The 69079-nt window shown below is 45.3% G+C and overlaps 4 protein-coding genes, 2 long non-coding RNA genes and 1 other non-coding gene across 7 annotated transcripts; 4 read left to right on the top strand and 3 right to left on the bottom strand.

Moving 5' to 3' along the window:
• The first annotated feature begins 17004 nt into the window (after positions 1–17004).
• Positions 17005–22258, top strand: LOC109755556 (U-box domain-containing protein 35). Its single transcript, XM_020314453.4, has 9 exons — positions 17005–17224; positions 17437–17703; positions 18178–18299; positions 18399–18520; positions 18853–19046; positions 19286–19599; positions 19752–19853; positions 19939–20361; positions 21122–22258. The coding sequence occupies exons 2-9, from the start codon at positions 17496–17498 to the stop codon at positions 22109–22111; spliced, it is 2475 nt and encodes an 824-aa protein (XP_020170042.1). The 5' UTR covers positions 17005–17224; positions 17437–17495; the 3' UTR covers positions 22112–22258.
• LOC141027976 (uncharacterized) lies at positions 17380–18309 on the bottom strand. The gene is made up of 3 exons (XR_012190041.1): positions 18105–18309; positions 17980–18029; positions 17380–17756 (listed from the first exon to the last, which is right to left on the bottom strand). It is a non-coding gene; the product is annotated as an uncharacterized lncRNA (long non-coding RNA).
• A 374-nt stretch (positions 22259–22632) lies between the features above and the next one.
• On the top strand, positions 22633–25835 carry LOC109755560 (cysteine-rich receptor-like protein kinase 25). Its single transcript, XM_040395561.3, has 6 exons — positions 22633–23856; positions 24072–24263; positions 24480–24690; positions 24806–25043; positions 25126–25276; positions 25360–25835. Exons 1-6 carry the CDS (start codon positions 22921–22923, stop codon positions 25642–25644), a joined length of 2013 nt encoding a protein of 670 aa, XP_040251495.1. The 5' UTR covers positions 22633–22920; the 3' UTR covers positions 25645–25835.
• A 9633-nt stretch (positions 25836–35468) lies between these two features.
• LOC109755563 (uncharacterized) lies at positions 35469–40302 on the bottom strand. Its single transcript, XR_005762098.3, has 6 exons — positions 40204–40302; positions 38336–40092; positions 36544–36705; positions 36246–36432; positions 35910–36003; positions 35469–35828 (listed from the first exon to the last, which is right to left on the bottom strand). It is a non-coding gene; the product is annotated as an uncharacterized protein (transcript).
• A 7860-nt stretch (positions 40303–48162) lies between these two features.
• LOC109755564 (putative F-box protein At3g23960) lies at positions 48163–51062 on the top strand. The gene has a single exon (XM_020314460.3). The coding sequence runs from the start codon at positions 48282–48284 to the stop codon at positions 49668–49670; it is 1389 nt and encodes a 462-aa protein (XP_020170049.1). The 5' UTR covers positions 48163–48281; the 3' UTR covers positions 49671–51062.
• Positions 51063–56023: 4961 nt separating this feature from the next.
• On the bottom strand, positions 56024–61537 carry LOC141028140 (uncharacterized). The gene is made up of 2 exons (XR_012190423.1): positions 61341–61537; positions 56024–56464 (listed from the first exon to the last, which is right to left on the bottom strand). It is a non-coding gene; the product is annotated as an uncharacterized lncRNA (long non-coding RNA).
• On the top strand, positions 56585–60479 carry LOC109755565 (cysteine-rich receptor-like protein kinase 25). Its single transcript, XM_040395560.3, has 6 exons — positions 56585–57472; positions 58857–59022; positions 59230–59440; positions 59554–59791; positions 59880–60030; positions 60112–60479. The coding sequence occupies exons 1-6, from the start codon at positions 56598–56600 to the stop codon at positions 60346–60348; spliced, it is 1878 nt and encodes a 625-aa protein (XP_040251494.1). The 5' UTR covers positions 56585–56597; the 3' UTR covers positions 60349–60479.
• Positions 61538–69079: the final 7542 nt, after the last annotated feature.

Genomic DNA, 69079 nt, shown 5'->3' with positions numbered 1-69079 from the left:
GCAATAATATTCACAATTTTATTTTATTACCATCATTTGTGTCGAGTTTCATTTATTCATATATATATGTATTGAACCCCTTCTTCAAATTAGATCTTTCGGATGCGGGATGAACTCCTAGCACCAGATCGTATGCGAGCAATTCAAGAGGAATTGGCGGCATTCTTCCTTGACCACGTGATCGCTGAAAACGGAGAATACTATGTGGACCCTATGTTCTTACAATTTAATTAGGAGATTATATTGTAAGAGATAATTATTGTATATATGTAGCCGGTACTGTCGGATAGATATACGAGAACTTGTTGTTCGACCAATCTCTCGGAGAAGGAGAGGTGGTCGATATCACTTCTCTCTGTATGCATATGTTCATGACGATCTTCTGTTTCCTTCATTTGCTTTCTAGCTAGCGTGTCTAGTCCTCTCCATACGTATATAGTACGTAGCGTCGACCAAGCACGGAGATAAGAGAGGACACTTCTCTCTATTAATTAGCTAGCTAACACAATATATGAAACAACTAAATTAACCCCCCAAAACCCCCAACCCCCCCCCCCCTTTCAAAAAAAACCCCAGCCCCTGAAATGCAGACGCGTGGATGCCTATTGGTCCCGGTTAGTGCCACCAACCGGGACCAAAGGCCCTCTTGCCTGGGCTCGCCGCACCGGCCACGTGGAGGCCCATCTGTCCCGGTTCGTGTAAGAACCGGGACTAAAGGGTTAGGGCATTAGTAATGACCCTTTAGTCCCGGTTCAAAAACCGGGACAAAAGGCCCTTACCAACCGGGACAATAGACCCTTTTTCTACTAGTGCTCTCTCCCCCCCTCCCTCCCTCCCCCTCTCTCTCGCTCTCTCTCTCTCTCTCTCTCTCTCGAACAGGATACACTAGCTACCTCTTCCCCTATCATAACCTTTTTTCATATTCACGGGGGATTTTCTTGCATTAAATTGTGCGTAAAGGCCACCACCTTGCTAGTAGATTTGTGTTATGTTTATGTTGTGAAGTTGTTTGTATTTCCATCTTTCAAATTTGAATTGGAATATGATTTTAGTTTAAGGGAATAAGATGAAAAAGCTTATTTTATAGAGAAAATCGGGCATTTTCAGAAGAAAAAAACATGACGACATACACCATCATTGTAGCTATGTCATAGTTTTCATTATCGATCAAGTATCTAGTGCCACTACTGGAAACCTCTATGCCCCAAACCACCAAGAAAGACTTTCTACCTAATAGAGTGGAGTACCAAATTATTAAATTTACCTGGTTCGATCCCAGCTTGTTGTATGATCCTTTGCCAATCCTATAACAAGCCAGATATTTTGGGTCGATGCATCATGCTACATTTCTACTACATGCTCCACTATATGCATTGCCTTATAAGGAACTACCACACCTCTCCTTCTCACCCTCTTTCTTAAACAGTTAATTACAAGACATTTCCGTCCAGTATGTACTTATTTCCTGATGTCTCATATTACTATGTATACTAATTATCTCCTTAGTTTTGCCATATGCATACTTGCTATAGTAAACTATTCAAAATAAGGAGCCATGGCACCAAAGTGAATGGTGTGAATGAATGAGGTGATGTATATATAGGATAAAGGGAAATCATTGTGCTGCTGTCTATATACAAGTGAAGGTTGCTGGGTCATTCACTCACATCAATTTATTGTTCTTGTTCAATGACATTTTGATAAAGGGCATTTTATCCACTTAAATGTCGCATTGAGATGATATAACCACATAGAGTGCAATGACTTTTGACAGTAGAAAACAACTTATTTGTTTAGTTTTGCTAAAAACACTATTTAGAAATTTGTACGCCATAAATTTACTAGTCGCTCCATTGTCTACATTTTTTACACATCTTTACTAAACACTCCATTTGCAACATTTGTTTACTCTCTCTCTCTCTCTCTCTCTCTCTCTCTCATAGGAGACACCACCTCTTGCCCTATCATGACTTTTTTGCGTGTTCATGGGGGATTTTCTTGCATTAAATTGTGCGTAAAGGCCACCACCTTGCTGGTAGATTTGTGTTATGTTTATGTTATGAAGCTGTTTGCATTATTTCCATCTTTCAATTTCGAATTGGAACATGCTTTTCTTTTAAGGGAATAAGTTGAAAAGGCTTATTTCATAGAGAAAATTGGGCATTTCAGAAGAAAAAAACATGACGACATACTGCAGCCATGTAGCTATGTCATAGTTTTCATTGAGTATCTAGAAAACAACCGAATATCCAATTCTGAGCCCAGGCTTATCTGCACCCGGTCAACAAAAAAACATTAAAAAAATCCAAACTTTTTGTGCAAGTTAGATAATTTGGTGCGTGAGGTTCGCTGAAAATTTAGAGCATTCGGAAACCTGAGTAGCTCTCAGCAAAAAAGACAAATTGGATCAGAACAATATATAAACAGTACACTTTTTAACAGACCGCAGATTTGCCTTTTTGCCGAGAGGTACTCAAATGTCCAAATGATTTGAAATTTTAGCGGACATCACGTACCAAATTATCTACCATGCAAAAAAATTGGAATTTTTTGAATTTTTCTAGTATTTATTTTGATTTTTATATTCAGTGCAGGTGCAGATGAGCCTGGGAGCCAAAACGCCTCACTCATTTTCTAGACTTGTTTAATGTTATGAATGACACGTATATAATTTGTTTGGTATAAAGGAATATCCGACCTACTAATTTAGTTTGATGACCCTTCGATAACCTGAAGTTGAGCTTGGCATCAGAAGCCCTGCTACAAATTACTATATTATTTAATGTGATGGATGGCATGTATATAATTTGTCTGGTACAAAGGAATATCCGACCGACTAATTTAGTTTGATGACCCTTTGATAACCTGAAGTTGAGCTTGACATCAGATAAGACGTGCTACAAATTAGTACTACTCCCTCCGTTCCTAAATATAAGTCTCTATAGAGATTTCAATATGGACCACATACGAATGTATATGGACATATTTTAGAGTGTAGATTCACTCATTTTGCTCCGTATGTAGTCCATATTGAAATCTCTAAAAGGACTTATACTTAGGAACAGAGGGAGTATATTATTGTGCTTATTTTTTTAAAAGAAATGATCTATGTTTTTTTAAATGGAAAAGATGATCTATGTAGACGGTTGATTATTCTTATGTACGTTTGTGAGGTTCCATTGCGTTTTGTTGTTTGTTGGGAAACAAACTGAGATAACATAAAGGTTTTTTGCGGGAACATATAAAGGTGCATTTTAATTTTAGCCCCTGAGCGACGTGCACGGGCGGATAAATCTGAGAATGGTTTTGGTTTAGCCGGCTGTTTTGTGTCAGTTTCACCTGCTGTGCTTGTTTAGTTTGGTTATTAGCAGGTTGAGTCTGATTGTTGGTTTAGCTTGGTTTCGTGTAGAAAATACTGGGTGTGGTTAGGTATGGGTTTTAATTGTTCCAGTTCCAAACAGGTTGACTGCTGGCCTCTTGTTTCCGCTGTGCAGCCGCGGCTGCTCATGGCTCGCTGGTCCCGCCTCCGCGACAGCACCGACAGCGGCAAGCTGCGGCTCCGCGGCTACCCGTAGTGGTCATCCGCTGTCGTGGCTGGCGCACTCCGGCAACCTGGTCTGGCTTGCCACCTGGCGACCGGCGACAGAGGCGGCGGCCGCGGACACTGCTCGCGCGGCCATGAAGATGTAGTAGAACAGCAACAACTTTCGACCGAGATCTTTCTCGTGTGCTCGACGTGGATTCGTATAACCAGAGATAGCATGTACCTAATCGTACACGCAAGATAATATTGGGCTTAATTAGCTAGCACTAATTCTACACGCGTGTTATCCGTTAATAAACCCCTATTTATGTGGGGAAATTTCTAAGTCGGTAGCCGCTATTATATTGATGCTATAGTATCAAATGGCGACGTTTCTTTTTTCTAGGTGATGGCAGGGTGCCAAGATTGATATATTTCTATAGGCCGCTTGTTGCTGATTGATTCGAAGAATCATTGGCCCGATCAAAATACTAAACCAAATCTAAAATTCAATTCAATGAAATAGCTTCAAAATTAGGGAATATTGTGAATTAAAATAATTGAATGGGAGAGCTCCTCAAGAAATTGTTGACCCGGTCAAATCGAGTAGCCTGGTTCTAAATTAAAGACCTTAATTAATTGTGATGTCTTAAAAATTTGGAAGCACGGTGTATAGTAAAAAGAAATGAATGGGAGAGCTTTGAGAAAATGTTGACCCGGTCAAAATTGGGTGACCTAATCTCAATTGAAGACATCAATTAAATCGTAGGCTCTTTAAAACGGGAGCTTAGTGTTATAGAAGATAGTGCGGTTTTCAAACCATTGCCAACTTTGCCGGTGGGGGCCTGCTGCTCGTTACGGCCTCTCGCCTGCATTTTCGGAATTCACTGTTTGCATGGTTGGAATTTAGTGTTCACCCAGGTGCTTTTGCACAAGGGTACTTTTGGAGTTTCCTTTTTTTTAGGGGGTGTCGTGACTCGGGTATCGTTTAAGAGAAACCCTCGAGATCCGTGACACAACTGAAAAAAGATGAATGTTGATCAGTCCCCAAAAAAGAAGAAGATGAAAGCTGATCCAGTATATGCGCGCCCCCATTGTTTGATAAATCACAAGTGCGAGCACTGAAAAGGGCCGGGGCTCACTCACCCTACACCCTTAGCTTAAAGGAACTAAAAGGAGGAGAAAGATGGGGGCATCTGGTGCTTTGCCATGATGGAATTGAGTGCCGAGCAATGGCTTTAGCGTTCCAGCTCACTGCACAGCTTATCTATCATCAGTGACTGGCAGTGACACTGTGACAGTGCGGCACATGCATGGTCACCTAAAGTTTTGAACCTGGAGCCGCGCTTGCTAACGCTTGGAAAGCCACAATGGGTGATAGATTTATCGGTGTCGCAGAAAGCAGCACCATAGCAGCAGAGCTGATGAGGTAGCCCAGGATGAGATTTCTCCCTTGCTTTGAGCTGGTTTAGCCGAAAGCCAAAGCTTTGTCCAGGCATCGCATCAGGAGGATGCTTCCTGAATCACACTTGCTACTTGCTAGGAGTGCTAGCTAGTTAGAGCATCTCCAGCCGCGCCCCCACAAAGGTCTTCCCAGGCGATTTTTTTCACGCCGGCACCGAAAAATCGCCCAGTCGCATCCCAGGAGCCCGATTTTCGCCGGCGGACTCAGGCCGAACCCGGCGCGCTGGGGGCGCCGGCGCGAGCGGTTTTGGCACGAAAGAGCCGCGGGCCCGGCGCGTCAGCGACACCGCGTCGTCTTTCCCCCAACGCCTCGGTTTTCCGCGGGGAATCAATGGCAAGGTTGCCGCCGGTCAGCCTTACCATTGATTCCTCACGGGCGGCGCGTCACGGGGCGGCGCGCCGACGCCTCCCCTCCCTCGCACGCGTACACACGGGCGCGGCGCGGCTATATAAGCCGGTGCCCTCCCTCGCCTCTGGTCACACCAGCCCTAGCCCTAGCCGCCGAGCTCTACCTCTCCCGAGCGCCGCCGTCGAGCCCCCCCCCCTCTCCCGAGCGCCGCCGTCGAGCCCTCCCTCTCCCTCCCTCCCTCTCCCAATGGCCGAGCGATTCCCCGGAGATGAGGCGGCGGCCAACGGCTTCGGCCGCCGCTCGCTCCGCGAACAGGAGTCTTGGCTCCTGTTCCAGGCGAACATCCGGCGCCGCCGGACATGCGCGCCGGGCCGATGGGGTGGAGACTCAGCAACGGGGGAGTGCCCATTCCCCCGTTGCCCGACGCCGTGGCGAAACCGTCCTACTTCGCCGACGAGGTCGAGGTCATGCGCGCCTCCCTCACCGACGCCCAACTCGCCCTCCCCGAGTACGCCGCCGACAACCAAGCGGCGTGGACGGCATACTTCCAGCGCCGGCAACAGCAGAGGATGGCGTCCACCAACGGCGCGCCGGTGGTGGCCGGCCTGAAGAACAGCGGGGGACGCCACCTGTGGTGGGGTGTCCCCGGCCGCACCCTCGAGGGCGTTCTGACGTACCTCGAGGGCGGCAACGACCCGCCGTTGGCATACCCCCCGGCGAGGGCGGCAGCCACGGCCACGGCTCACCGCCGACGCGACGGGCAATGGTTGCCCGGGAGGTTCGGCGCCTCCTCTTCTTCCTCCTCCTCGCGCTCTTCCTCGCACTCCTCCGGCACACCGGCGCTGCTCGGCGTCAAGACCGAGCCCGCGGCGGAGACGTCGCTCGGCCAGCGCACTCGCAGCGCCGGCATCGTCATCAACGAGGGCGGCCGGCGCGCCTCCTCGTCGGCTCCTCTGCGCTTCGTCAAGCCCAAGACGGAGCCGGGGCTGGCGCCGGTGAAGACGGAGCCGGGCCTCCCCGCGGTGAAGACGGAGCACGGCGGCGACGTCGAGCTCGACGATGACGCGGCCCTGGAATGGGCGTGCGCGGACTCCCTGAAGACGGCGAGGGAGCGCCAGTGCGCCGCCGGGGCTGCGACGAAGGAGGAGTCGTCGTCATCGAGGATAGCGATGACGACGACGCGCCGCCGCCATCAGTTCGCGTTGGCGACGCCGGTCAGGGGTCCACCAGGGACGGCCGCGTCAAGGTGGAGAAGCCCGACGACGACGGCGGCGGCGAGGATGGCGGCGACGACGGCGACTACTCCGCGTTTAGCCAGTTTCTTTTTTAATTAAATATATTATGCCGAACTTTGCTATATTTTTGCCTTTTTTAAACGCGCCTGGGGAGGTCCTGGGCCGGGCGGCTGGGGACCAACTCGTCCCAGGGCCATTTTTTGCGCCGGCTCATCCCCAACCGGCGATTTTAGGCGTCCCTCAGGGGCCAACGGCCGGAGATGCTCTTACTGCTGCGTATGAGGGAGGTTGCACGGGGAGGGACAGGGGGATACCAAACCTTTGCCCGGCGTGGTGCTCCACCTCCACCTCCACCAACAAGAGAAGAGAGCAAGTCCTCCTTGGTGGGGCAACGTTGCCGCCGGCCGACGCACAGACAAATAAGGCCGTCGCAGTCGCCTCGCCTCGCCTCACCTGATGCTGCTGTTTCTTTGCAGCGGCGTCTCCCGATCCCGATGTCCAACGCCACGGGCGCAGGCCGCAACGGCGACGGCGAGCATAATGGCGGACCCAATGGCGGCCACCCGCACTACCACCACCGGCAGCGGCAGCACCACTGGCGGCCCCCGCACCCGCACAGCAGCAGGGCGTACCGGTCGGGCGTGCTGCGGTGGGCGATGGCGGTGGTGTTCACGGTGCTGGCCGTGCTAGTCCTGCTGGCGGCCGTGTCGGTGCTCCTGGTGGTGCTGGTGCTGCAGCCGAGGGCGCCGTACCTGGCGGTGCAGACGGCGCGGCTGGGGAACCTGGTGTACGACCAGCAGGGGGTGCTGGACAACGCGGAGCTGGAGCTGGACGTGCGGGCCGCGAACGTGAACGCCCACGCCGCCGTGGGCTTCTCGGAGCTGGAGCTGCGGCTGAGCTTCCACGACATGGTGATCGCGATCCTCCGCGCCGACCCCTTCGTGGTGCCGCCCAAGGGCGAGCGGCCGCTGGGCTACGTGGCGTCGTCGGCGGCCGTGCCGCTCGACGGCGCCGGGCGCGCCGCCATGGAGGGCGCGCTGAACCGCGGCGTGGTGCCGTTCCGGGTGAGCGGGCAGGCGCGGACGCGGTGGAAGGTGGGCGGGGTGGTGGCCGTCAAGTACTGGACGCGGCTGGCATGCCAGATCCGCTTCTTCTGGCCCAACGGCACCGCGCTCGACTTCACCTGCAACTCCAAGTCCAGGTCCCGCTACTGACATCGCCGTCAGAAGAGAAGAGCTAGCTCCTCTCTCCCCAGTCCAATCGAATCCAGATCCATGCGATTTGGGATTTGGGTGTGGGCACTTGATCAAGAACAAGACAGCCACTACCTTTCTTGGCTTTGCTTACTAATGGAATATATTTTCCTCATGTACGTACTACATATATTGGAAAACTATAAAGAAATATATTTGTACAATTATTTGGTGACGTGCCTTTAGTTTCATTAGCAAACATGTCTGTGCGTTGCAACAGGAGGAATTTTTTTCACAAGTTCCTAGCATAATAAGCACGACCAAAGACTCCTCAATGGTTTCATGTTATCTGTTTGAGCATGTTGTCGCTTGTCCTCCTTCCTGCCTTCCTCGACCATGGTCATCGGGTCCACCTGATTGCAATGCATTCAATGTGATCATGGGACAAACCTGACATTGAACCACGCCATCGCAAGTCAACACCTAATAATTTAAAACTAATCTCGTTGAGATAGTTGTGACGCCGCCTTTTCCGACCTCAACCTACGTTTACCCCATACACCGTCCCTTGTACACCCACTCACTTTCAAATTGTACATAGTGTTTTTCGAAATGAATCAACCTTCTTTTAAAACACAAAGACTTTTTAAATGATGATATAAACAATATTTTAATATGTGAACATTTTTCTTAAAAGTACAAAACAATTCTAAATGCATGATCGCTTTTTAAATATTACATAATATTTTTTAAAGGCACAAAAAAGGAAAACACGTGAACACTTTTTATGAAAACTGCACGTGTTAATCTGATTTAGTGTAGCAAGTGATCATTCCCTCCGGTAGTTTCTGGCGAAATCTTTTACTCGCGTCCATAGGCGGAGTTTATTTCCTTGTTTCTTTTAAGCCCAGCTCTCCCTTTATTTATTTTTGCCTTGGCTTGTTTATCGTCGCAAATCATGTATATATAAAGGCGACTACTAGGCGCCGGCGCGCCGGCCCAACAGTTGGGCCGGTCGCGCCCCAGCCACCCGATGCAGCGTAGTCCAGCCGTTCGATCTGGCTTCCTCATCCTCTTCTTCCCCGTCCCACGCCTTCCTCTTCTTCGTGAGCAATACTGCGGGCCCCAGGCCGGCGCTGATTACCCCGAGCGACCCCGCGCCTATTACCCAGAGCGCTCCCTACCCCGAGCAAGACGACCGGCCTCGAAGCTCGCCGTCCCCGCCGTGCTCACCCCTAGCCCGTGCTGCCATCCCCCTTGCCTCCCTGCAGATTCAATGGCGACGATGTAGTGGTTCGCATCCAAAAAGACGGTTGTAGCAAAAAATGGCACTGGCTCCAGCAAATCAAAAACACGGTGGTAGCAAAATCATGCAAATTGGACGTTGTTCCAGCAAATCAAAAATGACGGTGGTAGAAAAAATGAAGCTCGCTCCAGCAAACTAAAACACCGGTGGTAGCAAAAATTACAAAATTGGGGGGCTGGTTGAAGCAAACCCAAAAATCGGTGGTAGCAAAAACTTGTGCTGGTTCCAGCAAAAAAATAAACGGTGATAGCAAAAATGCAAAATCAGGCGATGGTTACAGCTTTCCTCGGGAGTGGCTGCAACTTTGAGCGACGCAGGTTCCAGCTCTGTGGAGAGGTGGTTGCAGCTTTCGCCATGGAAGGTCATTGTGGCTGGCCTCGGATAACTCTACCAGCGGCGACACCAGTTGTACCAGGGTGCTACGCCGTTTGTAACATCACGCAAACTGGTTGTAGCACCAAGCGAGTAGCTCTCATGGCTAGAAAGGGTCATAGCAGCGCCCCATGGCCTCGCCACACATGCCGGAGATGTCTTCGCAGCACCGCTCGCCTGCTTCATCCTGTAGCTAGCTCCGCCGCCCCTCCCTTCCGCCGGTTGCAGCTCATGGGTAGCCTTGGCCCGCAGCAGAAAAAGCAACAGCAAACCTTGGCTATGGTGCGGTGTGGGAGGTGGAGGAGAAAAGGAGATAGAGGAAGAAACGGAGACGAGTGGATGAGAGCAACGCTGCCTGTGAAAAGATAAGGATCAGGAGAGAAAAGCGGTGTGTGACCCCACCGCTGTGGAACTCTCGCGTAGGATGTGCAGCGAGCGAGCGATGCGACCGGCCGAACGCTCGGCCGGTCGTCCGTATACAAACATTTCCCATATGTAAATAGGTGTAATTTGGTGTCAGAAAATCAACGTGGGACTATTAGAATACGGACCTTATATCTTTTAGCGTGTGGAGATATAGCCCAGTTGGTCGGGCTCTTATGAGCTCGATTCCCCACCCGAACAGCCTACTTCCAACCTTGAAGCCCACTTACGCGGCCCACATTGCTACTTCTGGCCCAGGTCAACGTCTTTTTCTTCTGTTCGACTCAGCGGCGATTCCTATTTGCCACCCGTGTGTGGCAAACAGCGAAATTATTAATTAAAGAGCACTCTTTGTAAAGATCATTTTTATTTCTTAGGTTGCGACAGATGGCACACTGTATTTGCGATGTTTGTGGCAACTTAAACCGTGCGTCCAAATCTCGAACCGTTTTTACCTTGAATTCCTAGCGTCGAGAACTTCAAAATTAAATACCATTATGATAGGTTTTGACGAACTTTTTTTTATAAAAATACCGGACGAAAAAACCGAACGTGGAGCATGTTTTTTTCCTTTCCGAAAGAGCCATGACTGCCTCTTGCGCAAGGAAAAAACCACGTTTTTTCCCGTTTGTGAGGGCACGGCCGTGCCTCTCGCGGAAGCAAATCCGTGCCTGTCGGGAAAGCAAAACAGTGCCTCTCGGGGAAGGAAAAAAACATTTTTTTTGTTTCCCATATGCACGGTCATGTCTATATCTGGCCATGGGCCGGGCCGGGCCGGGCTTGGACCGGGCCTAAAAAAGCCCACGACAGAAAACTGAGGCCCAGGCCCCTCCAGGCCCTTTCATCGGGCCTACTTTTCAAGCCCAAGCCCGGCCCATCTGGTAAAAAGCCCTGAAAAGCCCTTAGGGCTTAGGGCCGTGGGCCGGGCCTCTTCCTTAAAATGCCAATATGCCAAGCCCAAGCCCGTCCAGGCCCTGCTGATGGGCTCAAAACTCAGGCCCAAGCCCGGCCCACGGGCAAGCCCATCGGGCCTAGGCCCTGGATTTTAGGGCCGGGCCTGGGTGGGCCGACAGGGCCGGGCCTGAGATGGCCAGGACTAGTCATGTCTCTCGCGGAAACAAAACCATGCCTCTTGCCGAAGGAAAAAACGAGAACACATTTTTTTACCATTTTCGAGAGGCATGACCGTGCGTCCCGCGGAAACAAAACGTGTCTCTCGCCGAAGGAAAAAAAGAAAACACATTTTATTACCATTTTCATGATGCACGACCGTGCGTCCCGCGGAAACAAAACGTGTCTCTCGCCGAAGGAAAAACAGAAAACACATTTTATTACCATTTTCATGGCGCACGACCGTGCGTCTCGCAGAAGCAAAACATGCCTCTCGCGAAAGAAAAAAAATATATTTTTTTTCGTTTCCAAGAGGCACGGCCTCCCGTGGAAGCAAATCCAAGGCTTTCGGGGAAGTAAAATCGTGCCTCTCGCGGAAGGAAAAAAAAACACATTTTTTCACATTTTTTTCCAAGCTAAGAAAGACCGGTGGAAAACTAAAAAGCCAAAAAAAACTGAAAAATCATCTAAAAAGCCAAAAACGCGTGTAGAAATAGAAAAAAACCAAAATCGAAATGAGCGCCCTGAGCGTGACATGTAGCGGCGGCTGAGAGCGCGCCCAATGGCGCGCTCAAAGCCCGCCCCAAGTGATAGTTGTGGGGCTCCCGAAGGATTACTCCTTCGTTAGTTACTCCCGGCAAATTGTCATGACTTTGCTGAAGCAAAGATAGTGACCGATGCACACGGGCCGGTCCACTTGGAGGAGAAGCCTGTTTTGGAACCTTCTAGAAGGTTCATAGATTTTTATTTTTCTTGTTTTGTTGTTACTATTTTTCCTGGAATGATTTCATATTTTATTTATTTATTATTTTTCTTGTTCGTTTTTTGGCTTATTTCTTTATTTTTTTCGTTCCCTTTTTTCAAAATTCAAATTTTTGGAATATGTTCAAAAAATATAAAAATGTTAAAAATTTCAAAAAAAAATCCAAATTACAGTAAAAAAATCATGATTTTTAAAAATTATTTCAAAACTATTCACATTTTCATGAAATTTTGTTCATATATTTCAAAATTTGTTCACCTTAAAATGAAGACACAATTCAAAATCTGTTCCGAGTTCAAAATTTGTTCACAAATGTTCAGATTTCTGAAAAATATTATTCACGTTTTCAAAAAGACTAAGCTTTCAAACATTTGTTCACAATTCAAAGAAATTGTTTTCAATACGAAATTTGTTTTGCATTTTCAATAAATATTCATATTTTAAAAAAAATTGTTCACTTAAAAAAACAAAATTCACGAAATATTCACATTTCAGAAAATGTTCATGTTGTCATGTTTGGTTCACTTCTTCAAAAAAAAATTCATGTTTAAATTTTTTATTTAATTTCGATTTTTTTTCATGATTTTCAAACATTGTTCTCATTTATTAAGAAATTTCGCTCTCATGTTTTTCCAAGAAATATTTATTTCTTTTAAAAGACAAGGATCTATCGCTGTAGTTAGAACTCCAACGCTGCATTTTAGTCATCTGCAGTTGTCAGCTCAACTGGTTAGGATTTGATATATCTAGCGGGAGTTTGTTCGACTCCCATGATTGATTTTTTGTGAAATTGATTGACGACTGCTAATCTCTTGCTAATCTCTTTTTAGAGAATCTAATATTGACTACATACGGAGCAAAATGAGTGAATCTACACTCTAAAAAAATTCCCTCTCGCGCGTGTGCACCCGCCGTGCGTCACTCCGTCCACTTCCGCTCGCCAGTAGCCACTTTGGCAGTGTCAGCCACCTCTACCCGTCGCTTGCCACTTCCTCGCCATGGCCTCAAGCCCCTGCTTGGGGACCGTGCCCTCATGACATGCTGGAGAATGGCCGGTGGTGTCCGGCCTCGGCCTTTCCTCAAGCTCAACGTCATCCGGGCATCCGGGGATGGCAATGGATACCCATTATCCGCGTATCCTGCGGGTAAAAACCCTATTAGGACAAGGGTATGGGTCAAAAAAATACCCATGGGTATGAGGTGGCTCGACCCGTACCCAAACCCTGCGGGTGCCATCCGGCACCCCTGGTCACGCAGAGGTCTTGCCAGGGCCACGCTTGGAGGAGGGTGGCGGTCGCCAGGAAGCGCAGTGGAGGCAGCTCCAGTCCTCCAGGACATCCAAGTGGAGGCGCCGCCATGAGAACGACCCCGGGCGCAACAATCCAGGCCCTCTCCTCCGCGCCGGGTGGTGTCGCGCGGAGAATTTGGCAAGCTTCTACCCGCCTATTGAATGTGTTAATTTGTCCTGAGGCAGCTGGAGAGCAGGTGCCTGACATGAAAGGGCGTCTTGGCGTGGCTCGAAAAGAAACGAGCCGTGCCCGATATATTGCTGCTGCCAAGCTTGCGGAGGCACGGTTCCATCGGGAGTTGCTTCGTGGTGAATGTTAAAACTAATCTTGTTATTAGTGCTAGGTTTAGATTATTTCTTGGTTTTTCTTGAGTTAGTTGATGTAGTCACGCATGGAGTTTGTTAGCTAGTCATGTGCATGTGCATGCTGGCCGTTGAGTGGACGATGCGCAAGTAGTGGACGTGTGCGTGTAGTCAGGGATTAGCTAGTGCATTGGTTTTCATCCTTTTTTTTGCTTGTTCGTCTTTGTTTTAGTCTGAGTGAAAAATGTTGTATTTTCATCCTATTTTTTGGTTCTTCGTCTTTGTTTTATTCTGAGTGAAAAATGTTGTATTTCTCTGTACTAACGTGACGAAACTGTAGAGTATCGTTCGTCAGCTCGAATTTTGCTGGCTTAGTATATTTTTACATTAGTGATGTCATACTTTGAGAGTTGTGGATCATCTGAAACTAGTGCTATTACAAGAAAGTTCATTGATTTTAGAAAATGTTCATGACTTCAAAAGAAGATTCTCCAAATTCAAAGAAAATCATGATTTTAAAAATATCCATAAATTTAAAAAATAGTCGCAAATCTTAAAAATGTTCACGGATTTTAAAAATAATTTTACATTTTAGAAAAAAAATCACAAGTATAAAATACTCATGATGTTTTTACAAAAATAAGAAACTTAAAAATTATCATTAATTTTAAAAGTTAAATAAAAGTAGAAAATATAAAATTCTAAACAAAAGCGGGCCAGCATGAAGGTTCAAAACGAAAACGGGGAATGCACCGGCCCAGTCTTAGCCATGGCCCGGTCGCGCTCACCCAAAACAACGTCGGCTCAGGCCTACATCGTGTGCCCGTGGTCGACCCGCATAGCTTTCACGCAGGCCAAAAAAAAAAAATCTACCCTGGATTGCTTCAAAAAGAAAAAACATCTAGCCTGGAATGGTGTCTGAAAAAACGCAGGACCCGACCACACACACACAAAAAAAAATTGCACGTAGCTGGGACCCAGGCTGTTGCTGCCGTGCCCGTGCAGCTGCTACAGCGACAAGAGTCTTCTCCACTTGACAACCTGTGGACCTGTAGCAGCAGCATATTCTATGGAAGATGCAGCTCATGATCAGTGAGTCGTCGCCGCCGCCGTGGTCACCGTCCGTCGCTGTCGTCTTCGCCGTCGTCCTTCCTCGCAAGTTGCGACTTGAATATACACGATTTATTTAATGCTTGTGGTGTTTTTCTCGGAGCCCACGGCGTCCACTCCCTCTGGTCAAGATCAAGACGGATCATTGGTTCTACCGGAGCAGGTTGTCTGCCTCATGTTGAGCAGTGCCAACGCTCACCCGGGAATCGTACACGAGAATGTATCTGTGTATATGTATACAGTAAAATATGTGTCAAATATTATGTGTATGAGTTGTGCTGCAGTTGAACTTGTAATTAGCAAAAGGTTAGGTGTTTTAGTAGACCACATATATTATATAAAGACACCACGAGGTAGCCAAATAGATTAGACATAAGCTGGTAGGCTAGACAAAGACAAGGTTTACGATTTCAAAGTGGCAAATTTTTCGCTCACCCTTGAAATGGACGGAATTTCTGAGATTCCGAAAAATGTTTTGGGCAAATCACCAAAAAAAATCTTTGAATTAGAACAATTTTACATTCAAACATCTAAATAAAATAAACCGTGGCACATAGTGAAACCAAACAGCATATTTGACCTGATAGTTAGTCCGTTGGTTAGCAATCAGCTGGCCGCAGTTCGAATCTCGGCTAGGACTTTTGCAAAAATAAATAAATTTCGGCTACCCAAGTTAAATCATTTCAGATACATGCTAATTCAAACCAAGTGAATTTTTTTTTTGAACAAAAGGCAAAAGTTTCGCCCACCCTCAAAATTGTCGAAATTTTGGCAAATTTCGACGAAATTTAAACCTTGGACAAATATCACAAGAGGGACGGTCCGGACACCCATGGCAGGGATGGCCGGACCGTTCGTGGGGCGGTAGTCGGAGTGCTATCTGATGGCCTTGGCGGGCTTGTTGTCAATTATACCATGTCGATTTAGTAAATGTGGACGAGCGACCATAATCATGCTCCGGGGATGTAGCCATGTTGGTGATGGCCTTGGGGGGCTTGTCGGCAATTGTACCACGTCGATTTAGTAAATGGGGACGAGCGACCGTAATCATGCTCCGGGGATGAGCCATGTTGGTGATGGCCTTGGCGGGCTTGTCAGCAATTGTACTACATTGATTTAGTAAATGGGGATGAGCGACCGTAATCATGCTTCGAGGATATAGTCATGTTGGTGCACCTCATTAATAAATTTTAGTGTCGTGCTCATGTGACTGCTTGTCCTCAATCTTCTTGTGCGATTATTTGTTATCGGCGGATTGACGTGCATGTAGAATTATTTTAACATTTAGGGCTCATTTGGTTGCTGATGAGAGAAAACCCAGGGTAGCAAACCCCCAGGAGAGATTTTTTCTGTGCTCATGGGATCCCCTCTCACAATAGGGAGATATCTCTGGTGCCATTTGGCCGTCATGGGGAATCAAATCAGATAGATTACGTGGAGGAAGGAGATCGTGAGTATGAAGCTCCTCGCTTGCAGGACATCAATGCTCACGGTACGAAGGCATTGGAGGAGGCGAGGGGATCCGCGAGATGAAGGAAGTTTGTGTTCGCATGAGAGAGATGGGGTTTCGTCCCCGATGTCCGTAGCCCTGGATTCTCCCCCCGTGGATATGTCATGGATTGGGCCAAGATATCCCCGTCCGATGCACTTCCAAACTGACTACCGAATAATCCGAGGTCCGATTGGCCGGTGCTTTCTCCCCCTAGGGATAAGGCCGGGATCCCGAGGGGAATCAGGGAACCAAACGCGCCCTTAGGGGCGAGGGGGAGGGGGAGAGTGCTTTCACAGGAAGGAACAAGGTTCGATGTAGTGGATGCACATCATGCATCTGCGCGTTTGATGAGGTATGTTGGCGCATGTCCCAAGAAAAATCATGAAAGTCTAATTTACGGTTTTCTGAAAATCATGAAAAATCATGTAGCGCGTTCGAACTGCACTACGGCATGTTTTATAAAATTTATTCCAAGGCAAAATGAAGTACTTTTTCCAAAAATATAAATGAGGCTAATTAAACCATGTCAATCTTACTAACGCGTCGAATGCAACAAAACAAAACAACAACACACTTTGCACAATGATGACACTTCTGCAAGGCACGGCGATATTACAAACCTTTTCTTCTTTTTTGCGTAGTAAGCCGAAAGCAAATAGACAAGTCGCAAAATGTGTAAAAGAAAAAAAAAAGATGAACCAGACGGGATTGTCCTGTTTCACATGTGTGTTGTTGTTCACATGTACTCCCTCTGATCCATATTAATTGTTACGATTTTGTACAAATTAGTATGGATCAGAGGGAGTATTTGATTCTCTAAAAAATACTAGTCTTCTAAAAATTGGGCGGTTAGCGAATAGTTCTGCATCGTTATCATTTGATATTTTGCATTTGGCGTTTAACTGATGAATCTGAGATGCATTCCATGGAGGGAAACCAAGAGCTAGCATTGTTTTTTTTTTTTTTTGAGGGAAAAGAGTTAGCATTGGTTGAGTGGTTATTACAGAGGCGTGTGTGAATCTGCGGGTAAGCATAGCAATATCAGCTATTCATTTATCTCGTACTACGTGTACACACACCCTCCCAACCTTGCCCGTTGCAATAATTTACTTCGTTCCAACAAACTTAACCGGAGACGCCTCTGCCCGCCCCTTCCGTCCATCGCGGCTCCCCTCTCAGCTGAGCTCAGTCCTCACTCCACGTCCGCGTCTCCTGCTGACTCCTCCTCCTCCCTCCTCCTCGCCCGGTTCCTCGGATCATCAACCTCACCCTCCCATCCATGGCTTCTCCAAGGTACGCACGCGCGGTCGATCCATCAGCGAATCTCCCTCCCGCCTCTCCCCCCGGAACACCAAGTTCAGTCCAGCGCCAAGTTCTTGACTCCTTTCTTGTCTTGTCGCCGCTGCAGTTCATGTCCTTGTCATGTGATTTTCCTCGTGTCTCTGAGATTCCTCAGGAACCAGAGGAGCTGAATGTTTCTGATAATTGTTATTGGGGCTGCGCAGGGCAGTGATTGATTGATTCATTAGGAGGGGGGAAGAAACAGATACAGAGGGGAGGGCGGATGTCGATGGAGATCCAGGAGGAGGACTCCGGCGAGACGGCGCCGGAGATGGAGGCGGCCGGCGTGAGCACGGTGGCCATCGCGGTGAGCGGGAGCAGGAGCAGCAGGCACGCCCTCAAGTGGGCCCTCGACAAGTTCGTGCCCGGCGGGAGGGTCCTCTTCCGGATCCTCCATGTCCGCCCGCCCATCACCATGGTGCCCACTCCAAGTCTGTCTTCTCTCTCATCTCTGCCTACTGTCTGAATTTACTGTTCTTGATGTCTGAACAAGAAAAAAAAAATCAGTTTTAACAGACCACGAACCTTTTGCTACTATGACTGCTAGTTTAAAAAATATAAGTTCAGACTGCCATTTCTATGCCAATGGGATGGGTTAGTTTTGGTTTTGGTTTTGGTTTTGCTAGCTTCATATTTCTCAATAATTGATCTTGACAGTAGCAGCATCTACGAACAAATTTTATGGTTACAGTGTCACAAGGTCATACCTACTACCAGAGCACCAACTGCAGAGTGCAGAGTTTTGTCCTTGGGCGTACTGCATTATCGTTAGGCTGATGAATATGAGCTTTTCTTGTACCAAGTGTGGGCAATTTGTGATTTAAGGGTATACCTGCTGTTCTTTAGTCGTTGCCAATTATTCAGAACACTGACCTGACCTGCTATTCTTCATCCTCTGATGACAGTGGGCAATTACATCCCGGTCTCGCAAGTGCGCGACGATGTGGCATCGGCGTACAGGGAAGAGCTGGAATGGCAAGCGAGGAACATGTTGCTCCCTTACAAGAAGATGTGTGCTCAGAGACAGGTTAACCGGCTTGCGCAACAATTATAAAACTTGGCATGACAGTTGAGATTAATATAACTCACGAATTCTAACACTGATAGTAATATGATTGATGAACAGGTGGAAGCCGAAGCTGTTTTACTTGAATCTGATGATGTGCCGGCTGCTATAAGCGAGGAAATCGACAAATTCAACATTGGCAAGCTGGTCTTGGGCTCTTCGTCCAGAAGCATATTCCGAAGGTACATTCCGATTGCTGACGTTTCAGCATCAACCTGAAATTTTATTTAACCTACTACATAAAAAACGTTTAGGGCGTACCATGAACAAGACAGTCAGAAAAGCTCAAGCATTTGGTAGGATGATCATTGTCTTCTCATTCAATTCCCCAGCTACCAGCCTAACACTGAAGGTTGCACTGCAACTACTCCTACTTGATTGCAAGTTCAATATGGAAACTTGCAGAGAATTTAAGATAACAATTCTTTACCAAAAAAAAAGCCTATTACAGCATAGGATAAGAAATGCCTAGTGCAATCTTAATGATGTGGCTAGCATTGTCGACTCTTTGCAGGAAGCTCAAAGGAAGCAAGACTGCAACCAAAATATCCGAATGCATTCCAAGCTTCTGTACGGCATACGTCGTCTCAAAGGGCAAACTGTCATTTGTGCGCTCAGCTACATCTGATCCCTGCGGAACACCCAAGACCATATCTTCTTCAACCGTTTCTTCTCCTAGCTCCAGAAGCCTTTCCAGTGCACCCTCAGGTAAAACTCAAGTCTGCATTTGGTTTTGGTTTCTGAAACTTTGTTGGTTGCACCTGTCAACTTTACTTTTCAGAACACCTATGAACTGAATACAACAAAAGTTGTTTCTTCGAAAAAGTTAATCAATTGAATTTGGATCAGCAGCTTAACCTCAGTAGAACCACCAAACTTTCAGGAACATGCCTTGAAAAACAGGAGCATAAATGTATTAGTGTTACTAACTATTCTGTCTACTGCAGAGTGTGCTGACAGAAATGGAGCAGCAGCTGTATTGTTCCGCCAGTCTTCTCTGTCATCGCAGCATGATCACGCACTCGCAAACATAAACAGGAGAGCTAGCCCTTCAGGCAGTGGAGGCAGTGAGATCTCCTACCATGCTGACACAACCCTGATGGCAAATTCACACTCGATCGCATCGGGAGCGCAGCTCAGTAGCAGCAGCAGTGGGGATTCAGTTTACAAGAGCTTCCGAAGAGATAGCTCCCCAGACATCCCCGACCTGCAGGCAGCAGTTTCAGAAATTGCAACAAACCTGAAGCATTCTCATGACCAGGTAGGAATTTACTCTTCTTTAAATAAAACAGTATCCCCTTTGTGTCAGCAAAAACAAAAGATAATGGAAGAACTCGTCATATGACGCACACAGCCAAAGTAACATGTGTGTCCAAGTGAATCTGCAATTTATGAACTTTCTTTGCTAAGCAGGATGATCTGAAGCTTCAAATTGAGAGTATGAAGGTCAAACTGCGACATCTTCAGATGCTTCACGAGTGTGCTCATACTGAACCGGTCGACTCCGCTCAAAAAGTAAGGGTTTACTTCCAACTAATCTATAAAGTGTGTAATAATCTGCAAGGTTTTTAACCGTTTCTTGTTGAAACCTTGCTGTTAGTTACACAACAACTTGGGCATCCAGCGCGTCGAGCATGAAATCAAGCTTCGAGAAATTGACCTGACAGAAGAAATGGTGAGGAGATTGCTAAGGCGAATGGAGAGAGAAGAAGAGGAGGTGGCCGAAAGAGAAGGTCAAGCCATACAAAGCTCTTCTGAGCAGAAAGCAACAGAGGGTGATGGTGATCACCAAAATGCTGGAGAGATCAACACAGGACTGAAAAATGCCGGACGATGTTTAACCGAGTACAATAGGTACTCATGGGAGCATATCCAAGCAGCGACTTCGTCGTTTTCAAGTGATCTTGTGATTGGTAAGGGGACATATGGAACAGTCTACAAGGCTAAGTTTCAGCATACTGTTGCAGCAGTGAAAGTTTTGAACTCCCTGGAAGGTTTTGGAACTCAGCAGTTACAGCAGGAGGTACCGTATCTACTTGGAAACACAAATATGTTCTTCACTATCTGCTCATTACACCCAGAGGTTATTTTCGGCATACAAAATTGAGAAATTTTAAGACACTACTGAGTTAATATTAGCCATTAAGTTTGGATGATCCAATGACTCATGCCTACTATATATTAATAGGAGAGAGCCTATAAATGACTATATAGGGCTAAAAATATGAACTTTGCAGGCTGTTGAAATGAGAAAGTATATCATATTGCCATTAAAGCACAATGGTAAATAAATAAAAATATAATTTTAATTAATGCTATTTAGGTTTCTATTTGGCTAGACTACACATCAAAGCTATGGTTCTTATTTTCATTTTGACTTCAAATCTTGACTAAAATATTCATCCTTGACCTTGGACGGTGAGATCAAATATTTATCTTACATCTTAGATGGTAAGCAGAGCATCTTAAGACCGCTGAATAAAATTAACTCCAAACAGAAAGTGTAAATAAAAATTCAAACAGTATTGGCTAATATCAGACACCTATGACTATTTTTGTTTTGAAAAATCAAACGGCACTCAATTCAGTATTTACAAATGGACAGTCGCCAGAACAATTAAAGATTTCGTCAAATGAATTTGGCAAACAAAAGATTTTTTAATTCAAATCAAATAGAATTCCAATTCAGCTGCTAGAAATGGACTGTCACTGCAACATGTATCTGTAATTCTGTATTCTGAACTTTTGTTTTGCAACTCCTAATTTCATCTTACCACATGCAGCTGGAGGTCCTGGGCAAGATCCGGCACCCTCACCTCTTGCTGCTGCTGGGCGCGTGCCCGGAGCGCGGCTGCGTGGTGTACGAGTACATGGAGAACGGCAGCCTGGACGATGCTCTCAACCACCGCCGGAATGGCACGCCACCACTCGCCTGGTACGACCGCGTCCGGGTCGCCTGGGAGGTGGCCACTGCCGTCGCGTTCCTCCACAGTGCTAGGCCGGACCCCATCATCCACCGCGACCTCAAGCCGGCCAACATCCTGCTCGACCGGAACCTCTCCAGCAAGGTCGGCGACGTCGGCCTCTCGACGGCGCTGCTCCACCACTCGGGTGCCGGGGGTGGAGGAGGCCAGCAGCAGTCCACGATGGTGAGGAACACGACGCCCGTGGGCACGTTCTGCTACATCGACCCGGAGTACCAGCGGACGGGCGCCGTGTCGGCCAAGTCAGACGTGTACGCGCTCGGCGTGGTAGTGCTGCAGCTGCTCACGGGGAGGACGTCACCGCTCGGGCTCGCCCACGCCGTGGAGACCGCGCTGGAGGAAGACGGCGGTGACTCCTTCGCTGAGATGCTGGACGCAACCGCCGGGCAGTGGCCGCCGAAGGAGGCGCGGGAGCTGGCCGCACTTGCGCTGCGGTGCGCAGAGATGCGGCGCAGGGACCGGCCCGGGCTGCGTGAGCACATCCTCCCAGCGCTGGAGCGGATCAAGGACGTCGCTGCCAGAGCCGCCAGGGAGACGAAGGCCCTTCTCGTCCGGACAGCATCATCGGCAGCGGCCCCGGGCCACTTCCTCTGCCCAATTCTTCAGGAAATCATGGAGGACCCATGCGTCGCCGCCGACGGGTACACCTACGACCGGAAGGCAATCGAGACATGGGTGAGCATGAAGGACAAGTCACCGATGACCAACCTCCGGCTGCCGAGCAAGAGCCTCATCCCCAACCACTCGCTCCGGTCGGCCATCATGGACTGGAGCTCCAAGAACAGATGATGATGCACACAATGTTAGATAGACCTTGTGCAGAAATAGGCTTGGGAAATATAGCTTTTGTGTTGTGTTGTGTTGGTACACCGAAATGCGCATGTGATTCCTCAAAAGAATATCAAAATGTGAATAAACAAAAAAATGTTCTTATCATTTGTTTTTATTTGCATTAAAATGGAAAACATCCACCAGGGAAACCTACTGTTCTATTAAAAACACATTTGTTTTCCTGGGGTGTACTGTTTTGCAGACTTGTTTCTCATATCTGTCTTGCTAAATCTCAGTCGCTCAGTCAATGTTATACTCATATAGTACTACAATTTATGCCAGTTCATAAGCATTTTCCACAAATTACTTTGAGATTTTGTACCGCGTTTGGCTGGGAGGTAACCGAATTTGCCAGCTGGTTGCTTGTTTTTATTTGCATCACACAAGCTTAAGAGCATTTTCGAAGCATTTCAGCATAAGAAACATTTCCGAGTCCATTAGCTTTACCGAACGATCGTAATCATCTTCAACTCCCTCAAGGTCACAAGAAGACCTCTTCTCCTTTGACGGAAACACTGAAACTGCATTTGTTATTGTTCTCTCCCCTTATCCTGCATTGCTTGTAGCCATTACACAGGCTGATGCCTGGACGGCTGCACTATTGTATTCCACCAAATTTGATTGCACGGCCTGCAGGCTGATATCATCAGATAATCACTAAACAAGTAAGCGGTCAGATCATAAGACAGAAGAGTTTTCCAAATGATGCTTATAACAGGGAGGCTGCTGGAGGGGCAGAGCTGAATTACCTATGGTTAGCAAGAACCATGATCACCGTCTTGCTGCTTATTCTCGGCTTCGAGCCATTCGTCGCTGCCGTCAATCCACTGACGCAGATCTGCTACTACAGAGACTCCCACCTGAACGAGAGCACCTATAAAGCGAACCTTGAGCTCCTATCCACTGCGCTATTCAGTAGTGCCTCATCCACACGAACCAACCTCGCCAAGGGCTTCGTCGGGACTGACCAAGACCGCATATACGGCGTCGTGGTGTGCCGCGGTGATGGCGTCGTCGATGCCTGCCCCAGCTGCATCACCACAGCATTCCAGGATGTGTGGCGGGTGTGCAGAAACCACAAGGAGGCCCATATTCTATACAAGGATTGCATCGTCCACATCTCCGCGAAGGACCTTATCTATGACTCCACTGTTGTGCTGAACAGGCTGCTGGTCTTTACGGACACCACAAAACACAATATGGATCCCAACATCCCCAGCGAGGTGCGCGCCAAGTACACCGATGTCAGCATTGATGGCAACATCAAGGTGCTGCTTCAAGAGACAGCCAAACAAGCAGCCTACAACTCGACGATGATGTACGCCACCGGCCGCATGGATGTCTACAGCACAATCCCGCTGCTCTACTCTCTGGCGCAGTGCAACCTGGGCCTATCGCCAAATGACTGTTGGGATTGCCTCGACAATATCAGGAGCGCGGCAAAGAGTTTCTTCTACCAGCAACGTGGTGAATGGATTGCTGGTGTGTGGTGCAATTTCAGGTATAGCACATATCAGTTCTACGAGGGTCAGCCCATGCAGCACATCACCTTGTCGGGTGCTGTAGATCCAACAACAAACATGCCAGCACCCAAGCCGGCGCCAGGGCCAGTTGATCTTCACAGGCAGAAAGACGAGACTCCCAGCCATAAACACAAGAGTAAGCAAGACAATATTTTATATGTTGAAACATTCCTCAAAACATAACCACCTATGTTTGTGTGAAATCTTTTGTTTTAGGGAATATAATAAAGGTTTTGATCATTACCACTGTTGCGCTTCTACTAGCATCATTTTTCTGCTTCATCGTTTGGCTTGGACTGGTCAAAAGGCGCGTAAAAGGTTTGTTACGGAAATGCAACTGTACTCACAAATCTCTTAGGCTATTCAGATTCATATATACTTTACATCAGCATTAGCTGAAAGGATTAGATAAACTCTGCCTTTTGAGTTTAGGTAAACTAAGCTCACAGGAAGATGAAGAACTGGTCTGGGGAATAGGAAGGAGTCCAGAGTTCAAGCTTTTTGATTTTTCAGAAGTATCAAATGCTACAAATAACTTCTCAGATGAAAATAAATTGGGGCAAGGTGGCTTTGGTCCAGTATACAAGGTAAAAGAACACATTTATTATTCCTGTAAACAAAGAGAACAAAATGAAACTAAGTTTGCTTTGATGGCTAAATTTGTACGACCATGTAGATTTTATACATGTAGCTTTAATTTTACCCAGAAGCATGGGGGATTACCGGTCAGAAGATAAGTAAAAGCACTTATATTTCACAAGATGATATTGTATCACTAATCAATCTCGTTTGAACCTCCATAGGGCCAGCTTCCAGAAGGTTTGGAGATAGCAATTAAGAGACTTGCTTCACATTCTGGGCAAGGTTTCACGGAGTTCAAAAATGAAGTCCAACTCATAGCCAAGCTCCAGCACACAAATCTGGTTAGACTGTTGGGATGTTGCTCACAAGGAGAGGAGAAAATATTGATCTATGAATATTTGCCAAATAAAAGCTTGGACTCCTTTATCTTTGGTATTACTTCACGTAATATCCTGTTACGTATCATATATGGGTTAACTCTGTCTGCTAAAGCCATCCAGTCCTCCCCATCTATCTAACATACATATATTTGTAAACTAATCTGCAGATGAAACTAAAAGAGCTTTATTGAACTGGAATAAACGAAAAGCAATTATCGAAGGAATAGCGCAAGGACTTCTATATTTGCATAAACACTCCCGGTTACGTGTCATACATAGAGATCTTAAAGCAAGCAACATTCTTTTGGACAGTGAGATGAATCCTAAAATATCAGATTTTGGGCTTGCAAAAATATTCAGTTCAAATGATATTGAAGGGAACACAAAAAGGGTTGCTGGGACATAGTAAGCTCTTCCTTATGTACATCCTACTGCAAGTTAACCAAATACCAGACAGAAGTTTACTTTTTTCTGTATATTTTCACAGTGGGTATATGGCTCCAGAGTATGCATCAGAGGGCCTCTTCTCGATCAAGTCTGATGTATTCAGCTTTGGTGTTCTGATTCTCGAGACCATCCATGGAAAAAGGAACTCGTCTTTCCATAAAAATGGGGACTTCTTCAACCTTCTTGGATATGTAAGTATTTTCTGTATCCTATTTGTAAAACTACTCTGCTTATCTGATGACCTTTATCTAATATGTGTCTAAACTCCTTCAAGGCATGGAAGTTGTGGAAAGAAGAAAGATGGCTTGAGTTTGTTGACGAATCAATAGTTTCAGAGTCACATGTATCAGAGACAATGAGGTGTATCAACATCGCATTGCTGTGTGTGCAAGAGAATGCAGCTGATAGACCCACCACAACAAGCGTGGTTACGATGCTAAGCAGCGAAAGTATAGCCCTGCCTGAACCTAAGCATCCAGCGTATTTCCACGTAAGAGTAACGGACGAAGAGCCGCCTAGCGCTAACGATGTGACAATGTCTGCTCTACAGGGCAGATAATATCATCCTGCATGATGTCGTTGCTTTGCTGAGGGGGACTCCTTCTGTTTTATTAACAAAGTTCAGACAGAAACAGAGACGTGCGTTTGGTTAAGAGCGTGTAATGAAAGGGAAGACAATCTACTCATGTTCAGACAGACAAAAGATGACTACATAATGTGCATAGTGTAATGTTGAATCATAACCGGGCGCCTCGGTTGCTAATTAGTCATCGACTTCATGTTCGTGAACGGTGAATTGTGAAGTGCAGTGGTTCCTGTTTGCCTTTTGTGTAGAAATGGTAATGCTTGCCTACAGAAGTAGAGATAAAGGGGTGATGCACGGTAGGTTAAGATTATTCATCCAACTACAGAAGCTTTTGTAGTACTGAATGAAACCATAAGCATAAGCATCCACAGAGCAGAGCAAAGGGCTATCTGTACTGAATCCTGTTTTGAATCGATTCAACGCGGTAGTTCCAGTCCCCCCAAGAAGAAAAAATTCCCCGGAGCTAACCTCGCTTGATGGATCGATTCGAGTAAGGGGAATCGCGGGCACCTTCGGACGAGGAGGCGGGGAAGACGCGAGATGCCTCGCCGCCGCATCGGCCTCCCACGGCCGTCGCCGACCACCGCCGGATCCATAGCGGGGCAGCCGCCGGAGGTTGCGGCGGCGGCGCGACGCTGGTCGCAGCGCTCGCACCCGCTGGGGCGTACTGGAACGAGCGAGGGACAGAGAGAGAGCGCCCGCTGGGCTGGGAATGGGATGGACGGCGGACGGGCGGGTGCCGCGCGCCGGCCTGCCTATGAAAAACCAAAGTCTTTTTTTTTAAGGGAAAAACGAAAGTCTTAATTGCACTTGGCCCCATATACATCATTAATTATTGGGCGCTTATAGGCGCCGGCGCACCGGCCGAGCGTTTCCGCCGGTCCAGCCCAGGCCATCGGATGTGAGCCACGCAGCCGTTGGATCCAGGCAAATAAAAAAAACAGATCGCCCCCAACTTCTTCCTTGGGCAGTCGGCCTGGATCCGCATCTCCCGCTCGGGGAGCACGGCACCGCGCCTCCTGTCCCCTCCGGTGGTCGTCCCCGTCGTCAGTCCCCACCCTCGTCGGTCTTCCTCGTCGCCGGCCGGACCCCGCCCTCGCCGGCCGTCCTCGTCGCCGGTCCGCCACCCTCCCGGCTCGTTGTCACCTCGACCCATGCAACAGCTCCACCTGCGGTTGCAGCTCTTGACGACGACGGTTGTAGCTCCGCCGCCCTCACCATTGATGCTCGCTGCAGGAAAATACGTCGACGCCGGCCGCGAGTCAATCAACGCCATTTGAATGGATGTAGCAAAAAAATTCACCGGTAGTAGCAAAATCAAACTACGGGTGCAGCAAAAACGCCGTCGCCGCCTTCGCGAGGTCGCAGGTCCGCCTTACATGGATGTATCAAAAAACTCTAACGGTAGTAGCAAAATCCTGCTGCGGTTGCAGCAAAAACATCATTGTCGTCCTCACGAGATCGCAGCTCTGCCTGATGGATGTAGCAAAAAGCTTTGCCGGTGGTAGCAAAAATCGGCTACGGTTGAAGCTTTTTGCGACACCTTGAAGCTTTTTCCCTGTTGGCAGTAGCCAGCCCGTAGCATTGGCATTCAGTGTTTGAAGCTTTTTCCAACATCGGTTGAAGCTTTGTGCGATACCGGATGTAGCATTTTGTCATGGTAGTGGTTGGTTCCAGCATCTGTCGCCGCTGGTTGAAGCTTTTCGCCGCCTCGGTTGTAGCTTTCCATAAAGCCGGCTGTAGCGAAAATGCGATGCAGTTGTAGCAAAAACCAGCTGTGGTTCCAACTCGCTTGTTGGTTGAAGCAAAAACCAACTGCGGTTCCAGCTTTTGCTTTGGTCGATTGTATCAAAAAAGTGGCTGGTTCCAGCTTCGGCGTCTGCTCCTCGGGGATGCAACCATAGGACTAGGAGGAGGGCAGTTCCAGCATAGGGGGAGGGTGGCGCTCGCCGGAGTAGGGCCGACGGAGCCAGCCTGGGGCATCTTGGGGTGGTTGCTGGCCATGGCGATGACGACGGAAGCAGCCTCGCCGGTCTAGCTTGGTTGCAGCGGCTGCGGAGGTCGCCGTCATCGAAGTGGAGCCAGATGGGATGGACGGAACGGATGCCACGGCGCTGCTGCGGGGACGCGCGGCCGGCTTGCCGGCGTCGAGCTGAAAATTGGACGAAGGGAGCGGACTCGCCGGCGTGGAAGAGAGAGAACAGATAAGAAAGGAACGAGCGGTTGAGAAGATGAAGGAGAAGATAAGGCAACGATTGGGGTGTGGGCCCTATACATACGTGTCGCTCGGGGGTAGGAGGACCGCCTGCTCGCTTGGCCGCGACCGGCTGAGCGTTCGGCCGGTGCGCCGTCCCCAAACAGTTCCCTTAATTATTTCACCCGTATACATGAGAAAAGGGGATATTTGGCAAGTGCTCGAAGTGACCAAACATCACTTTCGTTAGACTAGCCACAATGGGTAGTAACTTAGAGCATCTCTAACAGCCGCCCAACGCGCCGCGCGCGCTTCGCCTGGTTTTGCGCGGCCTGCAGCGCTGGCTCCAACAGCCGCGCAAAAATGCAGCGCGCGCGACTCGCCGGGCATTGCATATATTGCATTTTGGACACAAATGGATTTCAAACATTCAAAACGCAATGAACATGACATATAAATTTCACACAAACAAGTTGATAAATAAAAGTTCATGCCCACAAGTTCATCCAACCAAGTTCAAAATGCAAACCAAGATCATGACACAAACGAAAGACACATCAAGCCTCGTCCTCGTCTTCGTCCCCATCTTCGGAAGACGATTCTTCCTCCTCCGAAGATGATTCTTCCTCCTCCTCATCGCGCACCGCATCACGTGAAGCTCCGACGGTGTTGGCAAGATCTTCAACGGCATCTTCATGAGAATGTGTGTGAGGAGGCACACCGGAAGACATTCCGCCCATGGTGGCCGGAGGTGGACCCATGCCTCCCATGAGAGAAGCAAAACTCATGCCTCCCATGGCAGCCATTGCGCCGGGGGGTGCTCCAAAAGCACCCATGCCACCCATGCCTTCCATGGTAGCTCCAAAGCCACCCATGGCATCTAAGCCGCCCACGGTACCTCCGAAGCCACCCATGCCTCCCATGGCGCCAAGGCCACCGCCACCCATGCCGCCAAGGCCACCGCCACCCATTGCGCGAATCATGGCTCGTTTTTGGATCAAGACTTCTTCACGGGAAAGATTGACAAACTCCTTTTGCGCCTCATTGAGGTTAGATGTGTCCAAGAAGAACAAGTGCTTCTCCCATTCCAACAATCTTGTTCGCTCCTCATTGCTCACCTTCCTCTCCTCCAAAGCCACCTTCCTCTCCTCGGCCGCCACCCTCCTCTCCTCGGCCGCCAACCTCCTCTCCTCGGCCGCGGCATCTTGGTTCCTTGCCATTTTCCTCACCTCGTTGGCTTCTTTTCTTGCCTTCACAATAGCTTCCATAGCATTTTTAGCTCATCATCTCCTTTCCTCTTCTTCTTTTCTGTTTTGTCTTTCTTGCACCCATCCGGTCGTTTTGGCTTCGAGTATGAAACCGAGTTGTGTGTGGGGCTTCTCTTGCCGTCATCACTTGATGCATCATCCTCCTCCTCATCATCATCATTCAACTCAATTGTGCGCTTGCGTTTGTTGCTCAAATGCAAATCATCCAAATCTTCACGCTTCTTCCATTTCTCATCATCCTTCAACATGTTATAGCAATGAGGCAAGGTAAAGACCCTTCCTTTCTTGATCTTCCCCTTCTAAGTTTTCCTCTCCTCTTCTTTGAACAAGTTTTGTGCAATTTGGTACTACATGAAAACAAAGCAAGTTAGCACTTCGAACACCAACAACAAGTATGATGAACATGTATGAAATGCCACTTACTCTATCGTCCAAAACAAGTATGAGACAAAAAACGCAGTCCAACACGCCGACGCAAACGGATGATGTCCGTTTGGACTCATTTTCGGCCCAAATTTTGGTCGGGTTTGTGTCCTTGTGGACACAGAGTGGATGCCCGTGGCGTCCTTCCCTTGTCCCCCTGGCCTGCTCGTCTGTGGCACACAGGCCATTCTCCCCCATCCCCAACCAGCACCACACCACCCCCTACCCCCCGTCGCCGCCCACTTCTGGCATGTGTGCCACGGCCCCACCCTCGTTGTCACATCCACCAATGGCCCCACCTTTTGCCGCATCCATCACCACCCACTTTTGTCGTCGTTGTGCACGCCGCATCTACGGCCTGCCTCCTCCTCAGCCACCTCCGGCAGCCCACCGCTACCCCCAAGGTCATCGCCGGAGGAAGCAGGGGTTGACAGTCCTGTTGCCTCCGTCTTTGTGGACAGGCCAAGGAGGGATCCATTCACCGGTCGCTCGCAAGGTGTTCGGGTGTTTGTCCGACTCAACCGAGGTACGGTTTCATCATGGTGGACAGCTCGGATGAGTTTTTTTACAACAACTTCATATGTTAATCGTCTGACGACGATGATGATTCTGTGATAGCTACTTTGGTCGTTAATGAGTACATTGCTAGGCAGTGGCCAAGGTTTAGTGGATTGATCCCGGGCCATGCCCCAGGGTTGAGTCATAACAGAGAGAGCGACCATTGTCTACTCTATAGCGATTATTTCCAGCTCAGTGACCCACTATTCCCTCCCAACCTTTTCCAGCAACTCTTCTGGATGGCGAGGCATGTGTTCAACTGTACTCAGGAGGGAGTGGTGGTGTATGATGATTACTTCCAATGCAAGTATGATTCCCTTGGAAAGGTTGGCTTCTCCTCTTATCAAAAATGTATCGCAGATGTTCGTATGCTTGCATATGGAATTCCAGTGATCTTGGGGAGGATGAGTATATCCGCACGAGCAAGTCCACATGCCTTGCGTGATTGTACTAGTTCAGCAAAGCTGCGGTTGCAGTGTTTGGCCCAAAGTACTTAAGAGAACCAAATGTTGCGGTTACAGCCCTATTTTTAGCGATCAATGAATCGAGAGACTTTCTGAGAATGCTTGAAAGCACAAATTGTATGCACTGTAAGTAGAAGAACTATTCATTTATTTGGCATGGGCAATACAATGGAGATGTTAAAGCTTGCACGGTCATACTTGAAGCCGGGGCATCACAAAATCTCTGGATTTGGCACTCTTTTTTGGGCATGGCAGGTTCTCACAATGACATCAACGTCCTTCAACGCTCTCCGGTGTTCACGAGGCTTTCAGAAGGCAAGTCCCCAGAGGTTAACTTTGAGATCAATGGTCACCAAGACAACAAGGGTTACTACCTAGCTAATGGTATCTATCATTGGTGGTCTACAATTGACAAGACAATCTATAATCCTGTATGAGAGTACTAGGAAGGATGTCAGTGTGCTTTTGGCGTGCTCCAATTTCGATGTGCTATTGTTCAACACCCTGCTAGAACATGGAGCGGGCAGAGGATGTGGGAGGTGATGATTGCTTGTGTGATCATGCACAACATGATTGTAGAGGATGGACGTGATGACGGCCTCTTTGACCAAGGGTGGGATTTCCAGGGTGAAAATGTTGAGCCTAAGTATGGAGCGGCAACATTTTGCACAGTTGACCCAATTTCAACCAGAAATGTGTGATTGGACAACTCACATGCAATTTAAAAAATGATTTGGTGGAGCATATGGGAACTCACATAGGCAACAACCAATAGATGGATTTGCCTTTTTTCAATGTATTTAATACAATTTTAAATTTATTTGGTAGTAAACTATGAGATTTTTAATTGTTGTGATGTAACACTATGCGACTTATTTGTTTAATCATGTGCAATGTTTTTTTCCTAATTAATATGCATAGAATTTTCAAATTAAGAATTTTTTTTAAAAAAGGATCAATACGCCGGTTGGGTGTAGTACCCAAAAATGAGACTGGCTATGTGCCACTGAATTCCTAATTTAGGTCGGTCAATTGTTCTCCGTCCTCGATCTCTAATCTAACGGCTGCCAAGTTGTCTTGCACCCAACCGGCCCCACGGACCACCAGCTGAACTGCCGGCCACCACCGCCCGCGGACAGCGGCGTTCCTGCGTAGCCTCGCCACCCCCACCCCCACCCACCCTAAGATAAATGATGGGGTAGCCTGCTTGCGGGCTTCTTCCTTCCCTCCGGCGAGCTTCTTCCTTCACTCCGGCTGTTTCTCCATTCAATTCAAAATGACCCAATTTCAGAAGTCAGTCGACTGACATGTACCTATTGCGCCCAAAAATGCACGACCAATTCAGCGTCCATTTACGTCAGCGGAGTTGGCCCTGAGCTATAGGAGGCGACGACCTCGAACGTCCACGGTTGGACCCACGCGGCTGCACGGTTGAATTCAATCTCACCTACCACCTCTCGCATCTCTCATCTCCCTTCTATGTTTTCCCATCCCGTGCTGCAATCTATCCCCAATCCTCCCAGTTCCAGTAGCAGCGGTATATCACATTGCAGCCCATGCTGTAGAACAAACAAGAGCTTGCCGCGAGTCCACGTCGAGGTGGGCGGGGCAGCTCCTGGTGGCGCCGCCGCCCACCACCAATACTCTCTCTCGCCCAGTAGGTAGTCGAGTAATCGATTCGTCGCAGGCAACCACGCGGCTGAGCTCCATTCATTTGATTTGATTTTGATCCGTGCCTGCTATATGTGGATTTTGTGACCATTTCTCCACTTCAAGTAGCCGGGACTACTACTTACACAGAGGAGGGAGGCATTTTTTGTTCGCTCGTTGCCTGTAACAGAGTGCTCTTGTATGCGATAGTGTAATTCCTGAATCAGTTGGTAGTTTGCTATATTCCAGAAATACACCACAAGCAGATTACAGAGATCACAAAACGCATTTCATAAAACAGTGCCGAGGTCTATGTAAACTTGTTAGGACAAAATTGAAGGAAGAGGTTCAACAATTATGACATCAAATAACTATAAATGTGGAACTATACTTGAGGATGAGTCTGGTAATACCAATTTGTGATAGCAAATATTGGTGTTTTATCTATATAAACTTGGTCAAATTTAAGATTGTATGACTTCAGCGCAAAGCTAAATGTATACTCATTTTGAATACACGGGGGGAGAGCATAAAAGTTATTTAGTAAACACAAGGACAAAACACTAAATGGAGGCAAGTTGGTTCATTATAGTGAACAGAAGGACAAAACAGTATTCCTTGGCCAATCTGTTTTTTATACAGTAAGTATATGTTACACACCGGGATGTTGATCCCTCACGCGCTGGAGCAAGTGATGATTGGACCAGATCCCCAAGGAAGAAGCCTATCCTCATCTCACCTACTATTTATTCAGAAGTCTATTCTCATCTCTACTCTGTATTCTTTCTCCTTCCTCACCTCAACTCTCCTTGTGTCCATCCAGATTTGTATCTCCAGTTGCGACTCTGAACTTGAGTGAAATATATCCTGTGAGTGTGATATCAGGAATTAGGAGAAGTGATTGGTGCGTGGAATCGGGTTCATAACAATATACGAGCTCGTCTTCATCAAACGGCAGTGCTTCTCAAAATTACTAGTCATTCACCGACCGGCCTTCACGCGGTATGTAATCACTACTTCATCCTAATCTCTGTAGCATGCAGATATATATAACTGGTGTATCTAGCAGTAGTGGATGATTGCATATATGGTCTCTGTGTATTGTAACCTCGAACATTTGTGTGCAGGAGGATTATTTATTGGGTATGGCTGGAATTTGGATGGACAAGGCGACAGAGGACCGAATGAATCTATGGCTGACCCGGGTCTTGGTCCTTGTGAGCTTCGCGGCGCATCTTACCCTGGCCCTATTAGCCGGGATCCGTCGGCGCAGACACTCCGGCGTGCGGAGGTCTCTGGTGTGGTTGGCGTACAGCGTACTACGTGGCCGAGATAGGCACACCAACCGCCCTTACCAAGGTGTTCATCGACACCGCGTCTGTGGATAGCGAGCAGCAGCTCAAGGCGTTGGTCCAAAAGAACATCATCGCACTGCACGTGGCCACGGACATTTTCCTCTTGTGCAGGACAAAGTCCCAAAGGAGAGAAAGTAGAGCATCAGCCAAAGACGAGAAGAAGATCCGGGCGCTATCAAATTACATGATGTTCCTCCTCGCTCGACGCCAGCACATGGTATTGCCACCGGGTGACGAGGCCAGCGACTACGAAAAGGCCTGCCTCGATCTGAAGGAAATATGGCGTGAAAGAGGAGGAACCAGGGGTTCGCTAACAACTCCAAGAGACACCAAGCTTGCCAACATCCTTCTGAAGATGAATGCAAGTGGGCAGTAGGTACAACACTGAGGGCAGTAAGTGCAACACCTAGGGCGAATCAAGTCTCCTTTCCGAGAGAAACGAGACTCTTGCGCTTGGTGCTGGCTGGGCCTTGAAGCTGTTACATGAGCTGGACCTGGCAGCAGATTATGGACGGCATCGATCAGACGCGGGTCCAAGACATTCACAAACTTGAAGACTTTATTCCGGCATTCACTGATGAGACACAAACTGTTATTGAACGGTACAGGGACCGCGTGGAACGATGGGAACTCCTCGATTATATGTTGCGGCTCATTCTTGTTTCATGGGTACGTCTTCTCAGCTTCACGTCTGGCCAATGCAGCAGGGATTCCCATGCCAAGCAGCTCAGGGCTCAGCCGCGGTGGTGAGCTCTTAACCATCGTCTGGATGATGAGTCGACACAAGAATATATATATATATTCCAAGCCAATAACTGCAGCAACTGCTGAACTATTTCTCTGTATGTGTGGCCATGCCATGGTACTAATCTTACAATTTTTACCTGTGTTGGCCTACTTTTGACTGTTACCTGTTGGTACAATTAGAGCCTGCAAGATGCAAGTTCCCATAACCTGTTGGTAAAAGCAGGCATCTGCACCTTGAGTTGGCTCATTCTTGAATAGTTTGAATAGAGAACCTCCTATTTGACGCTTATTGCGTTAAATTGGAGGGCAAACACATAGGCATGCGAGTGGGCTGGCCCATTTAGAGGTGTCCAGCTATTCCTTCTTACTGGGTGGCGGGAGTTCTTTAGCGTTTTTCTTGGTCCGCTCAGTTTTTCTTGGTTCGCTCAGTTTTTTGGTCGCTCATATCTTTTTACAAGTTCATGAAATGAACAGCTGATTTTTTTTAAATCTTAATGAAAATTTTTAGTTACATAAACATGTTTTAAATGTAAATATTTTTAAAAACTTGAGAACAAGGTGGATATTTTCTGAATAAAAGTGAGCATCTTAAAAAACAAGTGTGAATTTTTTTAAAAACAAATATGTACATTTTTTAGTGTGAATGTTTTTTAAAGGGAACATTTTTTTTCAAAAGACAGAACCATATTTTTAAAAGGTGAATGTTTCTCAAGAAAAGGTGACCATTTTTGAAAATCTGGAAACATTTGTAAAGAAAATAATTTTTTTAGAAAGAAATAAGAATGGTGGTTCCAAAGAGTTGAATTTGGTTTGATCCCTAAGCATGAATAGCCCTAAGTGTCTCAGTAGTATTGGAAGAAAATCTTTGGAGGTACAAGACTCAGAGAAAGTCATGAAGATTGGCTAGAGAGTGAATTTTGGATAATTTTGGCTTCGGACCAGTTGTTGGAGTTCAAGTCAAAGTATTTGCTAGCGCCCGCCCTGTTCATAGCATGGTTGTTCTATACTTAGTGTGAATCTTGGTTTCACCAAAAGACAAAGAAAGTACGACCAGAACTTGATAAGGACAAGAACTAGAAAAGTTTTTTTTTTGGGTGGGGGTGGGGGGCAATCATCTTCCAGTTGTAGCCAAACATGATACACAAATAAGAGGACATGATGTCCCTGAAACTAGTCCAATGGGAAGCAAAAGAAGTCGTAGCAGTTTCCAAAAGTATAACACCAGATTTGTTAAAACACCACCCAAACTCGTCCTGGATGCCATGTCATTGTCATTCCAGAACAAAACTGGAGAACACCAAAAGTCACCCATGATTGCAAATTCGCAATAGAAGAGCAGAGGAAAAAACTATAGTCATAATTGCTAAGTTCTCAGGATGACATTTGACTGAGGCAAGGCTCTGCGATATGCCTACAGGAACTGTAGGCGTGGTGTGCAAAAATCATACTATCTTGCCTCCCAGCCTCCAGCGGCCCAGCCCAAGTGCCTTGCTTCTACCTATAAAAACAAAGTTGCAATTATCGAATATAGCTGAAATGACTACAAGGTGAAAAGGACACACTTAACAATAACTCATACCGTACAAGTACTTTTGAAATTGTCCAGGTTTTCTACCGACAGGCACGCATTTCGGCAATGTTAATTTCCCTGTTTAGCTTTAGCATACGAAGATCTGGCAGAGAGATTGGAGAAACAGTAAATGTATAAATTTACATGCGCAGAAGAAGGGTTCAAGTCAAAAAACAAATGAACATCTTGCTAAATAAAAAGTTATATGGTTGGAATATAATTAAATAACTACATTTAAACTATAATTCACTTTTCCTATACAAGGTAGAATGTCTCTTATTTCTTAAACAATTGATCAAGATACATAAGAACTAGGTATATGAACTCAAGGGCCAAGGTACTCACTGAAGCTCCCACTCCGATGTACACAAATCTTCTCAAGCGGTATGTCATTAGCCTTAAACAACTGTGCCAGCATATGGACTCTAGGATCATCCTTGGTGCATTTGATCTTCACCATTCTAAGGTGTTTGCAAGAAAATGATCCTCCGTTCGGTTTACATCTTCCCAGTGCATTCTGGATGTCAAAGTTCTTTCAGAAGGACAAAAAGAATATTATTAGCTTGATGAACTGTCAGCTAAAATCATGAAGCAATGTATCAAAAATTCAAAATGCAAACGTTGGGAAAATACATGTACGTACCATTTCAAGTTGAAGAAAGAGATTCTCCAAGTAAGGTGTATGATGAAGTAAGCGAACTAGTATGTCAAAATTAGCACCCCTACTGATGCACCATTCACCAAGGGACAAAGTCTTCAGGTTGTTAAAAGTTGGACAACTTAATGATTCCCTTCTCAGAACCACCTTCAGATTTTTGTGAAAATGAGTTATTTCATATATGGAAATAAATGGGCAATGATAGTGATGCAATTGTGTATGTGAACATTGCGATGTACTACCTCTGTTCCTAAATATAAGACATTTTAGATATTCCAATACGGACTACATACGAAGCAAAATAAGTGAATCTAAACTCTAAAATATGTCTATATACATTCGTATTGAAACCTCTAAAAGGGCTTATATTTAGAAACAGAGGGAGTCATAGTGTGTGTGGAAATAGGCATGTACTGACATTATGATGATGCAATGTGCTGAAACAAAATTATATGGTAATATAAGAATCGCCAAAATCGCTTCAAAAGAATTACTGCAATTATAAAATGTGACACAATAGGCGTTTTAAACTTTTAACAATCTGTTGATTCACCTACAATATCAGATACTAGAAAAACATTCTCTTGATCCGCAATATAAACTAGTTTTCAGTCAAGTCAATCATGGAACACAAACAAGATGTTACGTGTAAGCAACAGTATATAGAAGTAGAAAAGCTCATACCACTAGCACTGCCACTTTGCCACTGATATGATCTCTTAAGTAAAGTTGAATTTATGAAACCTTTAAAGTCATCAAATCATAGCCTAGGAATAAAAATAATTGCATTTTATAGAGAAAAGTCCAATGGACAGAAGTCCAGATTAGACAGAAGTCCAGATTAGACCTACTATAAACAGTTTGTTTAACCCCCTCAACTTTGGTTTTGCTTACATGGCATCCGACATGCCTCGCTGAGAGACCAAGTAAATGGGTCGTGTCCATGAGCCATTTGCCACTTACCAAAGTGAGGCAACAAGTTGGTTAAGAAGTAAAAGAAATTGTTCTCTCAATATTTCTTATCCACCTGTCCCTTTTCTCCTCTCTAATGGGTTCAACTCGTGTCTGCTGACTTAACACTAATCAGGATGACAATAACCCGCCAGCAAGGCAAATTTGCTTTTTAAAACACTGCCAATGGGTGATTAGTAAAAAAAATGAAGGTTAGCAGGATTATATAACTTGTTTTAGCTTGTGTTTCTGTGTAAGTTGACTGTTTTCCATTTTGCTAGAACTGGTAAAGGACTGGCATCCAATGAGGTAAAATGCAATACGACTCCCTATCTATATTAGGTCTAGCCAGTATCATTTACAGCACAGAAAAGATCATTAGTTCAATGAACAGATTAAAGAACATGAATGTATACCAAGTGCTGCATGACTAACATCTATATACTAACAATTATTTTCTAAGACAAGTCATTCTTATCCATAAATACCAAAGCTGGTAGGCCTAGTGAAAGATTTCAAAAACGTTCTAAATACAGCATATCTAATCTGGAAGTAAAAGAAAGAAAAGTGCCTCCGTATGATAGCAAGCACCTACAGGCTACAGCAGCACATTCATTCAACATCAGTAAACTGCATCAATTTTCTGATTCTTAACTGAGCTTAATTAAAAAAAGCGCATGGCAGAAAACTGACAAATTTGTTTTGCATGCAAATATCGTGATATACTGATCTAAGGATCATGTCCACTATTACTTCCTACACAGTAGGGAAAGTATAAGGTATAGACTGAATTGAAATACATCAGTGAACAAGTTAATAACTGTACCTCTCCTGAATGACCTAGCAGCTCTATGCTTCTGGCATTTAAAAGGCTCCAAAGAATATGTTGGCCACCTAAGGTTTTATAGTCGTTAAACCCATAGTTTCCACTGCAGCCAGACATTTTACCACCCTTACTGAATTCAAAGTCATTTCCAAAGTATTTATCTTCAGAGCCATTTGCAATTTCACTATATTCGTATGTATCGTCGTCGCTATTGATATCACTTCCATAATCATAATCATCTTTGATGTCATCGGAATAACCATCATAAAAATCATCAGAATAGCCATCACGGTAATCAGAAAAGCTGCCAAACAAGATACTATCCAGAAAGCCCTCAGCACCACTTTCAGCAGCAGCAGCACTTTTACCATTGTACTGGCCATTTTTATTATTCATGTCGTCATCTTCATCACTAGTCTGAGGGAATTCATCCTCATCCTCATGGTACTTTTGAAACTCACGACTCAATAAAGAGTCATCAAGCATGATACTACCTCTGATAAGAGACACAGAGTTCTTGAATACAGGAACCCACTTCTCCGGTTTGATGCAACGAAAGAACATGAGGTTTGGAGCATCCACCGAGAGGTTCATAGTAAGCTTGCACTTGACCATGGTCAAACTCTTCAGAGTGAAGGACAAAATCTCATGGGCACCTACCACACAGCTCTTGAGCTCTAGTTCTTCCAAAGGGCACTGAGAAGAGAGCTGCTTCACAACTTTATCATCTAGCTCGACATATGACAGTTTCAAGATTTTGAGATGGCAAGAGGCAAAGTCTATGCGGTCCAGTGCTATGTACTTGTGGAGATGCCCGTTAAGCTGAATAGCACAAGCTTTTCGCTTGATAGCAGTACGAATCCAGCTCTTGACATTGCCATCGTTATAAGTCTCATAGAAATCATCCTCACCAACCGAGCGCACACGGAGCGTGTCCAGTGGCGTGAGCGCGTCCCGGCTGCGCAGCAACCGGTTAACAAACCTGGCGAATTCCTCAGGTGGGTTATCATGGAGTCCCACACGGACGTCGATGCAAGGCGCAGAGACCCAGAGGTTGCGCCACCTTCGCGAGAGCCTACACGTGCGGACCATCTCCCATGCCTTCAGGAACGACATGATGTGGTGCAGCAGCGCGTCTGGGAGGTCGCTGAGCCTGTCGGCGGGTTCGCCTGCCCCGCGAGATGTCTCCGCAGTCGGCGGTCGGTTAACCGGTACCCATTGCTTGGATACCTTCCGGGGGATTTCGTTCGATGGTTTGCCTGCCCTGCGAGACTTCCCCGTCCCAATGGGTCGGTTCACCGGCACTACCTTCGGGGGCATTCCGTCGGACGGGTTACCTGCAACAGGAGACGGCACGGCCGGCCGGTTAACCGGCACCCATCGCTTGGATGCCTTCCAGGGGATTACGTTCGATGGTTTGCCTGCCCCGTGAGACGGCACGGCCGGCCGGTTAACCGGCACCCATCGCTTGGATGCCTTCCAGGGGATTACGTTCGATGGTTTGCCTGCCCCGTGAGACGTCCCCGTTCCCCTCCCCGTGGGTCGGTTCACCAGCACTACCTTCGGCGGCATTCCGTCGGACGGGTTGCCTGCAGCAGGAGACGCCACGGCCGGCCGGTTAACCGGCACCCATCGCTTGGATACCTTCGGGGGCACTCCGTTGGACGGGTTACCCGCAGCAGGAGACTCCACGGCCGGCCGGTTAACCGGCACCCACCGCTTGGATGCCTTCGGGGGCATTTCGTCGAACGGGCAGCCTGCACGGACATGGCCGCAGAGAAAACCAAGTCAGGAGTTGAGATCAACGCATTACGAGGATGCTTCCAAGAAATTTCCGATCTGGTTGGAAGTTGGGAAAGAGAACTTACACGAAGACCGGCGGCAATGGCGATGAGTTCTTATCCGTCAGCGTAGCAGCAGGTAGCGGCGCCGCCGGGGTATGGTAGGGGTTGAGAGGAGGGGAGTTTGCCGCTGTGCAAAGGGTCGATTGGCCAGCTTCTTTCTTCTATTGGAAAAATCTGGCCCGGCACGGCACGGCCTGGCCTGGGTTATACGGGCCACGCACGACACGACCCACCCAGGCATGTTGTTTTCGTTTTTTTAATTTCATTAAATTTCCAAATATTCTAAACATATATATTACAAAAATATACTGTACATAATGTTTTAATGTTTTATTAATCATGCATCTGAAAAGTGTTAAATGTGTACAGAAAAATGTAGACGATCTATTTATAAAATATTAATCTTGTATTTGAAAAATATTAATGAAGCATTTGAAAAATGTTAAATGTGTATAGAAAAATGTTGATCATGTATTCAAAAAATGTTATATGACGATTTCTAGTGCTCTACAGACTTTTAAATGTTGATCTTTTATAAATGTATGTTTTATGACGATTAAAAGTCTGTAGATGTTCGAGAAAAGAAGATACATGCACTCATTGCAAGGGCGGAGAATGGCCATTTGTTCTCAACAAAAATCCGTACAAGTCAACGGCTATCAAATGAAGCTATTTTTCATGGTAAACGTGGATATTTTTTTTCAAACGTGTATTTAATGGATCAAGTAAAAGTCACTTTCACATGTGCACACATACGATAATACAAGTAATTGTAAAAGATGGTACCGACCCACCAACCAACATAACATCATGCATGAGCATGCATATATACTGCGCAATCTTCATCCAAGTAGCAATCAGTCCACCGCTATCAAGTAAGTTGGTTGTGGATGAGAAAGTCAAGGGGGTAGTTGCCTAGAGAGATAATACAGGAAGAGGAGGATGCCAAAATACAAATATTAGGGAATAGGAGCCATCAGAAAAAGGGCATCAATGCTCAGTGGAGAACAATACAATTCAATATTTTTGCGAGTGTTGTGAGATTAAACATCATAGCCTACTTGTGCTTGACATCACAGTCAGTTGCACAATCATAGCCTCCAATTGTAATATTTGCCTAACTATTTCATATTCTTCTAACGGAAATGAAGCTATTGGCAGAGCATTTTTTACATCACAACATTTTTTCTGAGACAGATTTTTCTAGAATTTCCATTTCTTTTTTGGGGGACAGATACTATTTTTTTTGGTTGAGAATCCGGGGGACAGATACTTTTTTTTAGGTGAAGGGACAGATACTAAATTTTTTTTTAGACAACATCGCGAAGCTTTTATTGATTCGTCACAATGTTTACAGGGACGGATGGTAAATTTCCGGGGTGTCCTAACCAAACATGGCGGCCACCACCGAGAGATAAAGCATGCTTCGCTAAGTTGTGAGCTTCAAAATTTGAGCTCCTAAACTCATGACTGAAATTACAAAAATCAAAAGCTAAAGAATGTTCAACTATTTCATGAATAACTGCACCATAGCTCGCCAAATTCTCTTTATTTAAATCCTGCACCACCGTTTTGCAGTCCGATACGACTTGTATGCGCCTCAAATAGAGATCATCAGCCAAAGCGAGCGCTTCTCTGATGGCGAGAGCTTCCAACGTCGGGGGATCCACAATGTATTTGAAAGAGAGAGTCGACGCTCCCATGAACATACCTCTGTCATCTCTGCAAATGACCCCAACTGCTCCACCATACCTGGTCACTTCTGCATCAACATTGAACTTGGCATCCCCTTCAGGCGGGGCTACCCATCACCTCGGCCTGGCGCTGGTTGGAGTGGCCGTCGATGGAGACCTTGAATTAGTCACTTGGACCTCACCTATATATTTAGATATGAAGCTGTCAACAGAATAAGGTGGCTGAAATATATGCTCGTGAATTGCCTTCCTCCTGGCGGCCCATATTGCCCAAAGTGTCACCACTAGTCGGACAAAGAGTTGTTTCGTCAATATTTCATGCATAGAAAACAGCCACTCCTTCGGGCATACTTCCGCATGGTCGACCATATGCCCACACACTCGCCGCCATCGGACATGAAATAAGAGCATGTTTCCAAGTGTCAACAGCCCCACATATCAAGCAAGTATGCTCTGTTGCCATGTGACGATGCTTAAGGAGCGAACCCGTTGGCATGGATTGACGAACCAGTCGCCACACAAACACCTTGAGTTTTGATGGAACTTGCATGTGCCAGATCATGGACCACTTCTTCGTCTCTTGATGCTCGTAGGATGTACCATCCTCCTCATATAACCAAGCCCCCCTGCTATGTTTCGTCCTTAGTATCATTCGGTAAGCTGAGCGAACACTGAACGTTCCTCGAGGCTCCTCATGCCAGCCCCAAAAATCCCCCAGACGACATGTGCATAGGAATCCGTAGGATCTCTTCTGCATCAAAGTGAGTGAACAGTGAGCGTACCAAGTTTTCATTCCATGTTGCCGACATTGCATCTATGAGCTCCACCACCTTCTCCGGCAGGTTATGAACAAGTGAACTGATGGGTCTTTTGATGCCGTCGAGTGGGATCCAGTTATGCCTCCAAATATCCGTTGTCTCTCCATCTCCAATGCGCCTAATGACACCTTGTGCCAGAATGTCACGGCCATCCAATATCGCCCGCCAAATCTGGGATGGATGCGGCCCAAGTTCGGCTTCAAGGAGAGAACAGTGCGGGAAGTATACTGCCATGAGAATACGCGCACTCAGTGAAGTGCTATCTGTAAGGGTACGCCATGCTTGCCTTGCCAGAAGTGCAAGGTTAAAAATCTCCATGTCACGAAATCACAGGCCTCCCAAGTGCTTTGGTAGAGTCATTATATCCCACGCTACCCAGCTCGACTTTCTCTTACCATGCTTGGAGCCCCACCAAAACTGTCGGATAAGTGACATTATGCTCTCACATAAACCTCGTGCCAATCTGAAGCAAGACATAGAGTAGACCGGTATAGCTTGTGCAACAGATTTGATCAAAACTTCTTTGCCAGCAGCTGATAATAATTTCTCCATCCACCCTTTGATTTTCTCCCACACACGGTCCCGGAGATATTTGAACGTACCATTCTTTGAGTGGCCAACCTCTGTCTTTTTTTAGACAACCTCACATGCTTTATTCATTGTCCATAATGTTTACAGGAAGAAAATCAAGATCGCCTGGTTGGCCCAACCACACATGACGGCCAAAACCTAAGGACAAGGCATATTTAGCGAGATTGTGAGCCTCGAAATTCAAGCTCCTAAACTCATGAACTATTTTACATGAAATAGAAGAGTTTCCACGAAGTAATATTTCATGCACAATAGCTCCATATCCAGCCGCCGAGTTCTTCTGAACATCATCCACCACCCTCTTGCAATCCGTTGCAATCAGGATATTATTTTCATATAAATCCTCAGCCAGAGCTTGACCTTTCCGTACAGCTATAGCTTCCAGTGTGCTTGGTTCCATGATGAACTCGAGTTTTAGAGTCGAAGCACCCAAGAAACTTCCATTGTGGTCTCGGCACACCACTCCCACTGCACCACACTCCTCTTCCATAGACACTGTCGCATCGACATTCATCTTTGCTTGACCCTCGGGCGGGGCTACCCACTCATGTTGTCTGATGCTGGCTTGCTTCGGTGCTCCCCTAGCTCCTTTATCTATTAACTCCAAATCCCTCAAGTAACAGGTTATGAAAGAGTTAGTAGCAAAAGGACTGTCGAAAATCTCTTCGTGTATCGCTCTCCTTCTTGCTCGCCAAACTGCCCATAAAGTCACCACCATCCTTGTAAATTCCGCATGCGGCAGCGAATCGTGCATAGTGAAGATCCAGTTTTTAGCATTAAGGGACAAATTATCAAGCATTGCCTCCACTGTTTCCTCTGAGCAAAGTGACCATACACTTCTAGCCATCACGCAGTCTATTAGTGCGTGCTTCCAGTCATCTTGCGCATAACAAAAAGCACACACACTCGTAGTTGACATATTCCGGTGATGTAACACCCCCGCTGTTGGGATTGATTCATGACAAAGCCTCCACAAAAATACCTTGATTTTCGATGGGACTTTAATGTGCCACAAGGAAGTCCATGTTGATTCCTCTACTACCTCATTTGAGTGTCCGCCTACCGGCTGCAGTAATGCTTCCCCTTGTAATTTCATCTTCAGCAAAAATTTATATGCTGACCTTATTGAAAAAACACCTCTTTCATCTTCTCCCCATGCCCAAAAATCCTCAACTCTTCTTGTACACAGCGGTATCTTGACTATGATATTAGCATCCACGGGCAGAAAGACCGCACGTACCTTGTCTTCCCTCCACTTTGCCGAGCTTGGGTCAATCAATTCATCAACGCGTTCTGGCCTGTTTGCCACCAGACACGCCATTGGTCTCATGAGTCCCGAGCGGGGGGAGCCAGTTCTGATCCCAAATTCTGGTATCCTCTCCCGTACCAATCCTTCTAATCAAACCTTGTTCTAGAGCTCCTCTTCCCTCCAAAATAGATCTCCATATCTGCGACGGCCGAACTCCCAGCTCAGCTTCAAGGAAGGACGAAGAAGAGAAATACTTAGCTTGCAATATTCTTGCACTTAACACTAGTAGAAAAGGGGGCTTTTGTCCCGGTTGGTAAGGGCCTTTAGTCCCGGTTTTTGAACCGGGACTAAAGGCCGTCCACGTGGACGCAGCCTGGAGCTCCACCTTTAGTCCCGGTTCAAAAAATTTATGATATTTTTTTTTTTGAAAAAAAATTTTGCGATTTTTTTAAAATTTTCAAATTTCTAAATTATTTTAACCTCTAATCTCTAATCACCACCCCTCATCACTGCTCAATTTATCCTCTAATCTCTAATCACCCCTCATCATTCCAAATCATCTAACTTCCCGGATGGTCACCCATCCTCTCACTATTCCAGCCTGAGCACGCTTAACTTCCGGGTTCTATTCTCCCTCGTTTCCAAGTCTGCACTTGTTGTTTTCCTGACAACAGTAAGATGTCAATTCTATTAACCCTCAGGAATTTAGCTTGAGCATGAAGTGACACATTTCACTGTTTGAGTTTGAAACTATTGTTTTAAAAAACAATAATTATTTAGTAACACTAATATTTTTGGAATAATTAGTTTGACCATTGTTTGACCACTGTTTGACCACAGTTTGACCAGATTTGACCAAAATTCAAAAAAACTGAAATAATTATTTAGTAACACTAATATTCTAGAATAATTAGTTTGACCATTGTTTGACCACAGTTTGACCACAATTAGAAATTTTTTGAATTTTTTTGCCTCTCCCGATCTTAAAAGCCCCGTATCTTTTTTCTGTTAGGTTTTTGAGGATTTTGAAAATGTTTAACGGGGTTCCCCCAGTTAAATTCGGATATAACTTTTCGAGTAGATGATTTTTCATATAAAAAACTTTTTCATCCGAGTTCGTATGCAAAAGTTATGCCCATTTTAAGAAATTCTAGAGAGATTTTGCAAATAAAGTCGAAATTCATATTTGTTAATTTTCCCAACAACTAGACCACATATCACATGGGAAACTTATTTTATTTTATTTTTTTGACATTTCCATCATTTTCTTTTGTTTTTTCTAAAACTGAAAAGGCGGTCCACAAGGGGGGTAGAGTTTGATGGGCCCTTTAATAGCAAAAAGAATTTTCATAAAGAATGTTTTTGTTAGACATTTTAATAGAAAAAAGCATTATTATAAAGATTTTTTTGTTAGAAACTAAAATAACAAAATCTGTTTTTGAATAGAATCATAAAACACAGTAATAACAAAATCAAAGAATTCAAATTTGAAAACTAATGGCACTAACAGAAAGTTTATAATTTTTGTGACCTAAAAGCAAAAAGAATTAAAAAATAAAATTTAATAAAATAACTAAAAATAGCAACAGTAAGTATTTTTTTGTAAGTAGAAACAAAATAAAACAAATAAAGCAACAAAGAAAAAAAGTGCCATCTACTGGGGCCACCACGGCCTGAATACGACTAGAAACCCAACCATGGGCCAGGATTCAGGCCCGCAGGTGGCCCAGTAGGCCCACAGGCACACAGTGTACGGTTAGGCCCAAAAGCCTGCAATTGAGAGGAGCTCGAGAGGGTGGGCACAGCAGCGCTTATAAACCACTCTCGAGCTCTCTCAACTAGCGAGGTGGGACTAAACTTTGGCCGCGACGCGGGCAGCACATGTCCTTTGGTCCCGGTTGGTGGCACCAACCGGTACTAATGGGCATCGCACCCTTTAGTCCCGGTTCGTGGCACCAACCGGGACCAGGTGAACCGGGACTAATGCCTTAGCCGCACGAACCGGGACCAATGCTCACATTAGTCCCGGTTCGTGACTGAACCGGGACTAATGTGAATATTGCCCTGTGACGAAAGCCCTGTTTTGTACTAGTGTAAGGTGAGCGGAGACTGAATTATGCGCCATGCTTGTCTTGCCAATAAAGAGAGATTAAAGAGATCAATATCTCGAAATCCAAGTCCTCCCATGTACTTTGGTTTTGTGCAAATATCCCATGATACCCAACATGGTTTCCTCTTCCCTCTCTTGCTTCCCCACCAGAATTGTCTAATCAGAGATGTAATGATTCCACAAATTCCTCTAGGGAGCCTGAAACAAGACATGGAATATACAGGTATGGCCTGGGCCACTGCCTTTATTAAAACCTCCTTGCCAGCATATGACAACAATTTCTCCATCCACCCTTTAATCTTCTCCCACACCCTGTCCCATAGGTACTTGAAAGTATCATTCTTTGCATGCCCCACATCCGTTGGCATCCCAAGATATCGATCACTCAGCTGCTCATCATGAACCTGCAAAGTATTTTTAATCCCATCCCTTGTCACCTGTGGACATCCTTTACTAAAGAAAATAGATGACTTCTCAGTATTCACTCGTTGTCCCGATGCATTGCAGTATGTCTCCAACAAGTTTGATACCACCTCTGCCCCTTCTGTACTCGCCTTGAACAGCAACAGGCTATCATCAGCGAAGAGCAAGTCGTTGACAACCGGAGCTGTCGGTGCCACCTGGGCTCCAGAGAATGCTGTTGACTGAGGAATTGATTTCAGTAGGCACGAAAGGCCCTCTGCTGCTATCAAGAAGAGGTAAGGGGAAATAGGATCTCCCTGCCGAATACCTCTGCTAGGTTTGAACTCCTCCAACTTTTCTCCATTAAACAGAACCGAGAAGGATACTGACTTGATCATGTTCATTACCACCTTTATCCACTGCTGAGCAAAACCGAGCCTCTCCATCATTGCTTGGAGATAATCCCATTCAAGCCTATCATAAGCTTTCATCATATCCAGCTTGAGAGCACAGTGGCTGTTTTTCTTTGACTTACTCCCTCTCATAAAATGCAAACATTCGTAAGTCGTAATTATGTTATCAGATATGAGCCTACCAGGAACAAAAGTGGACTGTTCCTCTGAGATGATGTCTGGCAAAACCTGCTTCAACCTGTTTGCGATCACCTTCGAAGCAATCTTATACAGTACATTGCACAAGTTGATAGGTCTAAACTGAGCAAGCAAGGTTAGACTCATTACCTTTGGTACGAGGACCAAAAAGGTGTCATTGATACACTCTGCGTCTTCCTCCCCTCTTACTATCCTGAGAACAGCCTTTGTCACTTCAGCCCCATACACATCCCAATGGCGTTGATAAAAATGAGCTGAAAATCCATCCGGCCCCATACACATCCCAATGGCGTTGATAAAAATAAGCTGAAAATCCATCCGGTCCCGGAGACTTTGTGTAGGAAACATCTGAAACAGGGCGGATTTGACTTCCTCTTCCGTATAATCTGCACAGAGAACCTCTGTCGGCATGCCCGTTCTGCCTCAGCGTGTTACATGTCTCAGGCCTTGATTCTGACCAGCCCAACAATTTGACGTAAGTCCGCATAAGCCCAGCAAGTGGGCCGACGCACCTCCTATCCTTCACCCACGGAGCAGAGTAGATCACGCCGCCGCCGCCGCCATTCTCTCCGTCACTCCACCGAGGTAGGGTCCCCGACCCCCGCCTTCCCCAACGGCGCCGCGCCCATGGCTCCTCCGTGCAAGAAGGCGGCGGAATCGGGCTCCCGCGTTCCGGACGAGCTGCTGGAGGACATCTTCGCGCGGATGCCGGCCAAGTCGGTGCAGCGCTGCCGCTGCCTCTCCCGCGCCTGGGCTGCCGCGCTCTCCTCCAGCGGCTTCATCGACCGCCACCTCCGCCTCGCCAACCGCCGGGACGGCTCCCGCAGCCTCGTCTTCCTCCCAGACCCCGACTCGGGCGACGACACCACCGTGCACGCGTGGTCGCCCCGCCGCCCCCTCGTCGCCGTCCGCCGCGTTGCCGCCGTCACCCGCCAGTGCCGCGGCCTCGTCGTGCTGGAGGCCAAAGGGGAGAACCTGCTCTTGGCCTGCAGCCCGGCCCGCGGGCACTACGTCTACAACCCGTCCACCGGCCAGGTGACGGCGCTCCCGGAGGGCAAGGAGGCGTCCGGCGCCTGGCCGCAGAACCATGCCATCCTCGGGCTCGGCTACGACCCAAGCATCCGGAAGCACAAGGTGGTGCGCCTCTATTGCCGCGGTGAGCTCCCTCCGGCGTGCGAGGTCTACGTGCTTGACTCCACAGGGTACTGGAGGGCGCCGTCCGGTGCCGCCAGGACGATGCCGCTAGCCTGGGCAACCAATTACTGCACCGACCAGAGCGTCTTTGCCCAGGGCCAGGTGTACTGGGCCGCCCAGCCGCACAAGAATTACACCGGCGAAAGGGTCGTCATGTCATTCTCGATGGCCGATGAGGTGTTCGGGATTTTGCCGCCACCAGACATGGACACGACGAACTGGCGGATAACAGAGCTCGGCGGGCGCCTTTGCCTCTTCAAAGACATCTCCGCTGTGTGCTCATATGACATCTGGATTCTGCGAGACCCCCTGACGGGCGCTTGGGACCTACATTGCCGCGTCAACCTGGACGCGGCGTCTCCAGCAGCAACACAACTGAGATGCTCCACGAGCGTCATCCCGCTCGACATCGTTGATGATGGCAACCGCGTGCTGCTCAGGCCAGAGCCTTGCAATATCCGGAGGGAAAATTTGGGTGCCCATCAACTTGTTGTGTACGACCCTGCAAACGGAGATGTCGAGGACCTTCTCGCTGATGGCAGCATGATTACTCATCACTCCATGACGCGGAGACCTGCGGCACCGTATGAGGAAAGCCTCGAGTCTACTGGGCGGCCGCATGAGGACATCATCTTCTCGTCCAAGTCCTTGCAGGTTCTGGCGCAGGTGCTGCGTCGGCTACCAGCCCGCATCCTTGGGCGGCTCAAGTGCGTATGTCGGACTTGGCGCGCCATCATCGAGTCTGGCCGCTTCATCAGGCTGCACTACGAGCACAGGCAGGAGCTCCTTTGCCCGTGTTGTCCTCTCCTCCATGCCTTATGACTGGCAGTTCGCCTCACTGGATTCTTGCCTGAACGACCTGAAACTGGCATGCCAAATGCAGCAGCTACATCGCAGGGTGGTGAGCTCGAAGCCCTGCCATGGCCTCCTCCTCATAGCCCACAACAACTATGGTGTTCACGTGTGCAACCCTGTCACTGGAGCACAGGTTTTCCATTGCAGTTTGCCTTTTAAGCAGCCATCAGACGCTGCTGCTGCTCACCCCGGTTGCGTTGGCTTGGGGTACGACCTATTGAGGGAGGAGCATATCATCGTGGTTCTTGCCTATAAATCACGCAACTTTGACACTGGGAGCTAAACTATGGGGTGCAGCATCCGGAGGCTAACGGATTGCGTGACGAAGATGGTGGCTCCTTCGCCACCGATCCCGGTGACCGTCGATGTGCCACCGGTCTATGCAGGGGGCAAGATGTACTGGATGGGGGAGTCACGATTCAGTGCGGGCTGCTCATCAATTCTTGTGTTTGACATCTGCAACGAGTCTTTCGATGTCCTACCAGCACCACTCACCATGGGCGACAGTGGTAGGATGCTCGTGGCGGAGCTCACCGGGCAGGTTCGTGTCGTGCACATTTGCCCAAATACAGAGACGATGACCATATGGCGCAAGCAGGAGCCAGGTACACTTAATGATGGCCGAGGATGGACAAGAGAGCACTGGATACAGCTTGGACAGTGGCCAGACTTCTCACTGAGAACAGAAGCGAGGCTCGTGATTCCGTTGGCTATTGACGATGTCGGACGTATCTTACTTGACACTGGAAGAGCACTGGGGTACTATGACCCAAGAAACCAGACATTGGAGACCGTATACCCGACTACCAGCAGCAGTCTGCAGCTTAACTGCCGCCCAGGCTTCTTCAGCTTAGTTCGTCCAAATTATCGGCAACGTCAGTACTTTTGAACTTCAACAAAGGAAGAAGAAAGATGGTGATGTATGATTGACGTGCTCCGGCAGAATGTCACACTAGTCCATCAATATTTATTTTGCAGTGTCTTCCATCAGTCAAATCAAGATTTTGAAGGCCTATCCAGTCCAGTCCAAGTGCGATTCCCTGGGAATTTTTTTCGGAAGCGTCCCCCAAATAGTTTTACCTCGTGATTTGGAGAACCACACTGCCTACTGCATCTAAAATCTGAAAGTATGTTATGTGGCCGTAGTTTGCATCATCTTTTGTCGCACTTCACTCTAGTTATTGATTCCGATCCGTGTCGTACAGGACTAGTAGACCTGTCATATTCGATTCAGTTTCTTTAGCGTTGTGCAACTTACAACTCGCATTTATTTAACTAGATCAAACTGGAATGTTACCGTGTTGTTATCACTGCCTATGAAGGCTTTTTCTGGGGTCTAAAGTTCAGATTCATGGGCTATTTTGGTGTCTCTGCTCATCACTAAATCTACAATTTGGTAGCTTTGCTCATGAGAGCCTCAGTTTTCGTATTACAGATTAATAGCATTGCTTTGCTGCAGAAATAGACAGCACTCCGTAATTGCCAAAATTTCTTATGTTCATCAAATGGTAGGCATCTATCAGGGAGACAGAGTTATTCGTAAGTTCTTTGAGTGCGCTTTGAGCTGATATCAGTGGGTTTGCATGACTAGGAAGGATGATGCTGTGTTTTTTTCCTGCAATTGAGTCAGCTACGCAGGTAAGATATCCATTAACTGTTAAAGCCAGTATTTCTCCCTTGAGCAGTATATCAATTTTTCTTCTGCCATTCTCCCCTTTTCAAGGGAAAAAACCCCACAGCATTTCCCCCCTGCAAGATTTCTTTGCCTCTGCAATTTGGGTTTCTCTTTGGACGTTAGAGAAACATATTTGTTAATTAATTTGGGTATTTTTTCCTAGAAAAGCTGAAGTTTGATTATGGTATGCTTGTTAGAAATAACAAGATCGGACTTTGTGAATTTTTTGGTTTATCAATCGACAGCGAATAAATGTGTTTTCACTTTGTTTCGTGTGGGTTTCTTTCTGGGTACATTTCCACCATTTCCGATCTAGTACTACTTTTCGTGGACATCGATTTCTTTTTGAGACCATAATTTTATGAACATATGCCATCGATTCCTCTTTTTTCTGCAAGGGGGTACCATAAAGTAAAATAGATAAGCACACATTGTCTGTTAGAAGACCAAGATTTTCCATTTTTGTCAACATAAGAGTTCATGAAAGGAGCCATAATGAACATGTGGGTGAAACTGAATTGTGAACTTCCAACTGTCTGTGATGAATTTCTGAATGGTCAAAATGAAAAATGAGTTCTTATGCAAATTTTGTTCATCGGTGATAGTCTTGTTTACTTTATTTTAACTGAAAGGAAGACGGTCTCCTCATGTTCAAACTGCAAAAGCATATAAGTTGAATATAAATTGACCTCAGTTGCTATTGACCTATTCAAAAAAAGAAAAAAAGAAAAAAAGAGTTGCTATTGACAAGCTTGTGTTCGTGGATGGTGAATTGTGAAGTGAAAGTAGTACTCCCACTTTAAACGAATACTACCTCTGTCTTGAATTACTTATTTTAGATTTATCTAGATACAAATAAATCTAGACGTTTTCGTGTCAGATACATCCATAGCTAAAAAAATATCTAAAACAACTAATTTGGCACTGGGTAATACAAAGTAGTGAGCTAAAATGTCTTATATTTGTTTACAGTACTCCCTTCGTTTTTATTTACTCCGCATATTAGAGTTGACTAAAGTCAAACTTCCTATAGTTTGACCAAGTTTACAGAAAAGAATATAAATATTGACCATAACAAATCTATATGATGTGAAAGTACATTTGATAGCAATAAGCAGTAGAAGAATAACCAGAAGAAGTTTAATCGCTTCCAGAGATCGGAGCCAGACAAAGATAAGACTTCACGGCGGCGCAACACCCTCTCCTCCGGCGAACCTGCGATCGCCGCCTCTAACTGAATGCTCAACTGAGGTCGTGTACAACAACCTTAACCGCACAAGCCTGGGCTGGGCCTACCCCCATCCCTAGAGGAGCCGGGGACTACTACAACAGATAGGCATTTGAAGGACCAAACCACCTACTGAGGACTTTGACACCCAGCCCTTAAGAAGCAGAATCTACAAACCATCTTTCTATTAAAACGAATGTAGCTAACGTGAACTAAAAGCAAGCTCTTGTTCAAGGAAGTAGAAATTGTTAGTTGTTGCTAGCTTGAACTGAGTTGTTCCTGTTGGTGCTAGGGTTGCCAAGGGAGTTGTAGCGAGATGCTGCTAATGCAGCACGGACGTCGAAAGCTCCTCCATAGTCGACGGGGGCACTTCACTTGTCCTGGGGCGGCAGCAGCAAGTTGGGATTCGTTGTTTCTTCGTAGTTGTCGCAATCACTTCAAGCAGTGGAAAGCTGGATGGAGAGCAGCTAGGAGAATAAAGTTCATCTTTACCCCATCTTTCATTCCAACTCTATTTTCTTGTGTGGAAGTGGGTCCTTCTTCTTTTTCCTGACTGATGAAGGTCGAAACTGAAGATCGAATCAAGCGGCGACTATCTTGGCTCATACTACCACCTCCAATAATCCCTTTGGTTGAGGCATCGAATGGCGAACCCCGACCAAAGGGAGTGCATTCCTTTTCATTCGATTTCAAGTAGATACCAAACTTGAACTACGTCTTGCCTTTTGTAGATGAGAAAGCCAACAATTTTGCAAGGAGTTGATAATTGCACTTGAAGTAGTAAGTTTAAAGACAGTTGAAACTTAATGGCACCGTTTAACCAAGCACTCTTGTAGCTTCGGAAACTCCGTGTTCAGATCGGTGAGGCAAGAGACGAATTCATCGTCAGTTACCTCCACGATATCCAAGTGACCTCCGGCTCAGCCCACGACTTCCTTCCCTTCGCATAGCTCAGGTGACTCCCTTCCCCCTTTTTTCCCAGAATGAATTAGCCCGACACGACGAATCCTGCCCTCCTGTCTTTCTTTCTCATTGAATGAACCACTGCCTGGGACGCCCCTATGCCTATGAATTCAATGATTTAAGGGCCCCGGGAGGAAACTTCGTGACCTGCACCGAAAAGGTGGCTGACTGGGCTTTCTCCTAGATCAAAGCGGATCAGCTCGCCAAATTCGTCGATCGAATCGGGCGCCCCGGAACGTCGAATGAAAGTGGTCTTTCTACAACCCTATTTATATGATTTTTAGGGCCCCTTTCCCCCTATCCCTCAAATAGGTCTCATGTTGGCACTCAATCGCTAAGAGCAGCCAACAACTTAACTTGCAGGCTTTAAAACCTGCTCATACGGTAATGGCGAGGGGCGGGATCTAATCTCATTCTATGGGAACAGCTTTCATTTCTATCTTTTGGCTTGAATCTAATGATGCTGATTTGTTATTGTATATGTTAATATTTTTGTCTCTAAACTTGTCAAAGTTTACAAAGTTTGACTTTGACCAAAGCTAATACGCGGAGTAAATAAAAACAGAGGGAGTACATTGCAATAATCAAAGAGAAGAGTATGCTTTTGGTCCCTCAAGTTCCCCAAAAGTATAGACTTGGTCCCTCAAGATTTTTTGGTATACATTTGGTGCTTTAAGTCTCAAAACCGGATAAGATCGGTCCAAAACAAAATTTTAAGCATGTTGACCGGGTTCGACCATGTTTGACCGATGAATGATAAATTCAAAAAATAGCGAAAAGATTGTGAAATAAAAAAATTGGCTAGAGCTCCTCGGATGTTATTTGACCACAAAAATTTACATGCACCTAGCACACCCAAGCGTGTTGGTTGTCACGAAATTTCAGATTTTTTTTAATTTACTATTTACCAGTCAAACATGGTCAACATGGTCAAACCCGGCCAAATCCCGGTCAACATACTCAAAATCTGGTTTTGGACCAAACTTATCAGGTTTTGAGACTTGAAGGATCAAATGTATAAAAGAAAATCGAGGGACCAAGTCTAAATTTTTAGGGAACTTAAGGGACCAATAACATATTTTTCTCATAATCAAACGATAGCTAGCTAGCTGCTTAGACATGAATTATGAAGTGAAAGTCCAGTACATTTCAATATGCAAATATTGTACTTGTCGGCTATAAGCTTAGCAATAGATGATGTGGTAAGATCATATAGCCAGCAACTTGGCTATACTATTAACCATGCTCTTAGACAGGCGGATATGTCCGATTTGTTTGTACGGGCCAACTAGGTAACTGTGTGGTGCACATTTTCATGTTAAATACTCATAAGCTAATAAATATCCATACGAGCCAGCTAGGGAACTGGGTGATGCACATTCTCAAGCAAATAGTATACGTCATATCAATATATTGGTACGAGTCAGTTAGAGCCGTATGGTACACATTCTCAATTCTAAGCCAAAGGGTACAAGCTAAACCAATATATTTGTAAGACCCAGGGAACCACTTAATGCACATTCTCAAGCCAAATATCACACACCAAACCAATATATTGAGCGAGCTAGAGAACCGCCAAAGAGTTCATGCAAAATCAATATATTCGTACAAGCCACATAGGAAACCGCATGGTCTACATTCTTAAGCCAAATAGTACTCGCCAAACCAATATATTCGTAAGAGACAGCTAGGAAACCGCGTGGTGCACATTCTCAAGCCAAATAGTAGTACACGTCAGACAATGTTGTATTGTATGGGTCAGCTAGGGAACCACATGGTTCACATGGTCTAGCCAAATATAGTACTACAAGCCAAACCAATATATTCATATGAGCCAGCTAGGAACCATGTTATGCACATCCTCAAGCCAATTATTACACGCCAAACGGATCTGGCACAGTCTTGGAGAACTTATAGCTTTGTGTTGCGTTCTGCAGCCATATCCAAAATGTGTGACTCCTCAACCAAAAAGCATTAAGTCTTTTTTAGAAGAAAAAAAACGCCCTTAACGTAGGTTTTTTCTGAGATTGTTTTGCAAACTTGTTGGGAATTAGTATCAGATATTTATGTAGAGTTGTTGTTGTTTTCTTTCTTCCGAATTAGTACTTTTGCATGAGCATTTTGCTCAGTTCGCTGTATTTGTATCAGATATTTATGCATCCAACTATTTGGTTACCTGCTTCTGTACATGTATTGTGCAGAAAAAAAGAACAGGCCATACTGGCCATGTGGAATGGCATCAGGCCCATTCAAAAATAGCATTAGGATTTTGATGTTATGAAAGCCGACAACAAGCCACATTGCACTTCTACTTTCAGCTTTCAGCTTTCAGCTTCGACCAACACCTCATTTTGTGTCACTTTTGCCGATGGCCTCAGCCTCTCTAAAAAAACCCACCCACATCATTATTGTTTTAGGGCTATCCACAGAGTTCAGTAGAAACAAACAACAAACGATGCCGGTCAAAACTTAGTTAACAAACTGCCGAGATATCGAACTTGGTTTACAAACAACATTACATAATATAAAAAATTCCAATCAAGTTTACATACTTGAGATCTTCAATGTCATGACAAATGCCAGCATGAAAGGAGCTTACATAATTTTCAAAACGTTTCGGTATAGGAAACAATCTTTCTGGATCCAGCTTCTAACAGATAGCCCACAGCTTACCAAGCAGTCGCAAGAGAATCACCTTCGATTTCGCTGTTCGTTCAAGGTCGCAATAAGACCTCTTCTCCTTTGACTGAAACACTGAAACTGGATTTGTTCTTTTTCTAATTTTTGTTCTCCACTTGTCGTGTATCACTTGTACTACCAACTAATTTGGATTACACAGGCTGATGATGCCTGGACGGCAGCAGCATTGTATTCTAAGCAACTTCATTGCACGGCCTGCAGGCAGATGTTATCATTAATCATTAATAATCAAGTAAGCAGTTAAACCATAAGCTGGGAAAGTTTCCCAAATGATGCCGATAATAAGGAGACGCTACAGAGGTTGGGCTGAATAACCTTTTGGATAGCCATGTTCATCGTCTTACTGCTCATTCTCGGCTTCGAGCCATTTGCTGCCGCCGGCGATCCACTGGAGCAGATCTGCAACACCAGCATCCCCTATAATAGCACCTACCAAGCTAACCTTGAGCTCCTATCTACTGTGCTATCCAGGAATGCCTCATCCACAGGAACCAACCAGCCCAAGGGCTTCGTCCGAACTGACCAAGACCCCATTTATGGCGTCGCACAGTGCCCCGGCGACACCATCGCATCTGCATGCTCCAGCTGCATCACCACCGCGTTCCATGATGCTTGGCGGCTCTGCGGATCGCAAATGGACATGCATTTCTTGTATGGGGACTGCATCGTCCACGTCTCCACTGAGGACCTTGTCTACAACTCCAGTTTTGTGCTACACAGGTTGCTGATCTTTAGGGACACCACGGATCCCAGCATTCAATTCATTGAGATCACCAACTTCACCGACGCCAGCATTGATGGCAACATCAAGGTGCTGCTCCAAGAGACAGCCAAACAGGCAGCCTACAACTCTACAATGATGTACGCCACCGGCCGCCTGGATTTATCCGAGGGACTGCCGCTGCTGTACTCTATGGCGCAGTGCAACCTGGACCTACGACCAAATGACTGCTGGGATTGCCTCGACAATATCAGGAGCGCAGCAAGGGGTTCCTTCCACGAGCAACATGGTGAATGGATTGCTGGTGTTTGGTGTAATTTCAGGTACAGCACGTATCAGTTCTACAATGACCAGCCCACGAAGAAGACCGGCTGGTCAGATGTTGTAGATCCAACAACAAACATGCCGGCGCCAGGGCCGGTTGGTGTTCCAAGGCAGAAAGATAAGAGTAAGACAATATGTTATTTCTTTCCCCAAAACTAGTCTGTCTTCCATTTTTCCTTCTTCTAAAGAGCATTTTTCCCATATCTTATACCTGTTTGTATTCATATTATTCCTATCACATCTTTATTACACAGAAATTGACTATACTGCAGCATCCTTATGAATACAAACTTGGTGCCCATCAGACTCAAGCATCATTAGGCTTGATGAAATTGACTACTCCAAAACTTCATTTAACTCGATGCTTGAGTCTGATGGGAACCCAGTTGACGAGTAGATTTGTGCTGGAACAGTGAGCGGGGTTATGGGTACAGAGCACCTTTCAATATAGATCTAAGTCTCTAGATCTAATGACCGCAAATCAATTTCGATGATTCTGAAAGACATAACACCCATATAGATCTAATGACCGCAAACCAATTTCGATGATTCTGAAAGACATAATTAATTCACCCATATAGATCTAATGACCGCAAATCAATTTTGATGGTTCTGGAAGACATAATTAATTTACCTGGGTGGGGTGACAGCTACCCTTTGATCAACGCTTTAATTCAACAACCATGCTTGCGATGCAGCCTTAGACTATATTATATGTTGAAATATTCTTTATAACATGCAGAAAATGTCCATTTTTCAACACTAAACTATTACAAAAGTTTGTATTTCCCTTAACATCCAAAACCGGTTGTGCTCCACCTTGAACTGTTGAATCCGTTCAATTTACCCCATTGGCCCTGTTCCAAGTTGTTTTAGCTGACTCAGAAGACACATGCTGTACCTCTATACGTCAGCAAAATCCAATCTCGGTAGCTTGAGTACAAAAAAACAGAGAAACTAATTCTCACAATACTATTTTCTGATTTCCCTGGTTTTTTGCATTTTTTTATAAATGTTTCGTATTTTTTTAATCTTCACTTGAGCTGCAAACATGGCAAGGGGCTGCCGTGCAGAAGTGATGCTACGTGTCTACCACATGTCATCCAAATCAGCTCAAAACCGCTTGGGATAGGGCCAAAGGGCTATAGTGAACAGATTCAATCTTTCAAGGTTAAAAACAACTGGTTTCAGATCTTAAGGTTGAAAAGTGAACTTCTGCAACAAGAGGTTATAATATGTTAGAATATTCCTCAAAACATAAATACCAAAGTTTATAGTGTAGTTACATTGGTTGATTTGTCTAATCAACTAACCACCTATGTTTGTCTGAAATCTTTCGTTTTAGGGCATATAATAAAGGTATGGATCATTACCACTGCTATGCTTCTACTAGCATCATTTTTGTGCTTCTTCGTATGGTTTAAACTATTCAAAAGGAACATTAAAGGTTAGTTATGGAAATGTTGCTGTACTCACAAATCTCTTAGGCTGTTTAGATTCATATATATTCGCTTACCTGAAAGGATTACATAAACTCTGATTTTTGGAATTTGGTAAAGTGAGCTCTCAGGAAGATGAAGAGCTAGTCTGGGGGATAGGGAGGAGTTCGGAGCTCAAGCTTTTTAACTTTTCACAACTATCAGATGCTACGAGTAACTTCTCAGATGAAAATAAATTGGGGCAAGGTGGCTTTGGCCCAGTATACAAGGTAAAAGAACACATTTATCCATGTACACAAAGAGAACAAAAATTGAACCTAGTTTGCATCGATCGCTAATTTGTACGACCTAGTGGATTTTATACATGTAGCTTTAATTTTACTCACAAGCATGGGGGGTTACCGATCAGAAGATGAGTAAACCGCTTCTATTTCGCAAGATGATATCACTGATCAAGCTCTTTTAAACCTCCACAGGGCCAGCTTCCTGAAGGTTTGGAAATAGCAATTAAGAGACTAGCTTCGCAGTCTGGGCAGGGTTTCACAGAGTTTAAAAATGAAGTCCAACTCATAGCCAAGCTCCAGCACACAAATTTGGTTAGGCTATTGGGATGTTGCTCTCAAGGAGAAGAGAAAATATTAATCTATGAATATTTGGCAAATAAAAGCTTGGATTTCTTTATCTTTGGTATTACTCCTTGTAGTTTCCTGTTACAGATTATGGGTTAACTCTATCTACTAAAATTATCCCCACAACCTTCCTCCCCATCTAATATACATATATCATTAACTTGTGTGCAGATGAAACTAAAAAGGCTTTATTGGAATGGAACAAAAGAAAAGCGATTATCGAAGGGATCGCACAAGGACTTCTATATTTGCATAAACACTCTCGATTACGTGTCATACATAGAGATCTTAAAGCAAGCAACATCCTTTTGGACATTGAAATGAATCCCAAAATATCAGATTTTGGGCTTGCAAAAATATTCAGTTCAAATGATACTGAAGGGAACACAAAAAGGATTGCTGGGACATAGTAAGCTCTTCTTACAAATTAGTCCATCCTGCATAAGTCAGCCAAATAAAAAACTGAGATAGAAGTTTTGTTTTCCCTGCCTTTTCAGTGGGTATATGGCTCCCGAGTATGCTTCAGAGGGTCTCTTCTCAATCAAATCTGATGTATTCAGCTTTGGTGTGCTGATTCTCGAGATCATCAATGGAAAAAGAAACTCGTGTTTCCATCAAAATGGGGACTTCTTCAACCTTCTTGGATATGTAAGTATTTTTTGTACCCAATTTTCAAAATTATTTGATTATCTAAAAACCTTATTTAATATGTCTCTATGCTCTTGCTAGGCATGGAAGTTGTGGAAAGAGGAAAGATGGCTGGAGTTCGTCGATGAATCAATAGTTTCAGAGTCTGACATGTTAGAGACAATGAGGTGTATCAACATCGCACTGCTCTGTGTGCAAGAGAATGCGGTTGACAGACCCAGCACAACAAGTGTGGTTGCGATGCTAAGCAGCGAAACTATGGCCCTGCCTGAACCTAAGCATCCAGCGTATTTCGGTTACGGAGGAAGAGCCACCTAGTGCTAATGATGTGACAATGTCTTCTCTACAGGGCAGATAGTATCATCCTGCATGATGTGTTTTTCTGTGCTGCTGCTTTGCTGAGGGAGCTCACTCTGTTTTTTTAACACTAAAGTTCTGACAGAAACACACACAAACCTTTGGACTTTGGTTAAAGATGGCATGAACGGAAGACAATCTACTCATGTCAGTAAAAGATGACTAATTAGTGTTTATATTGTAATGTTGAATCATAAGCATACACCTCAGTTGTTGATGACGAACTGTGAGGTAGAGTACATTTCAGGTTGGCGTTTGCCTTTGCGTAGAGAAATAAAAGGGTGGTAGGCTAAGATTATGATTATTCATCCAACCACATAATCAAGCCTTTGTACAGAAATCATAATCATAAACACACATGGCCTATATATTTGGCATATGCACTGAATCGATTCAACGCAGTGGTAAAATCCCCGAAGCTGACCTCGTTTGAAGGATCGATTCGTTTGACAGAAACACACCTATGGCATATCCTGCTCGATGTGTCTTTGTGCCGCTGATTCACTTAGTGTCTTAGGGGGCGCGTTTTGTTCGACACACACATACACACATACCTTTGGTCAAACATGGCAAGAAAGGAAGACAATCTATCTACTCATCTTCAAACAGCAAAAGCAGATGGCTAATTAATTTGCATATCGTGACGCCGAATCGTACGCGCTCACCTCGGTTGCTAATTTCTAGTGACGACTTCCTGCTCATGCCAATGAATTGTGAAGTGCAGTACATTTCAGGTTGGAGTGTCTCTTTGTGCAGCAATGGCAATGCCTACCTACAAACAAACCTAAGGGTGATGCATATTATTAGCCCAGGCATAGAAGCTTTTGCACTGAAATCTGAAGCACGAACATCACCGGTGCTGCAGAATGGCTATCTTTACTGAATCGACTCAACTCAGCGGTTCCATTCCCCCAACAAAAATCCCCAAAGGATGGATCGAAATCCCGGGTTACCTGTCATCTTCGGGCGAGGAGGCAGGAAAGACGCCGCCTCGATCCACCCCTGCCGTCGCCGCCGACGCCGACCACCTCCGGATCCATCGGGGGAGAGCCGCCGGAGGTTGCTGCGAAAGTCGGCGCGGCCCTGGCTAGAACAAACGAAGGTGTAGCGAGCCCTACGAGGAAGGGGAAGGAGATGTGTCGGGTGTCAAATGGCGAGCCGCCGATGACGCGCACGCGCAATCCTATTCCACGCGCAGGTCGCTAACCGCGTACCCTCCGCACCCGCTACGTACTGATTTTGGGCCCGCCCAAACCAGCTCCACTCCCAGACCGGGTTTTTTTGTGTCTGTTTTACCATTTCACCTTACGGTTTTTTCGTTTTTTATTTTAGTTATTATATCTCCTTTCTTTTTTATTTATCGCTTTTTCTTATTAGTCTTTTATTTTCATTTCCTCTCTCATTTTCTTTTCTTTTTCATTTTAACTTCTCTTTTTTCAACATAAGCATCTTTTCACATTCGTGTGCATTTTTTCAAATATTGTACGTTTACTGATTCCGCGCTTTTATGATTGTGACATTTTTAAATTCACGAATGTTTTATGAAATTGTAAAAAATTCCAAACTCACAACGATTACAACAAATTAGCGGATAATTTTAGAATTTACGCAAATAACAAATTTTTTGAAGATTTTCTATAAATTGTGAACATTATTTCAAATTCGGGAACAATTTTTGAAATGCATGAATATTTTAAAGAAATAATGAACATTTTCTTGAACCAGCAAACGTTTTTTGCATCGATGAACTTTTTGTTATTCACAATCATTTGCTAGTTTTTGTGAACAAATTTCTAACAATATATGACCATTTTCCTACATCGATGAACTTTTTCTGATTTGATGAACATTTCTTGAATCGCTGGACATTTTTTGAATTGGCGAAGATTTTTTGAATCGGCGGATATTTCTTAAATTCATGAACAATTTTTTGTTTGGTGAACATTTTTTCGAATTCATGAACATTTCCCGAATCAGCTAATTTGTTATGAATCATGGAACTCCTTTTATAATTGACGATCAATTTTTTATTTATGTGAAGATTTTTAGAAAAATTATGATTATTTTCTGAATTCATGAACATTTTTTGAATATACGAACATTTTTTTCAAAATCTCACACATATTAAGATTTCTGGGAAAAAAATTCTAAATTCACATTTTAAAAAATAGAACTTTTTTGAAATCCCGAATTATTGTAAATATGAAAAAAAGAACATAATAGAAAAAGCAAAAAGAAAATAGCAAATAGCAAATAAGAAACAGGGGTCATGCAGCCTTGCTCATGGGCCAACGCATCACACGCCTAATAGGAGGTCTCTGACGGCACCACATAGGCTGGTAGTAGTTTTTTCCGCTGGCCTTTTATGTCGCGAAATGTTAACTCGCGAACTTCCCTATGGGGTCCAGCGAACGCCCCACAGGCATTGGATCCAGGTCACGTGGATGCTAATTTTTGTAAATCGCTGGCATTTTTTATGTTATGTGTCAACTTTTTCTTCCGATCAATGGGCTGACCAAATCGCTCGCTAGCCTCTATGTGGCAGGGCGACAGTCTGGTGCATAGAGCGGCAATGTTTTTTTCAAGGGGACACAGAGCGGCAAATAGGGTTTGTGTCGAGAAACACTTCTATGGTGGGTGGAGATGGACCCCCGAGCCAGCTTTATGAATTTGGATTTGGGCCAAGCTTTTAGTCCCCATAGGGCCCAAGCAAAACACAAGCTTCTGGACCAAATCTTCTGCATTTGCTAAAAAAAAATCTTCTGCATCCGGCGGAAAAGTCGGCCTGCGAGCCTAGTGCAGCCAACTGACCGGTGATTCCACTAAGGGCTCCTTTGATTCAAAGCAATTCTATTGGATTTTTGAATGATTGAAATCCTTAGAAAATTTTCCTATGTTGGTCCCTTGATTCATAGGATTGGATCCACTAGGAATTTTTTTCTATGGAATCTCTTGTACTCCCTCCGTAAACTAATATAAGAGCATTTAGATCACTAAAGTAGTTATGTAAACGCTCTTATATTAGTTTACGGAGGGAGTACTATTTTGCATAGTAATCTAACATCACTCCAATCTCTTTTTACAATTCCTTTATTTTTTTTGTATGGCATCAAACACTTCATAGTAATCCTATAAGATTCAAGTGGACGTGTCACCCTAATCCTACAATTTTTTTTTATTCCTACGTATTCAAAATCGTGTGAATCAAAGAGGCCCTAAATACAAATATTTTTCCCCGCAAAAAAAAAGAGGCCCTAAATAATAAAACTGACTGAGGATGGCAGTTTGCCGACTACGCGCGCATGCGACCGACCGCGCGCACCTGGCATGTCGGGCGACCGAGCCAAAGCCATCACATGCTCCGAGCCAATGAGGCGTACGTGCGGGTGCGGCACGGTCACCGCCGGATTAAACTACACGAACCCCCACACATAGGCAGGCATATGATTGCCCCGCCGTGGAACCACCCGAGACCACCACCACCTTGGCTCGCTGTCCGCCGGAGGATCTTTATCGCGTCGCTGACTCGAGGTACGTGTAGGGGCGGCTGGCTAGCTTTCTCCCAACTGTGGATCTGAGAAATTATATTGACACCATGACATGTTTGGTTGATCATGTCATAGAAAACAATACCAGAGTCGAATACAATGATACACATTCCTTCCAACCAATGCAAAGATGCCTTGACGCTGCGATAATGTGGCAGAAATTAATCAGTGGTCAAATGGAAGTCGTACGTGGTATCATTGGAGATCCGCACTGTGCAACATATTCTTGCAACTTGCACGTACGGAGGAATGCAGTATTATGCACCGTATGTTGTAGTCTATTTAAAATGTCTAAAAAGACTTATATTTAGGAACGGAGGGAGTAGTACATGCTGCATGATCGGCGGTACTTTGGAGTTCGATCCTGCGTTCGCAATCATCACCACCCAAAGGCCATGTGCGGCCGCAAATGATTCAGTAGTTAGCCAGATACTAGCTCGCTTGCTAATCAAGCTCCCACAGATAGATCGATGGGAGGGAGAGCCCCTGCCCTTATGATCGAGTTAGTTACAAAGTACAGACGGGCAGCCGTTGTATTAGTACAGTAGCACACCATGCATGATTCGAATAACATGCCCTTGTCGGGCTAATAATACTACTAGCTAGTAAGATTTCGTTGCACATTATTTGTCGCGTCGGCTAGCTATGTATCGCTAGCTAGCTAGTTAATGGCGATCCAATATGTGCTAACCAACGCTTGCAATTATCCTGTAGTACTAGAGATCATGGTGCATGATTAACGATTAGTTATGGCATTTGTTCCTGCAACTGTATAGGCTTTAGTTTCAGTTATGCATGTTTAACGACCAAAAATATATTCTCTCGAGATACTAGATTAGATTAGATGCGCTAACCGGCCAACGGGCAGGTAGCTAAGCGAGCTGGACTGGATCAGGCCGTACTACCATGGAATCAACGACCAATTTACTTCTCTACGTCCGAGTCACCACGGCCATGATCATCCATTCCTCCATCACACCATGTTGCTGTTAACAAACCCTGCTCTGTATATGGATCATCATGCATGACCTGCCTTGCATGCTGTACTTAGTTTAGACTAAATCTGCATAGCTAAATCAAACAAAAAAATGGATGGTTTCTGCACAGAAAAATGTATTATTAAGCAATAAAAACATTGATATCAAATGAAAAACATGTTTGCCCCAAACTTGACTAGTTAGAGCGGACATTCGGGAAAAATAGTTGAAGAAGTTGAGCAGGTGACACACCCGAAATAAAAAGGGAGCGAATGTTTCGAACTCTGTCAAGTTGTCCCCCTCTCCAGAAACCCTAGTCGTCGCCGCTCCACCCACTCCCCGAGGGCGAGGCCATGGATCCCCTCCTCCTCCGCCTACCGCTTTCAGGGCAGGAGGGGTGGGGAACCCCCGATATCCATTGTAGCGTTGTGGTTAGGTCTCTTAGGACTAGAGTTTTGATCTATGCGACAACACTATGGTGGCTATAGCAGCATTATGCGGATCAGGAAAAAGCTTTCCCCCATTCATGGTCCACCTCGTTGTCCACGGTCATGTCGGTGGCGGTAGAGGAGGTTGGGGGATCATCCTGTTGCTAGTCTTCTGCAGTGGTCGATCTGATTGTGTCTTCGTATTATACCGATGGTCTTCAAAGGCCTCTTTCAGCAGAGCGGACAATGCAACATTGTGTTTTGGTCTTCTCTACGTCGAAGACACGGCCATGATCGTCCATTCGTCCATGCGGATGTTTAAGAACCCTCTGTATATCGATCATGCATGTACGACCTTCCTTGTTGTACTTAGTTTAGACTAAATGCCCCCTAAACTTTTTGAAATCTGCATAGCTAAATATATTTGTAATGGAGGATGGTATTTGCATCGATATATGACCAAACATTGTGCTATTATATTATTTTTTAAAACATTGATATCAAATGAAAAATCTGTTTTCCCCATATTTGATTAGTGAAAAATGGATATTCAGGGAAACTAGTGTAGGAAGTTTTTTTTTACGAGATAATTCTTGTATTACTCAAAAATCAAGTGTTACAATCACGACGAACAATATCAGTGACTTCCTCTGGACCTGATCCAAGCCACACCGCGGTTCGTGCTTGAGATCTCCCAAAGTTCGCCATTACATGACTAGCTAAATTTTGACAACGTTATATGTGAGTAATACAAGAATCACGTTCACTCAGGTTCTTTTTGATCTCCTCCACAAGAAAAGCATACTTTGATCTGTTACTTCCTTCACTCTGCACCATCTTAACTGCTTCAAGACAATCAGATTCAATGTCTATGGGGAGGCTGCTCCATTGCGAGGCCAACATGAGACCTTCTTTGATAGCAAGGATCTCGGTTTCCAGTACGTCATCGCAAGAGGACAAATGGCGACATGAACAGAATATGATACTCCCCACATGGTCTCTCAGAACCATTCCAGCTCCACCTTGTCCGTTGAGTACAGACTCGTCAGTATTCAGCTTCACACGACCAATCACCGGCGGGAACCATGGGATATTAGGAATGGCCCTTTTGTTGCAAGTGTTCACCAACAGCGGGTAGCAGGATGTAGCTGGGGCCTTTCCTTTAGATGCTTTAGCTTCTGGATCCATAGCAATGGAATCAAGTGATGCAAGGTACGTAGGTCGCCAAAAAAGAAGTAGGTGAGTAGGTGACGCACCAGAAAAGAAAAGGGAGTGAATGTTTGGGTCTCCGTCAAGTTGTCTCCCTCTACAGAAACCTTAGCCGCCATCGCTCCACAGGTCTCCTCCTCCTCCGTCTGCCGCTTCGGCAACAGGAGGGGTAGGGACCATAGATTTGTGTTGCAACATGTAGTTAGGTCTCTTGGATTAGAGTTTAGATCTATGGCGACAACGCTAGCTATGGCGGTGATAGTTGCGTCATGTAAATCAGGAACAATATTTTCCTGACTCAGTTGTATTTGGATGGTCTACATGGGGCATCGAGTATCGCTCATGGTGCGCCAATGCCGACTACAGGAGGAAGACAACATCAATTTTCCCTAATGACTTATGTGTAATATTTAATTTTATTAGATGGTTGGGTGCATCTAATATATGTCATTTGTTGTTTCAAAACAAAAGAAAAACATTTTACTGCCTTATCTAACGTGTGTTTCTCTCGGTGGAGTACCATTTTGTTTTTCTGGTTTCGAGGGTGATATGCTTGCCGGTGGTGGTCTAGTTGTTGCTTGTTGCCTACACCCGACCCCATCCCTCTGCCCAAATAAATGTACCAAGGGCCCGATGGCGAAAGGCGGTGGGCGGGGATATTATGTTTATGGGATACTATGTGTTATGTTCCTCGCTTAGTGACACATATGTCATATCACTCTTCCAAAGACTGCAGGGAAGTGGCAGTGTGAGCCCGGAAAGCACTCTTTCAAAGATATCTGATTCTTCGTGAGTGGAGTGTGTGAAATGAAGAAGAGAAAAGGAGGTGATAATTCTTTGAATTGACAGGCCCGGGTAGGAGCCCACTATGCATTTGAATGTTCCTTCCTTTTCCACGTAGAGTATGTGCCGACTAGACCTGACATGAGCAACCCCGCTAGATAGGCTGGTGTTCAGGCATGGCTCAGGTCTCGATTTTCCACTGAACCTCAACTTGAAAACTGAAAAAAGCACGAGCACATGTTTCCTTTAAGAAAAAAATGTGTGATGCTTGATTTTCTTATCTTTAAATAATCGTTTCATGTTGTTGGTCTGAAAGTAGCGTTTACTAGGCCTTGAGCCGGGCTTGACATTCATATTTGGTTTTGAAAAGCCCAGTACAACCTAGGGGATGCCCAACCAGTTGGCTAGTGTCGGGAGCAGCTATGTATCACCTGTTGCGGGACCAAAGGTGGTCTTGCCTCAAGGGCGCCCTCAGTCGCTACTATTGGGCCTGCCCAACTAGCTTCTTGCATGTTAGTTTGTTCTTCTTTTTGTGTATTCATATTTTTTAAAATATTCTAATAGATATATTCCAAAATTGAAAATTACTTAAATTTTGAAAATTCGAATTTAAAAAATATTAATGATTTTTAGAAAATTTTAGCATCATTTAAAAATGTTGCTAGCATTCAAAAGACATTTTATGACACTTGCAATGTTCACGCATTCAAAAAATTAAATTTTTAGAAAATGTACTTTAAAAATATATATATTCTACCAAAAAATAATTGTATGTAATTAAAAATATTTCATAAGTTTCTGATTTAAAATTTCTTATAATAATGTACAAAATGTCTCATCGTTTAAAAAATGTTTATGACATTTAAAAGTTCCCTCATTTCAAAAAATGTGTTTGACATTTTTTTAAATTGTAAATATGGTTTGTATACTTCAAAAAATATGCCGTATCATTCATAAATTCTACGTTATTTAAAGAAATATTAATTTCTAAAATATTATATATAATATAGAAAATGTTCTTGTAGTTTGAAAAGATGTTTGAACACGAATTCAAAAATCTTTAACATGTATTCAAAATAATGTTCTAACACATATACTCCAAAATTTAAAATTATTTAAAATTTTGAAAATGCGAATTATATATTTTTTTTAGAAAAATGTTAGCATGGTTTTTAAAATGTTGCTAGAATCCTAAAGAAATTTGTATAACAATTAAAAATGGCCACCCGTTCAAACAAATGTGACGTTTAGAAATTATACATAAAAATATTTTATAAAACTAAAAGAATTGTACGTAATTTAAAAAATATTAACGTGTTTCATAAAATATTCATATTAATAATGTTATATATAAGGTACCAAATTTTCTCATACTTTGCAAAACGTTTACTTGAAAAAAATATTTAACACGTATTAAAAATAATGTCAAAACATGTACTTAGAATAATGTTAATCATTTATTTGAAACGTATTCAGTGTGTAGAAAAATGTTTCATTTGTACACGAAAAATGCACAGCCTGGGTTAGAAAATCAACATGTATTAAGAAAATAAGTGGAGAAAAATCAAAGAAAATCCAATAGAGAAGCACATTAGAAACAAAAGAAGAAGAAATAAACCACACGGAAGGTTCTGAAACCTGTCCGTCCTAATCCATAGAACCTTCCTAAAACCGCTAAAGTGTTGGGTCGGCCTGTTTAGTGGAGCGCCCGGGGCGAGACCGAAGGATCTATCGCTCTAAGAGAGAA

The sequence above is a fragment of the Aegilops tauschii genome, chromosome 7 (assembly GCF_002575655.3).
Source record: "Aegilops tauschii subsp. strangulata cultivar AL8/78 chromosome 7, Aet v6.0, whole genome shotgun sequence".
NCBI lineage: Eukaryota > Viridiplantae > Streptophyta > Magnoliopsida > Poales > Poaceae > Aegilops > Aegilops tauschii.
This window is presented reverse-complemented; position numbering and strand designations above follow the sequence as displayed.

What these genes read in the sequence shown, in the direction of transcription:
- LOC109755560 (XM_040395561.3), top strand. Translation starts at nt 22,921, where the DNA reads ATGATCACCGTCTTGCTGCTTATTCTCGGCTTCGAGCCATTCGTCGCT. An exon ending in TTGAAACATTCCTCAAAACA is followed by an intron (nt 23,857 to 24,071) that starts TAACCACCTATG and finishes CATCAGCATTAG; the next exon opens with CTGAAAGGATTAGATAAACT. An exon ending in GCTTTGGTCCAGTATACAAG is followed by an intron (nt 24,264 to 24,479) that starts GTAAAAGAACAC and finishes GAACCTCCATAG; the next exon opens with GGCCAGCTTCCAGAAGGTTT.
- LOC109755564 (XM_020314460.3), top strand. Translation starts at nt 48,282, where the DNA reads ATGGCTCCTCCGTGCAAGAAGGCGGCGGAATCGGGCTCCCGCGTTCCG.
- LOC109755565 (XM_040395560.3), top strand. Translation starts at nt 56,598, where the DNA reads ATGTTCATCGTCTTACTGCTCATTCTCGGCTTCGAGCCATTTGCTGCC. An exon ending in GCTTTGGCCCAGTATACAAG is followed by an intron (nt 59,023 to 59,229) that starts GTAAAAGAACAC and finishes AAACCTCCACAG; the next exon opens with GGCCAGCTTCCTGAAGGTTT. An exon ending in CTTGGATTTCTTTATCTTTG is followed by an intron (nt 59,441 to 59,553) that starts GTATTACTCCTT and finishes ACTTGTGTGCAG; the next exon opens with ATGAAACTAAAAAGGCTTTA.
- LOC109755556 (XM_020314453.4), top strand. Translation starts at nt 17,496, where the DNA reads ATGTCGATGGAGATCCAGGAGGAGGACTCCGGCGAGACGGCGCCGGAG. An exon ending in CGGTCGACTCCGCTCAAAAA is followed by an intron (nt 19,854 to 19,938) that starts GTAAGGGTTTAC and finishes CCTTGCTGTTAG; the next exon opens with TTACACAACAACTTGGGCAT. An exon ending in CTCAGCAGTTACAGCAGGAG is followed by an intron (nt 20,362 to 21,121) that starts GTACCGTATCTA and finishes TACCACATGCAG; the next exon opens with CTGGAGGTCCTGGGCAAGAT.